General features: G+C 37.8%; 5 protein-coding genes, 1 long non-coding RNA gene and 1 pseudogene across 7 annotated transcripts in view; 1 reads left to right on the forward strand and 6 right to left on the reverse strand.

Annotated features, from left to right (window-relative positions):
• Positions 1-3,784: 3,784 nt before the first annotated feature.
• LOC104418589 (phosphoglycerate mutase-like protein 4) lies at positions 3,785-8,235 on the reverse strand. The gene is made up of 7 exons (XM_010029967.3): positions 8,047-8,235; positions 7,815-7,935; positions 6,516-6,566; positions 6,306-6,416; positions 5,556-5,687; positions 4,990-5,065; positions 3,785-4,176 (listed from the first exon to the last, which is right to left on the reverse strand). Exons 1-7 carry the CDS (start codon positions 8,091-8,093, stop codon positions 3,983-3,985), a joined length of 732 nt encoding a protein of 243 aa, XP_010028269.1. The 5' UTR covers positions 8,094-8,235; the 3' UTR covers positions 3,785-3,982.
• Positions 8,236-21,455: 13,220 nt separating this feature from the next.
• On the forward strand, positions 21,456-24,095 carry LOC104425461. Its single transcript, XR_005546368.1, has 3 exons — positions 21,456-22,050; positions 22,136-22,274; positions 23,601-24,095. It is a non-coding gene; the product is annotated as an uncharacterized LOC104425461 (long non-coding RNA).
• A 5,793-nt stretch (positions 24,096-29,888) lies between these two features.
• Positions 29,889-35,068, reverse strand: LOC104418591 (phosphoglycerate mutase-like protein 4). 2 transcript variants are annotated; one of them, XM_010029969.3, is made up of 7 exons: positions 34,577-35,065; positions 32,469-32,589; positions 31,810-31,860; positions 31,615-31,725; positions 31,219-31,350; positions 30,732-30,807; positions 29,889-30,282 (listed from the first exon to the last, which is right to left on the reverse strand). In XM_010029969.3, the coding sequence occupies exons 1-7, from the start codon at positions 34,594-34,596 to the stop codon at positions 30,062-30,064; spliced, it is 732 nt and encodes a 243-aa protein (XP_010028271.2). In that variant the 5' UTR covers positions 34,597-35,065; the 3' UTR covers positions 29,889-30,061. The 2 variants fall into 2 exon arrangements, with proteins under 2 accessions (XP_010028271.2, XP_039158197.1); XM_039302263.1 differs by lacking the exon at positions 31,810-31,860 and having other exon boundaries at positions 34,577-35,068.
• Positions 35,069-36,889: 1,821 nt separating this feature from the next.
• Positions 36,890-39,982, reverse strand: LOC104420446 (annotated as a pseudogene).
• A 1,559-nt stretch (positions 39,983-41,541) lies between these two features.
• Positions 41,542-45,319, reverse strand: LOC104418596 (phosphoglycerate mutase-like protein 4). The gene is made up of 7 exons (XM_010029975.2): positions 44,961-45,319; positions 44,554-44,674; positions 43,879-43,929; positions 43,685-43,795; positions 43,289-43,420; positions 42,369-42,444; positions 41,542-41,924 (listed from the first exon to the last, which is right to left on the reverse strand). The coding sequence occupies exons 1-7, from the start codon at positions 45,011-45,013 to the stop codon at positions 41,704-41,706; spliced, it is 765 nt and encodes a 254-aa protein (XP_010028277.2). The 5' UTR covers positions 45,014-45,319; the 3' UTR covers positions 41,542-41,703.
• Positions 45,320-53,748: 8,429 nt separating this feature from the next.
• LOC104418595 (phosphoglycerate mutase-like protein 4) lies at positions 53,749-57,055 on the reverse strand. Its single transcript, XM_039301509.1, has 7 exons — positions 56,902-57,055; positions 56,380-56,500; positions 55,663-55,713; positions 55,469-55,579; positions 55,074-55,205; positions 54,587-54,662; positions 53,749-54,146 (listed from the first exon to the last, which is right to left on the reverse strand). The coding sequence occupies exons 1-7, from the start codon at positions 56,919-56,921 to the stop codon at positions 53,926-53,928; spliced, it is 732 nt and encodes a 243-aa protein (XP_039157443.1). The 5' UTR covers positions 56,922-57,055; the 3' UTR covers positions 53,749-53,925.
• Positions 57,056-60,068: 3,013 nt separating this feature from the next.
• The window catches only part of LOC104418594 (phosphoglycerate mutase-like protein 4), a 14,898-nt gene continuing 3,437 nt past the window's right edge, over positions 60,069-71,529 (reverse strand). Inside the window, exons 3-7 of the mRNA XM_010029972.3 lie at positions 62,005-62,055; positions 61,812-61,922; positions 61,333-61,464; positions 60,855-60,930; positions 60,069-60,403 (exon numbers count right to left, since the gene is read on the reverse strand). Coding sequence (XP_010028274.3) covers positions 60,183-60,403; positions 60,855-60,930; positions 61,333-61,464; positions 61,812-61,922; positions 62,005-62,055 — 591 coding nt within the window. The 3' untranslated portion in view covers positions 60,069-60,182. The remainder of the gene's footprint in view (positions 60,404-60,854; positions 60,931-61,332; positions 61,465-61,811; positions 61,923-62,004; positions 62,056-71,529) is intronic.

Raw genomic sequence — 71,529 nt, forward strand, 5'->3', positions numbered from 1 at the left:
CTCGTGATCAAGTACCCCTAAACCCGACATTTTCTCATTTTTCTCTCCTTGTAATGATGAGGATCCGAGGGCGGCGAGATCGGGTCGCGACAGGTATGATATGTCCTAGAGTTTTGGCTGGATGAGTAGGATCTAGTAGGGATGACTTACGTGTCATGCCTCATATCCATCTTTAGTGAGTTTTGGTGTCATCAGTGTCCTTGTAATCCCATGTCCCCATGATATGAGACAATCTATCCACCAAAAATTTCCTTCCACTTTCATCCCATTGGAAAATTGTAAAAAAATTCATAAACCTATTGTAGTTAGGCCAGTTTAATCATAAATTTTATATATATATATATATATATATATATATATATATATATATTGCCAATTGAATTATAAACATTTTGCATTTATATCGATTCAATCTATTTCGTCAATTATGATTAGAAATTGCTGACATGGACACCGAACACCCTATGTCGGCCGATAGTTATGTGGATAATTTCCAATAATATTTTAACAAATTTTCGCATTTTTATTTAATTTTTTCGTTTATTTTGTCTTTTATTTTCCTTCTTTTCTTTTGTTTTTCCTCACCATGCCCAGAAAGAGTCGTTAGAGCTTATCAACCACTGGGTGAGGCCTCTTGCTTGGTTTCAAGGCACGACGGGTTTGCTGGAAGGTTCGGCGATGCTAGACTTGTTGGAATCTGCAAAAATCGAGGACTCGACTGAGCTTAGTCTTTCATACGTATGGAGAACGGTGTGAATGCCACTGATATAGCCGAGTGAACCGAAAGCACTGAACATCCACACATAAGGATACAACAAAGAAGCCGTCCAAGGGACATCTAAATCAAGCATACATCATCTCCAAGGTTTTGTTGATTTTGAGGAGGAGGAAGAAGAAGAGGGTGAAAAGGAACGGGAAGAAGAAAGTAATGCTAAAGAGTCTAAAGAGAAGATGGATGAGGATGAAGACTCAAAAGGAGATGCTAGAGTGAACCAACAACTGGAAGACACTAAGGAAATTAGGGACATTGATGCCCTTGAAGTTGAGGAGACTAAACCAGAAAAGCGATCTCGTGTTGGAAAGGAGAAGGTGCAAGAAGAAGTTTCATCTCAACCTGAAGGCACCAAAACAGGGAAAGAACATAAGAAAACTCCATTAGTTGCACCTACTGCTAGTGATGGTATCAGTAGATCTCCTGCAGATGCTGAAGATGTATTCACAAGTCATTTCCCTGAAGTTCCAACAGAAGGTGTTGAAGAGGAAACTCCAAGTCCGGGGAAGCAACAAACTGCACACATTCAGGTTGACATTCCTTCACTTCTGGATGCTCCACAGATTCATTTTGCTGAAGCTAGTGCCCAAACTAAACCAGATGCAAACTATTCACGAATAGTAGAACTCCTCCTGGAGATAAAGGTACAGCAATATGCAATGGAGTTTCAGATTCAGAAGTTGCATGCTACTTTAAGATCTACCTCATAATTCCTTATGGGCAAGGTACAGTCTCTTGACACTCAAGTTCAAATGTTGAATCAACAGGCTTCGCAGACTATAGCCAAAGTGGAGACTGTCTATCATGAGTGCATGCATAAGTTTGAGGAGACCATACAGTCTTTGGAGGATTTCCAACTTGTTTATGTTCCAAAATAGCCATGATCATCTTCTCAATCATTCTTTTTATAGTTAATTGACTTTATCTTTTTTCTGATGATAAAAGAGGGGAGAGAGGGCAGATTTAAAGTTCTTTTTATACTTAATTAACTCCCGTTAGCGTAGAAAGCTGTCAGCGTGGGAGAGTGGACGTAAGTTTGATTAAAGCCGAACCACTATAAATCTTGTGTTCAATTTTCTCTTCCATTAACTCCTTTAATCTATTTGTTGTTATACTTTTCTGAGTTTCGCTATTTTTTAAAACATCTTATTTGAGTATGAATCTATATTAAAAGTTTGGTGTCTGACAAACTTAGTTTGAAGAAAAATATTTTTACTGCATCTTTAGATCAATCTGTTTTTATATCTATTCACCCCTTCTAAGTGTTAATACTAGCTCTTTTAGGTTGAACTTCGAAATGGACCATCTTGGGCACAGTAGAATTTCCGTGTGCAGCTGTAGCATATAACTCTTTCCCTTTCGACGAATTGAGGGCACCAAAAAGGAAAAAGATAATACGCAGCACTCCAGTCCTGTCCATGAACTCGGAATTGAAAGGAAAAAGGTGATTATGAAGATTGACTCTGTCTTCGATTAGTACTTGAATAATTTTCTCAATGTTCCACTCTGTTTGTGCGCAGTGCATAACAACGATCTTAGCACTGCTACGCTAACGGGAGTTAATTGACTGTGCTCGGCCGATTTGACTATGTGCATTGCATCTTCCATTGCTGTTGAACTTCATATTGGGTAGAGAGAGAGAAAAAAAATTCTTGATAGGAAGGTTTCTCTTTGGACTTCTTTTCTGGGGTTAGTGCAAGTTCAACAATGTGGAGGAGAAGTTAAAGAACAAAGCCGCCTGGGCTTGATCATTACACGCCGGTCTTCGTCTCGGTCTTCCCAGAGTAAACGCTAAGATACGATGAATTGATATTTCATAGAAAAGTTCATAAATGACCAATGATGATTGAGAAGGGCTAAGGAAGAATGATGGAGAAGTAGAAAGGACCAAAGAAGAAAGAAGGAGAAAGGACATGACGTGCTGACCATGTGATTTTTCTATTCAATCATCACTTACTTAGCAATCCACATCGAAATAAGTAAAGTAATATGGGGTTAGAGGTGATGGAAGAGCCACATGGAACCCCAATTCGAAAAAAGTTAAAGAGCATTTTCTCATACCTAATGAATGAGTCATGTCTTGTAATAACATGAAAATTGCTTCAATAATTGCTATTACGGATCTAAGCAAGTCTTTAAATGACTACATCCGGATCCTTGTTCGAATCTCAAAATCACTTGGATGTAAAACAACAATAGTGTATTGCTGGGTATGGGGCAAGAAAAAACATATTGTACCGATCGGGGCACAAGGAAACAAGATGTGTAGGCATTGATACAAAATAAGGAATGCATCCATTAAACCTACCATCCCAATATATCAAAAAGGTAGGCTATGGAGGCTCTTGATGTGTGAGTCATATCCTATGGTAACATAAGAATTGCTTCAATAACTGTTATCTAAGATCAAAATTACAACTGGCTCTACTCTTACTAGGACATTTCGAGTGATGTATTGAATAAAAATTTTCCAAATTAATTACTTGATTCATTTAATTAATATCATGACAGATCTCCTGAATTTACCTAGATGTTGCCGATCTATTTTCATAGAATTGAATCAATTTGCATCGATACTAAAAGAGTTCCATTCACAAGACAAAGAATTGGGAGAAACCAAACTAATAAGAAACGAAGTGGATACCCTAGAAAGAGTACTATCTTGAATATGTTTGAAGTGTGGTTTTCATAAATGTCATGACGCGGGTGAGGATCTTCTTTTCACCATGAGGATCATGTACTCCTTTGAACTTTGCTTTTATTATTGTGCTCTTAGGTGGTCGACCAATGGGGGTTCGAGCGGTAATTTTCAGCCGAAGCACTTACTGTGTGTCAAGTGATGTTGGTCTTGTTCATTAAAAAAGCCAGTGCCTGCTTAGAGAGAACGTTTCTGAGTAGAAACACAATCAATGGCAAAGGTGGACATTGAAAATTACTGAAGATACTTATAGGATATAATATAGATATCATCACTGAAATTGTATTGTACATAAGGTTTGGTGTCATATCATATAAGAATATGGAAAATTTTATTGCTCGAGTAACTGGACATGCTTGACTCTGTCAATTGTCAAGCATTGTCTAATGAGTGGGTCTCTCGCATACATTGGCTAAGTGACGACATGACTCTTCAACGGGATCGAAATGGATACAGAACTAGTGTCAAGTAAAATACCCAATTTGCCTCTCACCATATATCTCAAAATGCTACTAGAAGCTCTCTTCTGTTTGGTTGAGATGGCTATGATCACCCCAGGACTTTATGACCCAGTCGTCCTTGCTAAACAAGTGCAAAATGCTGATCGAACCATTTTGCACCTTCGGTGAAAGACCTTCATTCGGGCGAGCCTGCCGGTAGATACACCTGTGCACGGTTCCATGAGTGACGACCACTACTCGCTCCCCTGCATGGTGAAGGGTACATTCATTTCCGATTGCCGATGTTTCCAAGCTAATTAAGACTCTTTCTAGGAATAAATGTCAAGGGATTAGAATGAAGTGTCTGTCGATAGTCCCTTGTCTAGTCTACAAATTTTAAAACCATTGAAGCAACAATTTTTGCTCCAAGCCATCCAAGATTCTCTCTCTCTCTCTCTCTCTCTCTCTCTCTCTCTCTCACGCATGCGTGCATGCATCCGGGTATAACCTTGAAAGTTGCATGTACACGCACATTCATATTATATCGAGTAACTATAGACGGACATTAACATAGGCATCTTCCGATAGACGCGCAGATATTTACCCTTTGTGTGCTTAAATTTGGTGGCTTTGTGTGTAGTTTTGGCAAATAAGCAAGGTAGACACATTGATCTTATGCATCCATGACTTCACAAAATATTGTCAGGCCATAGCCTGTAGGGACTCCTACAGAGAGCTGTCATTTGCGTAAAATCTATGGGACTCCTACTACTATTTCAAAAATTTTAAGTTGTTTGATTGATGCGTGGTGTAACGGATAAATAGTCTAACAATTAGTAAAGCTACCGCAAGTCTATCCTAGATAAAACATTAGTCTTTATAAAGTTTGTGCAAAGTCGTTTATGTCGTGGAATTCTGTTGTTAAATTTCAATTGCGCGTAAGCTCAAAATAGTTTGTGAATGAGTTTTGTGGTCTTCCACTCTACAAAGATACCAGCTCTAACCTTATTGTGCAAAGCGAAATTTGGGAATGGCTAGACATGGATTAATGGCAATATTTCATGATAATGCTGGTTTACCTTTGTGCTTTAAGCCAATGTTTTGCAAGCAACTAGTGCATCGCCGGTAAACCTGATCCTTACTTTCACCACCGTCCTGCGTATAAAACCAATCAATGCGAAGCCCTGATCAAACAATTCTCCTTTGAAGAACCAAGTTGAAGTCCACGTTCTCCAAGAATCTAACATCCTTTTCTAACACACGAATATGTTCTTTACAAATGGGGGAAACATGTGAGTTTTTTTTACTTAACGAGCTCAATAGGGAGCGACTAAAATTCTCACGCATTTTGACCGGCATAGTGAAAGGAACAAAAACGGATGAAACCCTAGCTACCATTTTCTGAACCGGATGAAAGTCACAAATTGATACTAAAATGTTATCCTTGCGTGTCACTTGCAAAGAATATCTAGTCACCGAAAAATAACCAGTTCAACTCGCTTCTGCACTAGCGAGACAGCATATTCTGGAACTTCTTGAACTTGTAAAAGACTCACATGGGAAGTTAGTTACGTATTAAAGTTTAGGGAGGCCTAAATAAGAATCGATGAGCAATTAGCCGTTTGATTTTTGGTGGAGCTCATACCGGGATTTCTTGATCCCACCTTCTGAACCGGTAGGCCTCATAACTCTGGGGATAAAGGCTAGCCGCCTCTTTTTCACTAAGGCCTTGAAGCTTTCCTGGATTTTGTTCCCGTAGATCTGGATCTTTGATAACCTGATTCAAGAAAAGATTCAGTAAATTTTGTACAGGTGTTCAGCCACTTCTATCATTTCCAAGGATTAAACGGCAGCTCTTTCCAAAGCATTCTAAAGCGTATGACTTTATTAAGTAGCGTGTATTCCTAGGATTTGGAGTAGTCAATTCTCTCTCGATGATTTCGATGATGACAAAACTGCATGCTTAATTGCTCACATGTTTATTTGAGTGAATGCGAGGAAATATAGGTATGCCTTAAGTGCTCCAGGTGCAGGTTATGGAACCGTAAGATATTTACAGCACAACACCGAAGGATACGGACACTAGACACAGTTATTCACTCGTTATGGAAAGCCTGGCTGTACGAATTCATTGGAAAGAAGACTTTGCACTAGGAAAGGTTTTAAACAAGAGTCCACAGTTTCATCCAGCTCAAATGAAGAAAGAATATTTCTTATCAAGAGAACGACAAATTGATCGTAACAAGTAAGGAAAGATTTTTGAAGCTGCATAAATTGTGACTCGGTATGGTTTTATGAGTTGAAATTGTTGAATAGCATTCATGGATATCTGTCTATGCAATGGGTAACTGTCATCCAACATAATGCTAGATGATGATATGGTGATAGTTCATACCTCCCTCACACCACAAGTGGCTGCAATCACTTCTGCTGTCTCCATAGCTCGTTTTAGATCAGACGAGTAAATAGCAGAGATTTCACGTTCTTTGGATAATCTATCAGCTACCTTTTTGGATTCAAGATAGAAATATAGTAAGAAGCAAGTGAGACCTATTAGATCATTCCAACTCGAGAGGGATAGAGAGCATGAGAAAAGTCCACTTACCTCGCTTGTTTGCTGCCTTCCAACTTCATTTAATTTCACATCCGAATGACCCTGGCTCAAAAGGGAAATGATTAAGTACTCTTGTTGTATGTTAGCCTACTCCAAATGAGCCATTAGATCATGTGAATTTTTATATCATGTGAGACCTTAGTGATCTAACGGCTCATGTGGACGGGGTAATTAAGCCAAGTAAGTCGAGAATACTCAATAGAAGCTTGTTAAAAGAGAGCCTAATTGCTTGGATCAAGGTCCATGGATTAAGTACAATTTTGGTTGTTAAATCTTGTGGACTCATGTGTAACCCATAAGATCAAGGGTTGTGATTATCTCCACTAGTAAGTATTGAGTCCAAACAAGTAATTGCTGCGCTCAATGTAATCATAGTTGTACCATACCTTGGTCAGCAAAAGGTGGGCATAAACAAGTTCAAATCCCAACAAGGCAAGGTAGGAGATAAAGCGGGCTCAAATTTAAACTCTCAAAGTGAGTTAAATATGATATCAAACTGAAATAATAATCCAATGGACTCCTAGGATTAGTCAACACCCAAATTGTTCTAATAGGTTGAACTTATAGATGGGCCATCTTGGACATCGGAGAATTCGGTGTGTATCCATAGCATGACCGGGCTGGCCCAAAGGAATAGCATGTGAGCCTCCTCCTAGGCCCACATACTTATTAGACTGCATTTTTTTTTCTTTTTTCCCGTTATACAAATTAGGGTCTGTTTGGCAACTTACCAAACAGTGAAAATTTCTGTTCTATTGTTTCGAGGAAAAAATAATCTATTTCTTTTTTTTTTTACTTCTTGATTCTACTCCAAGTTTATTCTTGGGAACAAATTTGTTCCCGGGAACAAAAAATTTACCAAACGAATTTCTGTTGCAAATTTACTCCCGTGAATAAAAGAACAGAAATTTTCACGATACTTCGGTGAGGTTGCCGGCTCTTGTCTAACTAGTTGCCGATCATCCCAAGGTCGGCGACCGGCAACCTTGAAGAAGAAGAAGAAGAGAAAGAAAGGAAAAAGAAAAGAAGGAAAAAAAAAGGAAAAATGTAATAAAATTATTTAAGAATTAAAAGAAAATGATTTAGATGAGAAATTTTGAGAACGATACCGTAATTATATTTCAAGAATAAAATTTTTAGAAAGTTACCAAACAGCTTAAATTGCTTAAAAATTATTTTCGGAATAAAATAAAAAAGGAACCATGTCTAATAAAAATTGTTCCTGCAAAAAGAATGATTACCAAACACGCTCTCAAAGGATTGAATACTGAGGCTGTCAATGATCCTTACCTGAATTCTATAATCAACGTTCCAGTTTGTTTGTCCATGACGTACGAGGACGATCTCAGCATGGTCTACACTAGGGTGAACTAATTGAGCATCTTTATCATCATTCAATTCAACAGCATCTCTAACAAAATCGCAATTTCAAATATGAGAGTATCATCATTCAATTCAACAGCAGCCCTAGTAAAATTGCACAGAGAGAGAGAGAGAGAGAGAGAGAGAGAGAGAGGAGTACCTAGACCCTAGCTCGACCGATTTCGCTATGCGTGCTGCGTCCTCCATTGCTTTTGAACTTCAGATTCGAGAGAGAAAAAGAACGAACTTGTTTACGGGAAGGTTTCTAATTGGACTTCGTTTCGGGTGTTGGTGCAGGTTAAATAGAGTGTAGGTGAAGTCGAAGAATAATGACGTTCGGGCTTCTGTTTCGAAGGCGTTATTCTTCCTCTTGGTCTTCCCAGACTTCCCAGTGTAGACGGCAAATACGTTTCCGAGAAGTTGCAGAACAAAGCGGGGTAGTTTTCGTACAAAAGTCATAAAATGACCAATAATGGAGACAGCACAAGCCCGTCCTTAGCATGATGTTAAAAGGCTACGTTTATTGAAGTCAATCCCAAACGTAAAATGGGGTAATGATAAATCGCCGGGGGTTAAATGGTTAAACCAAATAATCCCCTGGGCCTGATTCCCGCGATAAGGCCACTGGGTGAAACAACCTAGACGCCTTACAGGAAAATGAAGGCAGCTGGTTTAACCATTTAACCAAATGATTCTGGTAAAACATTTCGGATTATTATTATGTTAAAGTAAAAGGACTTTGAACTTTTTTTAATCGTTCGATACGTTGTTGTTTTTGGTTTTTTAATTGTTCCATATGGTGTTCGTCTTCCCCCGTCACTATCCATGGCCCGTCTTTTTCTTGTGGCTGAAGGCCACAACCACCACTAGACTAGACCAGACCCGGGAATTTCTGAGTTGGTAACGACTTCTCGCCCTCCCTCGGATTGAATGTTGAGACAGTCAAGATATCTTAGAGATTGTGATGGCCTGAAATTTGGGATCACGTTACAAGAGAGAGAGAAAGAAAGTGCTACCCGTGGAAGGGGGTTCATTGCGAGGCTTGCATACGCTGCAATGGTTGTGTATCCTGTCAATTATCTCGGTAATGCACGACAACGAAGTCAATGAAGCCTCTCTTCCTCTTTCGTTCTGTCCGCCGTTTATCTTTCCCAACAAATCCTCTAATTTCATCCCAATTCTCTCTTTCCACGGTTCATGGATAACCCGCATGGTCACCGGAGGGCTTCAGCCCCAGAAAGGGTCCTAGGTGACCCGCCGTCGGCAATGGCGGCCCCCCTTTTCTGGTCATATGGTGACTTACGTCATCGCTGTCGACTTCTCGCTAAATGTTAAAATTTACATATATCTGTATCTATGTATTAAGTACATATTCTCCTCCAATCCCAAACAAAAGAAATAGAAATAATAATAAGGAAAGAAGAAGACGAAGAAAGCTGAGGCTGAGAAATGTAAAAGATCAGTTGAAATGCATCTACTGCGATTTTGTTTTCCTCATAGTCTTCATCATCATCATCTTGATCGACGCCTTTCTAGAAATTTATCACAAATAGCTTAGAACTGAAAGTGCCATGCTATTAAGGTCACCTTTGTTGAACACCACTTGCTGCTATGACGAGGCTTGAGCTTGCTTATAGCCAGTTGTCAGTCTCTGCCATGGCTAACTAGCCGAGGAAGAAGCCAATATATAAATTTAAAATAATTATAAACTAGATTTTTTTAAATAAAAAGAAAAGTAAAAGTAAAAGTGTTTGGTAAAAGAAAATACTTGGTCGAGAGGTGAAAGAAAGAGGATGATAAATATTTTATGCTTTTTGGCAAGTAGATAACATTTTTGAAATTTTTGAAATTTTTTTATTGGCAGAAAATATTTTCTTTAACTAGTTTTTGTTAATCAAACGCCAAAAAATCCAAAAAATTTGTTTTCTATGATACGAATAGAGCCTTAGATAGTAAGGTTGTTTTTCAACCTCCACATTGAAAATAACTACATGATATGAAGTTACAATTGAGGAAAGGCATGTGGAATCCATGTAAAAGAGTTCAAAGACTAAACATAAAAACAAAATTAAAGAATGATGTCGACCAATAAAAACCAGCTCCGAGGACCTCATAAAAATCATTACTCCTAGTGTAAAATGCACAATTCCTTGCACCTAATGGTGTCATATCCCCCAGTAATATGAAATTGAGAAAATAACAGGAAGTGGAAAGCACATCAATATTTGCTCTCTATCAATGTTGTCCTGAAAATATCTAATAATGATTTTCCAATGTAGTTAAAAAGAACGCCATTTTATAAAATCGAAACGACAGTGAGTGGTTGGCTCGGACGATTTGACTATGTGCATAACGTCCTCCATTGCCGTTAAACTTCAATTTGGGAGAGAGAAAAAGAAATTTCCAGGAAGGTTTCTAAGTTGACCTCTTTTCCGTGGTCGCTGAGAGTTAAATAGAGCTTAGAAGAAGTTGAAGAATAGCATGGTGTGGGCCTGTTTCGGAGGCGTTGGTCTTCGTCCCGGTCTTCCTAGAGGAAACGATAAAAACAATGTCCGACCGATCTTTCATAGGAAAGTCTATAAACGACCAATAATGGAGAAAGCACAAGTCATCTTTTTCTTCATGATCTGTAGGTCTTCGTCTTCCCCTGTCACTATCCATGGCCCCTCTAACCACCACTAAACTAGACCCCATAATTTCTGACTTGGCAACGACTCCTCTCCATTTCTTGGTCAGATTTGAGGCTGTGGCAATCTTGGATTGAATGTTGAGGCAGTCGAGATGTCTTAGACGTTGTGATGGCCTCAAATTTGAGGTCAAGAGGGAAAGTGCAACCTGGGGAGGGGGATGTATTAGCAGGCTTGCACATGCTGCGATGGTCGTGAATTCTGTGTCGGCGAAATAATCTCGGTAATGCACGACAATGAGGTCATGGATAGCGATGACGGGATGAGGAAAAATGAAGGAGAAGAAGAAAGGGCTAAAAAAGTCAAACAAAAGAGGGGTTAATACCCTAAAAAACCTCAAATTAGTATACTTGTGACAAACTTATCCCAAACTATTTTTTGATGATCAGAAATCTCAAACTGGTATACCTTTAACAAATCTACACCAAATTGGTATACTTGTGACCAATTTACCCTCTGTTAGTTTTCGTTAAATTTTATTGTCAAATTATTAAGTTAAATGACACGTGACAATTGATTAGTATACCAATTTGGGATTTTGCGCTTCGTTTGTCACAATTGTCGGTCGCTGCCATGACTAACTACCCAAGGAAGAAGGCCAATATATATATATATATATATATATATATATATAATTTAAAATAATTATAAATTAGGTTTTTTTGAAATAAAAAATAAAAATAAAAATAAAAGTGTTTGGTGAAAGAAAATACTTGGTCAAGAGGTGAAAGAAAGAGGATGGTAAATATTTTATGCTTTTTGGAAAGTGGATAACATTTTTCCCATTTTTGAATTTTTTTTTTCTATTGGCAGAAAATATTTTCTTTAACTAGTTTTTGTAAATTAAACGCCGGAAAATCCAAAAAAATTGTTTTCAGAGCCTTAGGTAGTAAGGTTGTTTTTCAACCTCCACATTGAAAATAACTACGTGATGTGAAGTTACAATTGATGGAAAGGGCATATGGAACCCATTTAAAAAGTTCAAAGACTAAACTTAAAAACAAAATTAAAGAATGATGTTGACCAATAAAACCAGCTCCGAGGACCTCATAAAAATCATTACTCCTAGTGTAAAATGCACAATTCCTTGCACCTAATGGTGTCATATCCCCCAGGAAAGCGCATCAATATTTTCCAATTTAGTTCAAAAGAACCCCGTATTATAAAATCGAAATGACAGTGAGTGGTTGGGTCGGACGCATTTGACTATGTGCATAACGTCCTCCATTGCCGTTGAACTTCAATTTGGGAGAGAGAAAAAGAAATTTCCAGGAAGGTTTCTAAGTTGACCTCTTTTCTGTGGTCGGTGAGATTTAAATAGAGCTTAGAAGAAGTTGAAGAATAGCACGGTGTGGGCCAGTTTCGGAGGCGTTGGTCTTCGTCCCGGTCTTCCTAGAGTAAACAATAAAAAAAATGTCCGATCGATCTTTCATAGGAAAGTCTATGAACGACCAATAATGGAGAAATCACAAGTCGTCTTTTTCTTCATGATCTGTAGGTCTTCGTCTTCCCCGGTGCCAAGCCAATCACTCGAAACAATTCTAGCAAAACATTTTGGATTATTGTTGATGGTTTTATTAAAGTGATGGGCCTAAGTTGGCCCGTCCGTCCATATTGGGCCTAAAAGCCCGGCCCAGAATATTAGGGCCCATGGATGGAGGGATATGATGAAGGGACACGTTTCCTTTTGGAGGGACCGTATTTAAGGGAGAAGAGAGAGGGAGGAACGCACCTTTTGGCATATAACGTACGTTTCCTCCTCCCTCTCTCCCTTGAAACAACTCCAAAAGAAAAACAGTAAGTAAAATGCGACGCTCTTTTTCCTTCAAGGCAAATTCGCGTCATCGGATCGAACGAGACCAGTTTCTTTTCCTCATATCGGCGTCGGTGTTTAATCTATGGCTAACAAGGTACGTTCGATTATGTGATGTGTTTTAGGATCGGTGATGCATGTGTTTTTCCTGAGCTCGTCTTCCGCACAAGTTTAGGGGTTCGATTTAGTGTCGAGTTCGGTTTTAGGGAATCCGACAATCCCAACATTGGTATCAGAGCCGTAGTTCTTGTTTCCCGATCATTTTCTATGTTTTTTTCCCGACCCCTTTCATGTTTATGGATGTTTTTTATTTATTATTTTTCTTGAAATTAATCGGCCGATACCGATTGGGGCAAAAAACCCTTATACCCGAGCACTGTTCATCCATTTTTTTTTCGAGTTTCTATAACTCAAAATCGATTTTTGATGGCGTTGGGTGGAAGGTCTCGTCGAGACGATTGCGATGAGTGGTGGAACGCCGCCAAAGGCCACCGGACGCGCCCCCACGCGCAGCCAGAACGAACCGGTGTCTTCGGCACGTCCGTGACCGACGATGCACGTGCGCGTGCGCGGTCACTGGCGCGTGCCGCACGTGCCGGGTTGGTCCATCCAACCCGGCTGACCGTTGATTGTTGACGACCGTTGACCATTGACTGTTGACAACCGTTGACCATTGACTGTTGACGACCGTTGACCATTAAAAAAAGAAAAAGAAAAGAATGTGTTTCTTTTTTTCCAAATTAAGTCTATGAGGATTATATGTAATCCCTTATTTGTTCTGCATTTGTTGCAGGAACAATGCCTCCCCTTAGGTTGCACACACCTGTTCGCGCAATTACCGATGAACAAAAGGAAAGGTTTTCTAAGTTGATAGCTGAGCTGACTGATCATCGATGGGAGAGTGGTGACTTAATTGATCACGTTCTTGAAGTTAACGGGAAAATTCAAAAGGTCATATGGAATGGTCGTCCTATGCCACAGTTTGAGTTTTGTGCGATTTTTCATGAACACCATTCCACTAGAATGGCAAGGAATGTTGAATCACATATGGGATGTCAACAAAGCTGCTTCATATAGGAAAATTGTGATGGATTTTATAGATGATTATTACTGGATTGTTTTAAGGGAAAAGATCAAGAAATTGAACAAAAGAGGATATTTCACAGTTCGTGTATTGACTTGGTGTTAGATGTATTGGCTGGTCTTTGTTTAATGTGCTTTGTGGATATCTCATGTAATGCTTTTCTACTTAGTTACTGTTGGTGTGACAACTGATATGTTAGTTGTATTGTGTGAAAGCATTATTATTCTATTGGATGTCAAATATTATTTGTTTTCTGTTAGTGTTGAATGCTGTGGGTAGTTCATCGAAGTTTTCGTAACTTCATAGAATTTATTTTACATAAGACAATTATATTAGTGATAATTTTAAGTTAGGATTTTTAGAGGATAATTGGAAACATAGTGACCTTTTGATTCTGAAACCTTACTTGAAATTGTTCATTAATATGATGAGTTTGTGCAAAATGGATGCATAAATAATAGGCATTAATAATCCGTGCAAATATGTCTGATATGTTCAGATCAATGGCTTCAGCCACAAAGAGCATAGTTGATGAGCTGAACAAAGGTGAAAAGCTCACTGGCGATAACAATGAAATATTGAATATGAAAATTCAATGTGTGCTTGAAAAGCAAGAAGCACTAGAAGCTCTTGACCATGTTATGGAAGAAATTGAGAATGTTGTGCGCCACCTTGAGCTAGCAGAGGACTACCTCAAGGCATTTGAGAAGGAAACACATATTTGCTATATTGCTTCCAGCTCAGAAGGAGCTTCGAGTTCTAAGCGCAAGCGCATTGATTCGTTCAATATGTGGGACTGCAAATGATCAAGTCGTTCTTGCAAGAAACCAAGAGCTGACCAACATAAAAGAGGAAAACGTCATCAAGTGAAGAAAATGTCAAGGGTGAGGTGTTACAATTGTGACAAGAAATGTCACTATGCTCGCAACTGTTGTGAGCCGAAAAAAGTAAACACTTCTTGTACATTTGAGAACTTTGCTTATGTGTCAAGTTCTGTAATATTGGCTGAATCCAATCATTTGTGGACTATAGATTCAGGAGCGACGGACCATATAGTGAAGGATAGAGAATCCTTCGTGTAATTCCGACGAGTACCAATTGGAACTAAATGGATCTATGTGGGAAATAACTCCAAAGCTGAAGTTAAAGGGATTGGCACTTGTCAATTGAACATGCGTGGTGGACGCACCTTGTTCCTACATGATGTTTTATATGCTCCAAGGACTCGTCAAAATTTAGTGTCTGTTTTGGTGTTGGTCAAGCTTGGTTTTAATATGAACTTCCATAATAGAGGTGTGGATTTGTTTTTGGATACAAATTACTATGGTTGTGGTTATTTTCTGGATGGTTTCATTGTATTAGATATTGACTATGTTAATGCAAATGTTTATTATTCCCTTCTCACGTCTCCTAATTCATATGATAATTATGTGAATATGTGGCATGCTAGACTTGGTCATATTGGCCAACAACATATGAATAGACTAGCAAAAGAGGGCTTGTTGGGCAACATTGAAAAAGTCGATTTGCCCATATGTGAGCATTGCCTAGTAGGGAAAACGACAAGAAAACCATTTGGAAAAGGTAAAAAAGCTGAATTTCCTCTGCATTTAATCTATTCTGACGTCTGTGGTCCAATGAATATGAGAGGAAGGCATGGGGCTGTTTATTTCATCTTTTTTTATAGATGATTATACTCGATTCAGATATGTCTATTTGATTTCTCATAAATTTGAAGCATTAAATTATTTCAAAAGGTTTATGAACTTGATAGAAAATCAATTAGACAAGAAAATAAAAGTATTAAGATCCGATTGAGGTCGATAATATTTATCTGATGAATTCAGAAAATTATGTGATGAAAAAGGAATAGAAAAACAGTTGTCTATTCCATATACTCCTCAACAAAATGGTGTTGCAGAAAGAAGAAACAAAACCCTACTGTAAATAGTTAGGTCCATGATGGCGCATGCTAACTTACCTATCACTTTTTGGAGTGATCCGTTGTTAACTGCTGCTTATATACTTAACCGAGTGCCTTCCAAATCAGTTATTTCCACTCCATATGAGTTATGGACAAGTAGAAAACCAGACTTAAATTTTCTTAAGCCATGGGGTTGTGCTGCCTATACTCATGAGTCCTCTCACAAGTTTGGGAAATTGAGTCCCAGAGAAAAAAAGAGTATTTTCATAAGATACTCCGAACACTCGAAAGGGTATGTGTTCATAGGTGAGCAGAAAAGTGGGAGTATAACTGAATTTGAATCACGAGATGTCACATTCTTAGAGGATGAATTTCCTAAGAAGGGTGAAATAGGTGAAGATTACTCCCTATTTGAAACCTTGAATCAAGATAATGATATTAGTGAAGTTCGTCCAAGTGGGAGTAACATGAAAAGTGATGAATTTAATTCAACTCACTCTCAATTACAACCACATGATGAGATGACATCGTCATTATCTAATCCGAGTGGGAGCATGATGGGGAATGATGTGCAAAGTGTACAATCTCCCATACGACGAACAAGTCGCAAAAGTATTCCCCGTTGATGTTTTGACATTGAAGGGGAAACTTTTAAGGTTGCTCCACAAGATGAGGATGAGCCAAGAAATATTAATGAGGCTCTAAATTGCCCTAGTAAAGGAAAAATGGATTCGTGCAATTGAAGAGGAGATTGAGTCAATGAAGTCAAACCAAGTTTGGGAACTGGTTGATCTTCCAAAAGGACGCAAAGCTATTGGGAACAAGTGGGTTCTCAAAATAAAGCGAAAAGCTGATGGCTCGATAGAAAGGCATAAGGCTCGCCTTGTGGCGAAGGGGTTTAATCAATAGGAATGAATTGATTATGAAGGAACATTTTCTCCTGTAATGAGATTTACCTCGATTCGCATTATTCTGGCGATAGTGGCTAGTATGGATCTTGAGTTATATCAAATGGATCTAAAGACTGCTTTTCTCAATGGAGAATTAGATGAAGAAATATATATGGAACAACCTGCTGGTTTCATAATGAAAGGCCAAGAAGAAAAGGTATGTCGATTTTTGAGGTCGATATATGGCCTTAAGCAGTCGTCAAGACAATAGTATATACGTTTTCATAATGCCATAATGGCATATGATTTTACAATAATAGATGAGGATCATTGTGTATATATCAAAAGATCCAAAGATCAATTTGTGATCATATCATTATATGTTGATGATATACTAATTGCCGGAAGTAGTATGGAGTTTATTAATATTGTCAAGAGTTGGTTGTCTTCCAACTTTGAGATAAAGGATATGGGTGAGGCTATATAAATTCTTGGAGTTAAGATTTCAAGAGATCGTTCAAAGAGATCGTTATCTCTTTCACAAGAAACATATATAAATAAAGTTCTTGAATGATTTTGTATGCAAGATTGTAAACCCATAGACACTCCTATTGCAAAAGGTGAATGATTGAGCCATAGACTGTGTTCAAGGACTCCACAAGAGAATGAACAAATGAAACATGTTCCTTATGCTAGTGCTGTTGGGAGCTTGATGTACGTTATGATGTGTACAAGACCTGACATATGTTTTGCAGTTGGAATGGTGAGTAGTTACCAATCCAATCCAGGTAAAGCACATTGGAAAGCCGTTAAAAGAATACTGAGGTATCTAAATAGAATTGCTGATTATACGCTGAATTATCAAGGAAATGATCTGCGACTCGAAGGCTATTCAAATGTTGATTGGGGAGGAGATTTAAATGAAAGAAAATCTACCTTTGGATTTGTTTTCTTACTAAATAATGGCGTCATATGTTGGAGCAGTAAGAAACAAACGTGTATAGCCTTGTCCACGATGGAACCTAAGTTCATGGCATTATCAGTAGCGATACAAGAAGGAGTTTGGCTTAAGAGATTTTTGGATTATTTAGGTGTTATTGAGAAAGCTGCAAACCCATTATTGGTTAACTGTGATAGCCAAGCAGCTATAGCGTACACCAAAGATCCAAAATATCATGGCAAGACCAATATATAGATACCAAGTATAACTTTGTTAAGGATATGGTTGCACGAAAGGATGTGAACTTATAGTACATATATATGCATAGAATGGTAGCAAATCCTATGACAAAGCCAATACCTAGAGATGTGTTTTGTGGTCATGTAAAATCTCTAGGATTGCGTAGAGTCTGATGTACTAGACTGTAATTTCCCTGAGTTGTTCACATTTATGAACTAGTGTTTTTTTCATTATTAATGCCTATGAATCTTTGTTTGATCTGTATGCATCTTAATGCTCAGTGCATTACTTTAAGTTAAGAAAGTATGTCGGACAGATATAAGATTGGCCCACTCACATGGATAATCGCCTCTATTTACTATGTGATAAATAGAATGAGACGGTTTTTAAGTTTATTATCTAAGTGATAATCGAGAGCTCAAGCTTAAAATATATTTGTCGCCTTAACTAGGTTTTAAGATGATGACACAATATTTACTATGTCCGAAAGTAAAATAACCCATATATTTTACTTTATTTGTCTATGATGCAAGATGTGAGTTTTGATGAATTTTGTGAATTAGTAGATATGTGAACTCAAGTTAGACATTGAGTATGTCTAAACTATCATCTGTACGAAATTAAAGGTGTAGACATACGCTCCATGGGAAATGAGTTGATACCGTAATACGTATTTCATACTACGTATGCATGAGACGGCAAATAAGAGTGGCAAAAATTTGATCTCAACTTTTATGCCGTGTGAGACTCTTGAGGAAAAGAGTTCCTCAATTTTTAGTGCTCTCATGACTTTTACTTATTCTCAAGATTTCTATTTAGTATTTCCTATCTTATGATGTTGCCAATGGTCATGAGTTGATTCGATCTAATTGGACATTTCTAGAAAAGCAAGCTGAACTGAAATTGACAGTTTGAAGAAAAGAGGAAGATCGAATTTGGAGAACCACATTGTAGTTTTGTATTCACTGGTCGACCAATTATGACTGTCTTTGGGATAATCATAATTGTGAATACAATATATATATATCATTGCTTAAAAGAGATCAAGAGAGATATAAATGTGATTGATCGATCTATGGTACTGCATACTAAATCTACTCAGAGTGTGATGCCCATTATGAGTTGCTATATATTCCTAACAGATGTATAGCTACGACCTCTCAAAGTATGCTGGTCGCACGGATTATTCACCGATATGAATGTTGAAGAGAGGTAAAGAGAATCATGTTCGGCCCACCATGTGTGAGTGTGAGATTATGGTTTTATTAAAGTGATGGGCCTACCCATCCACCCATGTTGGGCCTAAAAGCCCGGCCCAGAATATTAGGGCCCATGAATGGAGGGATATGATGAAGGGACATGTTTCCTTTTGGAGGGAACGTATTTAAGGGAGAAGAGAGAGGGAGGAACGCACCTTTTGGCATATAACGTACGTTTCCTCCTCCCTCTCTCCCTTGAAACACCTCCAAAAGAAAAACAGTAAGCAAAAGGTGACGCTCTCTTCCCTTCAAGGAAAATTCGCGTCATCGGATCAAACGGGACCAGTTTCTCTTCCTCATATCGGCGTCGGTGTTTAATCTGTGGCTAACAAGGTACGTTCGATTCTGTGATGTGTCTTAGGATCGGTGATGCATGTGTTTTTCCTGGGTTCGTCTTCCGCACAAGTTTAGGGGTTTAATTTAGTATCGAATTCGGTTTTAGGGAATCCGACAATCCCAACAATTGTAATGTTAAAGTAGAAGGACTTTGAACATATTTTCATCGTTCGATATGTTGTTGATTTTTTTTTTTTAAATCGTTCGATATGGTCTTTGTCTTCCCGTCACTGTCCATGGCCCCTCTTCTTGTTGTGGCTGAACACCACAACCACCACTAAACTAGACCCCACAATTTCTGACTTGGCAACGACTCCTCTCCTTTTCTTGGTCAGATTTGAGGCTATGGCAATCTTGGATTAGGAAGTCGAGATATCTTAGACGTTGTGATGGCCTCAAATTTGAGGTCAAGAGAGAAAGTGCAACCTAGGGAGGGGGATGTATTAGGATGCTTGCACATGCTGCGATGGTCGTGAATTCTGTGTCGGCGAAATAATCTCAGTAATGCATGACAATGAGGTCATGGATAGCGATGATGAAAAATGAAGCAGAGGAAGAAAGGGCTAAAAAAAGTCAAACAAAAGAATGGTTAATATCCTGAAAAACCTCAAACTAATACACATATGATAAATTTATCCCAAACTATTTTTTTGACGACCAAAAACCCCAAACTGGTATACTTTTGACAAATTTACCCCAAATTGGTACACTTGTGACAAATTTATCCTCTGTTAGTTTTTGTTAAATTTTACAGTCAAATTATTAAGTTAAATGACACGTAACAGTTGATTAGTATACCAATTTGGGATTTTGCACTTTGTTTGTCATAATTTACAATTTTTGTGATTTTTTTGTGATATTAATCCAATTTAGCGAAGGTAAACTTATTACAAATTTACCAGTTTAGAGTTTTTTATGGTCGAATAAATTAGTTTTTGGTAAATTTGTCATAAACGTACCAGTTTATGATTTTTTATGGTCAGTCAGGATAAATTTGTCACATATGTACCAGTTTGGGGTTTTTCATGATAAAAAAAAATAGTTTTGGTTAAATTTGTTATAGATGTACCAGTTTGGGATTTTTCATGATATTAACCCAAAAAAGAAAAAAAAAATAACGAGAAAAATTTTACTGACTTGAATAGATGGACATGAGGTGCCAAGCCATGTCATTTTCCTGTCCGGTGATTGCTTAAGCTACAATCCATGTCAAACCACATAATATAGAGTTAATATGAATGGAATGGCTACATTGTACCCATATTAAAAAGTTCAAAGTCTAAATCAAGACAAAAAATGTCATTCTGCCGCCAAGCAAAACTCCGCAAGGAGTTCTAAAAGATCCTTGCAAATGAAGAAATTCTTTGGCTAGTGAATCCAAAACAGCCTGGATCTCTGATGATGAGGGGCGCAACACCTCCTATCATCACACACTGAACTCTGGTTAGGCAGAAAAAGAAACGAACCACTTCTATCTAAGATCAAAATAATGACCATCTCTACTCCCATTAGGGGTCAATTCCATTAAAAAAAAAAACGCAAACTTTAAGTGTTGTCTTAAATCTGGCCTGAATTTTATTTTATCTAAAAAAGAGTACGGACTTTAGGTGTTGTCTCAAATCTGGCCTGAACTTTATTTGAGACAAAATAAAGTAAGCATATTACAAATAAGTTTCACATCTCTATTTAACTACAAGATGCACACGTTTTTAATATCTTGCTTTAAGGCAATATAATCTTCTGCTTCCAACCCAACTTTTGACATTACAAATAGCTTGCCAATTGTTAATTGATCTAATGACCCTAGCTATGTGCCTCGTCCCATGGAACTGAAGCTGCTGAATTATTTTTCCTATGAGAATCATCTGTAAAGTTTACCTCATTGGATGACAGATTTAAATTTAACACTTCCTCCAAAAACTCGAATGCAGCATCATTTTACTGTGTTGGATATTATTGCTGATGTGAAAATGCAACCTTGGATGACTATGGAATGAGGGTTAATAAAGGGCCAGATTTGGAACACAAGTGAAAGTTTGTGCTTTTTTTAGACAAAATAAAGTTCAGGTTAAATTTGGGACAACAACTAAAGTTTATACTTTTGTTTTTAGACAAAATAAAGTCGGACCAGATTTGGGACAACACCTAAAGTTTGTGATTTTTTTTAAAACAAAATAAAGCTCGTGCCAGATTTGGGACAACATTTAGAGGTGAGCACGGTTCCCAGGTAAAACCGGGAACCGAGGAACCGCACCGCAGGGTCCGGTTCGGTTCCCGGTTCTAAGGAAAGAGGTTCCGGTTCTCAGTTCCTTTTTCTTGAGAGCCAGCGGTTCTGGTTCTAGTTCTGGTTCTGGTTCGGGTTCCAACTCCCTCTCTCCAAAACCCTCACCTTTTCTTCAATGTTCATTCTTCATTTTCCCATTTCTTTCCATTTCCTCTTTGCAACACTCCACGTTCCCGACGAAGATCCGACGCTGCTTGCCGCCCTCGATGCCACCATCACGACCCACGATGTCGCCGTCGACGCCATCGCTGCTCCGTTTGACGACGCCGCCGGCTCTCGCCGTTGTGCTTGCCGCCTCCCAACGACAAGCTGTTGCCGGGCCGCCACCCGACGCTGCTGTTGCTCCACCGTCGCTGTTTGGCCATCGACGACGCCACTGCTGTTCAGACTTCAACGACGAGCCGCCGCATCTCGGCTTCCCGATGACGAGTTGCTGCTATTCGCGCCGCAACTAGGACAGAAGCAACTACCGCCTTGACGTAGGACAAAAGCAGCTGCCGCCTCGACGTCCTTGTTGCCGATCCTTGCCGAATCCAGCATTGCCCGCGTCGTGCCCAACGTTGCTCGAGGTCGCCCAACGTTGCTTCAACCCAGAACTAAACCCCAAGCTCACCGAACGTCGGTTCTGTTTGCTGTCACCGACTCACCGCCAGTGGTCGCGACTCAGCTCAACTGCGAGATCTAGTCCATGTAATCGCTAGCCGAATGTGAGTAGATTCCAAATTCCTGCCTTAATGAACATTACTTCTTGTAATTGCTAGTTCTTCGACGACCTTTTTGTTATTTTACTAGGATATGGTGATAGAGTGGTAGGCGAGCCCTGTAATGTTTACCATCGACGACAGACGGAAGCTAAAAGGAAGTATGGCGTGAAGGAGGTGCTTCAGTTGCCGTTGAGTAGCTCTTTAGTTGGAAGGATCGAAAATATTGGGTAGATCCTCTAGCCTAACATTTTTTATGCGTGTGATTTCTGGAATGTTGTTTCCGTTCTCTGAGCATCGATTTGGTAGGTCATATCTTGTTTCTGTGGACTGTCTTGGGTTGCCACTTCAGGATTCCTTGATTTTCTTCATATGTGAGTGTACAAGCTAGCCATTTTTTCATTTACACTTAGCCAAAAGGATTGGCAATCTCTTGATTATAAAACAGGACAATGTCATGTTTAGGATGTTGCGTGAACCCATGAGCTTGGAATTGCTGTGTTTGTTTGTGGGATTAGTTTCGTGTTGTTTGTGCGTGCGCCTGGATGTTGGCATCTGGGTTCCATTTTTTCCTTTCAGTTTGGTCAATTCTTGTTTTGCTGTGTTTAGTTTACTAATTGTGACATGGAAATTCGTTTGTTCATTATTGCTTCTTGCTCGATTAGTCTGGTTGAGTTCCAAAGTTTCTTCTTTGCAGTAAAAGTTAGGCCCAAGAACCGAGCGCGTTCACATAGTAATGAATTCAGTGAGATGGTTAAATTTGGCAAGAATTGTTGTGTCTCTACATTATGTTCTTTTTGTTCTCGAAAGTTCACAGATCAACCGTTTGATGCTGACCACTTGGTTGCTCAAATCAACCCCTTTTTTGTGTTCTGTTTGATTATGTCAGGTTCAGATCTAATGCTGTTGCAGCAGGACTATAAAGCCCTGGTTGTGAATCGTTCTTGTGTTGGCAGTGACCTCTCTGCTATAATGATATGATGTAGAGTTTAGTTATTCTGACCATGTGACTTTGTACTAAATCATAGTTGTCAAATGGAAAAATGAGGGTAATGATATACATACCATATAACATCATATCTGGGTTCAAGTTCAGCAAAGATTTCAAGTGACTAATGCTGGATGTTCGATAGCTTACAATGGTTTCAACATGTGCTTGCTTCCATGATATGCGATAGCATGTCATGCCCCTCCTAAAGTTCCATAGAGTATTTGACATCTTACACATTTCCAATTTTACAAATTAATGGACATTTGATAGTTTGACATCTTTTTGTTTTGACAGTTTGTTGAAACTTGATGCTTCAAGTAGCTTCATGTGACATTCACGAATTCAAATCGTCAAGAGTACTACTTTGCTCTTTTGGTCAATTTTCATGTAGCTTATCTGTTGTCTATTGTAGTCCTCATAAGAACCTTAGCTGTCCTCGTACTCTAAGCTAAAGTTCCCATGTTTAGACCACCCTTGAGCCCCAACTTCTCAGCTTGCTCTATCAAAATTCCATGCATTATGTTGTTTCATAGCTACCGAACTGACATCTTTTTCTTTTTGCCAGATTAGCATAAAGCAATGGAGATATTATGATTTTGGTCAAAAAGTGGTGCCACTGCTTGTTTGTCTTCCTGGCACAGCAGGAATGGTAGATGTCTATTACAAGTAGGTCATGTGTTTGGTGATGAAGGTAGTTACTTCAGTATCATAGAGATTTTTCAGCAGCAGCAATATGAGTAATGATTAGGAATTTCTAGTTATTTGCTATTCAATTATATCATCTTACACTTTGACCACTTACTGGTCACTGCACAACAAACTTCTTTGGTGTTGTTAATGTTGTTCCAAGGATATAGAGCATGAGTTTTCCATAATTGGCCTATTTTAAAAACTTTCAGGGTTATTGGGTGATTTTTGTTGATATTCCACTTGTTTGGAATCATCATGAATGGATTTAGGCATTTGAAAAGTTCTTGAATGCTATCAACATTCATCATGTAAGTACTCCGTTGGAATTGGAATTACTTTATCTATCTGTTTGGCATTTGTTTACATTGTTGGTGACACTCTAGTGTGAAGTAACCATACCCCTTGATTCATTCTGCAATGCTGAATGTGTATCTGAAAGTGTATTTCTTCATCTATTTTGTGTCGGTTATTGACTGACAGCTTTATTATTTAGGATGTTCCGTGAACTGATTTCCTCTATTTTATTTAGTCGAATTCCTTGCCAAGAATTCCTTTCCTTTGTTGATAGTTTTGTTTGTTTTGTATTCTCTTTGATGAAAAATAAGCTGATTTATTATTTATTGCGTTCATTTTCATTTTTTTAAACTAAAAATTAAATAAAAATGAATAAAAGAACCTGTTGGACCCTGGAACCGACCCTGGAACCTGTAACGGGGTAGGTTCCAGGTTCCAGATTCTCACGGGTAGATTCCAAGTTCCAAAAAATGAGGAACCTGTACCCGAGGGTAGGTTCCAGGTTCCAGGCGAAACCTGTAAAAAACCTGGAACCGCTCACCCCTAACAACACTTAAAGTTCGTGCTTTTTTTTTATGGAATTGGCCCCTCGCTAGGACATCGAAACTCACGTAAATTGTCATTTATCTTGCTTATTTTCTGCGAAAACAATCTTTAATGATCTCCTCCCTTTTCCATATACCCAATGGGACAGATTAATCTCTCCCAAATCGGCAGAGCTCCTAGCTTAGTCCATCCTTGATTCTAAAACCAAAAATGTTGTTTGGGGTCTTAAAAGCTTTCAAATCTCGTGGACCAGATGGATTTGAACCCATCTTCCATCATAGTCTCCGTCAGGGAATCTGAAAACTTCTTAACCTAACCAATGTACTAAGATAGGTCACATTCAACATTTTATTTCAAAAGCACCCTTTTTACCACAAACAGCGATGCATAGGCAATCGGAGACTACACAACAAACAGACATGGAACAATTTGGAAAACAATCTCAGAAAGAAACTCCTCAGATATTGAAGACTATTTATTTCTTAAAGGAAATAAAATCAATAAAAGGAAATCTTCATGTGATTTTTCTTTTTTAGTTTGAATAACTACTTGAGCAAAACTCAATTATGTTGCATTGTACCCATGAAATTTTTTTTACTCATTTATAGATGTAATGAAAGTCTGTCACGCCCTAAATCCCGGTGCGTGCTCATCCCTCTCTAGTCGATTATATTTTGCGACTTCTCAGGATGAGTCGTCGACCCTTTTGTTTTTATTGCACATGCAGAAGAAAAATAAATCCCCTGACAGTAATCATCTCGTAATAGAAAAGCATAACAACACATTCACAACCAAACACTTTTATAAACAACGAGTTTTGATACAAAAAGAGTCATGTCAAAAGTCTACAAGAAGGTCAGCTCTTAAAAACAAAGGTATTATCCTATGACATACTAGTCGGACCCAAACGCCAATCCTTCGAACTCCACCTCCATAGATTCCGGGGCTTTGGTCCTCCACGACCATCTTCTAAGGATCTAAAAATGGTTATTCAATAACCAATGAGATAATGTATCGGCAAGTCCATGCTCTAAACTCCGATTAGGAGGATAATACGTCTAAAGGCGCCCTAACCACATAATCACACATTTGGCATAGAGGACTTACCTCACCCCAATTCCACTTTGCAGGTCAGTACAGTTTATATCACAAACAGCCATATAGATATGAGTAACAATTAGGCTCCAACAACTGGAATGCCACACTCAATTCTCAAATCCGGGTTCTGATTATAGGGCCAAATCGTTATGACACATCTCATTTCATGTCACACAATTTTGTCCTATAATCCGGCGCAAATATTTCACTCAACATGCGTTCCAATTAATAATTACGCTCACTTTAGGGTACAACCTACTTGAAGTTCAACGGTCTATTGGCGTAGCCAAGCATCGTCTCACCCCATTGAGCATGATTATGTCACTCAAAGACGACTTTCCCGAAGGAGTATAGGTCCAGCCTTTACTACAACCCAAATCCCAATAAATGGGCATCCCATATAGGGTAACGTCCATCTGACACACTTCGGGGACGGGTTCTCTTAACCAACACATGACCAATCAATCTTGACCTAGGACACCATGCATTGCACTCAAATGCCTCGATTAAAATAGTGATCCTGACATATTTTCTTCGTATTAAAAACACCCAGTGAAAATAGTCGTGTATGGATACACAGTCAGATTGGACCTAGAAAATTCATGACCTTCTTTTTTTAAAATCCCATTGGTTTATATAATATATAAAACCATTTTCGGTATTTAAAATCCGACATTCGGGATTTTCTGAATAAATATCAAAATTTACAATTTTTGGAATAATTGACCCAATTTGCAATTAGCACTTAATTTTCACAATTTAACACTCGATTGCAGAAATTAACCACATCATTGCAATCGGCATAAAATCTGGTCACCGGCTATCCTGGTCTAATTTCCGGAATTTTTTAATAATTAAATAATTTCTAAAATTAATTAAATAAATGCATTAAATACTAAAAATGCTAACTTAGCCTAAATAATTCTAATATAACCACCTATTGAACTAAATAAATCATTCTAAGCATCCTAGCTATATAAAAATACACTAATCTAATTAACTATAAATTTCTAACCACCTAATTACTTAATCTAACTATCCTTATTTAACTAACAAAACTCATAATTAAACTAATTACACTTAAATAAATCTAAACACCCCATTAAATGTCATTAGTCTACTAATAAGAGTTTAGTGCATAAACTTACCAGTTTATTGCGAAAACCGGTTCACCGCGACGATGGCGTGACGGCTGCCAAAATTCGAATTTTTGGCAGCGTCGACGGACACTTGGGCCGGGCCTGGAATTGGCTCAACAAATCTCAGCCCAAATTGAGATTTGTTAATAAGTCAAGCTGGGCCTGCTTCGTGGGTCGATGGGTTGACTTCAAGATTGGGCCTGGGTTTGTTGAAAGATGGGTTGAAATGCTTTGAAGAAGCTGATGGGCTTGAAACTTGGGCTTCAGATCCAACTGAAGGTGGGCTGGCTGCTGTACTGGGCTGCTGGACCCAAAAAAATTCGCTGGGCTTTGGGCTTTGGCTTCAAATTGTTGGGTTGCTGCTGGCTTCTTGGGCTGCGGCAATTTTCGTGGGCTTCAAATGGCCCATTTGCTGGGCCGAGCAAAAAGAAAAGGAGACTGCTGGGCCGAAGACACGGCTGGCTCGTCGTGCGTTGCTGCAAGCCTTCGTTGGAAACGTGGACTGCTGCAGGCGTGTGAGGCGGCGGAGAAGCGGAGGAAGGAGAGAAGACACGAAGACCTAGGCTTGATCGGTGGAGATTTGTGCTCAACAAAGGCTTCGGTGGAGACGTCGCGGAAGAAGACTCGCGGTCAACTGACCGCTGAAGGAGACCGACCAGCTGTCTTCGTGAGTGGAGGGACGACACGCGTTTGAGGAGCTGCAGAGGTGAAAAGCGATGAAGTTGCAGCTTGATTCGGTGGATGAAACATCCGTTAGTGGTGCTGCAGCGTTGACCGAACCGAATGAAGACTTGGGTGTGGCAGCTTCGGAGGTGGGGTGCTGGCACGCGGCAGGGGAAAACGAGCAAAGATGGAGAGATGGGCATTGAGAGAGAGAAATCCAGCGGAGAGAGACAACTGCAGTCGTCAACGCAAACGAAGGAAAAACAAGAATAGACAGGGGCGGTGAAGGAGGGACAGCGACGGGAGGGAAGCAGCTGGCAAGGTGTGCTCGGCAAGCTTGGAAAAATGGGGTCCAAAGTCAGCAATTCTATCCCCTAATTCTTTCCAATAAATCAAGTCACAATTGAGCCAAGTTAAATATCAAAATTGCAGCCCCTTGCCAAAATTCCGAATTTCACTCCGTTAGTTCCAATTTTCTTACTCGATTCCCCAAATCAAGGTCCAATTTCGATGATGAAAAATCCCGAACAATTTTCTACAAGTCTCAACACTCAAAAGTTCTCGGCTTGGAAGTCCAAATTTCATTCAACTTAGCTCATCCAAATTTCCGTTAATTTTCCGCGACGTCCGAATCGATTTTTTGTAAAAATCTTAGAATTTCCGAAAAATTTTTGGAGGATGAGTCAACGTTCCTAAAATAAATCGTGACATGATAGAACTTTCAATTTCTGAAATCGGATTCAAATTCACGGTTAATTTCAATCGACGCGATTTTAGCGTGACATAGTCTACCGGGTAACTTTTAGGAATTTTTGATGCAATTGACCCGTGATTGATTTATCTCAAGTCACATTATACATTTTCAACACATTGACGACTCTCAGTTATCGTGAAAATCTCAAGGTTTCAAATACGGATAGTAGGTATAGAAATAACAGAAAAATCGGTCTAGTGTTGTTTAACAAGAGTTTTGCAATTAGATGCAATCACCCACGCACTAATCACATATCTCCATCGGATCGACCTATCTCCGATCTCTGATCGATTTTTGTTGGTGCTGTATTGACCCTTGCAAATCAACATGGTCAAGCAGTCGATTCTTGATCGAATTTTCAAGTCCATTGCATTGAAATCCCTTATTGATTTCCCCAGATAGTTTAGTTATCTCATGAGTGATCAGTTTAGAGAATAACACTATAGGCGCGTCGATGAAAGGCCAAATTTATTTAATTGAAAACGAAATCTGAAAATTCAGACTGTCACAAAATCAAATTAGCAACTGTACATGTATGCTTACCTAATTTATTGAAATTTCACAAAATTACTCAATAAATGAAAATTTGTTGATTGCAACATCTAATTTGGCATTTGTTAATCAAATCCAGTGTATTTAAATTTTTAAAAACATCATTTCATTTGTGGTGGTCAGAAGATGATCACAAATTTTGATTTATTTGGAATAACTACTTGAGCAAAACTCAATTATTTTGCAGTGTATCCACGAAAAATAATGAAAGTCAAATTAGCAACAGCAAAGGTATGTTTACCTAATTTAATGATATTTCAAAGAATTACTCAACACTACAACATCTAATTTGGCATTTGTTAATCAAATCCAATATGCTTAAATTTTCAAAAACACTATTTCATTTGTGGGTAGTCACAAGTGTTATGATATATGTTAATTTAAATGTGATCCCAATTTTGTATTTTCCAATTTTGTAATTCCAATTTATTGCTCAATTTATTACTCCCGTTTATTACATGATAATTGCGCATTAATATACTACCATAACGGTTTTGATGAAAGACATCAAGAAACGGAATAAAAACGTCAGGTTGTCTAGTTTAAATTCTATCGGTGCAAAAAACACACCATCAAGTTTTAAGAAGTATTGGCTAGTGAAACGGGATATTTAGATAAGATGATTTCACAAATCGATCAATACACGGTTTGCACATCCATTCAAGGTTTTTGGGTGATCCGTATTTGTATATTCTCATCAATGGCTAAAGATATGTCGATCCTTACATTTTTGCAAAGTTGTTATTGATTATGCACCTATTTGTTTGTGAATGATAAATCAGGATCGTTAGGTTTTCTTTAGACTTAGTCTAACTACAAGATGATCACAAATTTTGATTTTCAAGTTAACTTAGACAGCTATAGCTCGAGTTGAACTTAATCTTTCATTTAGCAGAAAATTTTAATGTAATTGATTTTGTCATTTTTAAAGATTTGGACTTCTATTAGTTTTAAATCGGGCAAGACATTACAATTAACAAATTGAGGGGTGAATACAAACACTACTTGATCTTTCTTCTTGAAAAGTTTGGTCATTTTTCTTTTCAATATGGCCTTACATTGAGTTATTAGATTTATACCATATTGAAGTGATTTTTCCCAAAAAAAAAACTGAAGGATTCAATAGCGCAAAATGAGAATTCAAGGACTTAATTGGACAAATTACATAAGGTAAGGACCAAGAATGAAACTATCCTATAAGACATGACAAGTGGGTGAATCATCCCCTCAGCAAGGCCTTATCGTAGCTCATTATAGGTTAGGGCTACTAGAATGGCATAAAGAGTTGATCTAACCAGAAGATCTATCTCCACCAAACCCAGTTCTCAAATAGTCTATTTGGTTGAGATGACTAATATCAACCCCGGATTTAAAGACCCAGTTGTCCCCATCAGATAAGTGGAAAATGTTGACGGAAGTATTCAAGAACTTCACAGGTTGGTTATTTGGGCAAGCCTGCACATGAAGCGTTTGGAGTACTCCACCATGAGTGACTGCTACTACTCGCTGTCCTGCACAGTGAAGAAAATTTTATTTGCAATTTCTATTTCCGGCTTTACTTATATTAAAAATTCTTTAGTAGTGAATGGAAAGAGCAATTAAATCATGGTCGTCATCGTCCTCATCCTCATCTTTCTTCTCCTATCATGAAGCAGGCAAACCCAAGAAAGGGCATTTAAAAGCAAAAAGCATTAGTAAACTCTTAGAAAACACTAAAACAACAATTATAGCTATTCACCAAGTCCTGTTATGCTTAGCTTTCAAGGCTGGAAAAGGTAATCTGGGAAAAACTCCTTTAAAAAGAAGCTATGGAGATTCGAACTGGTGAAATATGAGTATTATTGTGCCCGGTGAACACTATGCAAGGAGTCATTTTCATGGATAAAACTATTAACACTCATTTAGGCTAGTAGAACACTCCACAATTCTGGTGAATAAGTGAAATAAATAATCTCTTTACCTTTGTGCTTCACACTGATGTTTCGTAAACATGTAATGCAGCGCTGGTAAACCTGAGCAATACTTTCACCACCACCCTATATGTAGAAAAACCAAGAAAAATGACTGATTAGACATTCCACTTGTGAAGCAATTTGAACCCTACAGACTACCAAACTCATACTCAATAAATGTTAATCTTGTAATTCTTTGTTTTGTAACACCTAACACATGATATGCAAGCTTTATTATGTTTTACTGATTAAAAATAACATGTAAGATGTGAATCCATTAAACAGTCTGAAATATGGGACTGAAATTTTTATAGTTGTGTATTAAACATATAGAAAAGAACACATCACCTGAACCATTGAACAACTCCAATAGCAAAAACTATGAATTTTGCAGTATTCACATGTGCGTAGGTTCCATATAGAAAGTTAGTGGCAAAATGCAAATTGACAAAAATCAGGTGCATTTTGTCGAGCTCTGTGCAAATAAAAACTCACCGGAAGTTCTTGATCTGTCTTCTGCGATAAAAGGGCTTTATAGGCTTCAGGACAGACACTAGCTGCCGCATGTGGCTGAAGGCCTTGAAGATCCCCGAGATTTCTTTCTCGTAGACCTGGATCCTTAATAACCTGGTTTCTCATTTGTAAAGAACGTGCAAGATTTTTCAGCGGACCCAATCATTAATCGAACCATAAGAATAAAGATGAACTTTTACAAAATTCTGAACTTTCCAACAAATAAAGAAAACATCTAATAGAATTTTTTAGCTCTACATCATTGTCCGAAATTACGTATATGTTGGGTTTGGTAACACCAAATGGGTAATGCCAAATTCATGTGTGATTCTCGAAAAATAGAATGCCAAATCAAGAATGGTCTCACGACATTCATACCTCCAGTCCACCACAAGCAGTTGCAATCAGATTTGCCGTCTCAAAAGCTCGTTTTAATTCAGATGAGTAAATTGCAGAGATTTTGCCTTCTTTGGATAGCCTTTCACCCACCTTTTAGGGAAAATAACAGAAGATGTTAGTAAACTTGTTAGTCAATCCAAATAAAATGAATTGTATATCACTACAAATACTCACAGCAGTTGCTTGCTGCCTCCCATTTTCATTCAATTCAACATCCAGAGTTCCCTTTTCAATGTAATGAAAGTAATTCGAAGGTAAATAGAAAAAGTGGCAAAAACCAATTTTAAACAAAATAGATGAGATGACAGATATCAGTACAATTAGAAATAGATTTGCTTAAACCCACGCATTAATACGGAGAAACAACAAGCTAGCAATGCTTTTTCTCTAATTTGATTAGGCATGTCCTATCATGGAATTAATATTGATCCCTCAATCACAAAAGCTGTAATAGAAGATATGAAACCTTAGCGGTAGAGTGTACATATTCTTTGCTATTACATCTTCTCTCATCTTTTGGGGTCACCCTGAATATTTCCTTTGCCATCACAGGTTCCAATTTTATATAGGAAAAGAGAATTATGAAAATCAAAATAGAATTCTCAAGCAAAGGCTTGTACTGGTGTATTCACTATGCGATTACAGATTTATGTACATAGCTTGACAAGAATTGATGTTATTCACCAAAATGATGCCTCTATTAATTAGACGTTTGGACTGTATTTTATCACACAACGGGGAAATATCTAATAGTGTACTACATGCAATATTCGATATCGTAACGGTAATTAGCAATTTCTACAAAATTAGAAGGCTAGAGAGAAATCCAAAACCTGAAATCTTCCCTCAACATTCCAGTCTGTTTCTCCGTGACGTATGACAATGATTTCAGGATAGTTTACCCCAATTGAAACCGATTGAGCATCACCATTGCAAACCATTTCAGCAGCAACCCTGAAAGATAACCCGTGAAAAGAGGGAACTAGAAAACCTCATGCATATAAAGGCAAAGCTACCACGACAGCAAAAAAGTAAGGGATATATGCATTGTAAGTCATAAAACTTGTCACGAAAGTATAATTGAGTCCTAAAATTTACAAAAAGTATAATCAAGACCTAAAATATCTCAAATTAATACAATCGAGTCTTTCTGTTAACTCCGTTTATTTAAACTAATGGAGAATGCTAACGTGGCTTTAAAAAAAGAAAAAATCACTCCTACATGGCAATGACATAGCCAAAACATAGAACACTGGGCTAAAATGATGTTTTGGATTTAATTCTATTTTTTTAACCATAAGCTTAATTAAATAAAATAAAATAAAATTTAAAAAACACAAAAAAGGGGCAAAGGCAAGGGTGGAGACCCTTGCCAATGCCTACCCCATTGCCGGAAAAGGTTGAGGGGGCTTGGCGAGGGCTGGCGAGGATTGTCAAGGCCGAAGACCTAGGCCGAAGACCCTTGCCCACTAGGTGAGGGTCGCGGCCTTCCACCTAGATTTGGGCTAGGGTTGCTTACCCTTGATGAGGGTTTCCAATCCTTGGTGTGGTTTAGCGACCCTCAACAAGGGCCACCATAGCTAGGAAGAGCCAACGACCCTCTAAGGGCCGATGACCCTAGTCTAGATTTAGGCGGAGGGTCGCGAGCCCTCTCTTGCAGTTGGTGAGGGTAGTTAGCCCTAGTCGAGGCCCCAACAACCCTCGCCAGCCCTTTTCGGTGACGAGGGCGGCGGCAACAAGAACCCTACCACCCTTGCCGCCCTAGCCTTTAGCTTTTTTTTTTTTTTTTTTCCATTTTTGTGTTTTGGGAAATACTTTTTTTATTTAATTTAATTAATATTTTAGTTAAATAAATTAGAATTTAAGCCTCATCGTCGTCATGTTGGGAGAAAAATATTTAAAAAAGTCATGTCAGCATTTTCCTTTACTCTAAATGAATGGAGTTAATGAAAAGACTCAATTGTACCAATTTGATAAATTTTAGAACTTGATTACAATTCTTGTAAATTTTTGGACTTGATTGTTCCATAATAGAAATATATTTGATAGGACTCATAATTTTTTTCTCTTTTCATTTTTTTATACTTTTATTATTTTTTTCTTTTTTTTTTTTTTTTCTTTTTCCTTCTCTCCTTCTTCCTCCTTCTTTGTGGCCGATCGTGGGCGACGGTGGTCATCGGCAATTGGCCGAGCAAGGTTTGGTGAGCTCCACTCGCCTAATCACTGCAAGCCTTGGCCTCGCCAAATCTAGGAGAGACCAAATTCCCCTGGTGCAAGGTTGGCCTTGCCTTGGATTCGCGAGGCTCAACCTCCTGGTGAGGCCCAACCTCATGCCGACTAGGCCTTGCCAGGTCAAGACGAGGCCAACCTCAGGCCGTTTGGGTGTGAGGTTAAGGCTCGTGGTGGACTGGCGAGGCTCTAGTGAGCTCGTCGAACCTCGCCCAATTGGTCCCCGGCCAATGTTGCCAACGGCGATGGTGGCGGTGCCCAGCAATGGCCAGCAACCAGTTGGGGGGAAGAAGAATGGAGAAGAAGAGAGAAGGAGAGATAGAAAAGAAAAATAGGTTTGCGTTTTGATTCTAAAATTGTTCATCAAAAGAAAGAAGCAGCTTTTTTTTACTTCTTAATTTTGTTCAAAATCTACTCCCAAAAAAAAAAGAGTTTTTGTTTTCAAAAATAAAAAAGTTTATCAAACGGATCTCTATTTCAAATTGATTATCAGGCACAAAAGAATAAAATCAGTTACTATTGGACAAGTCATCTCTATCAGCAGCAAGCTCTTATCATCACCGAAATGACAAAAAACAGAACGCACCCACAAAACTAGATTGAGCTCACCCATTCCGGAGTTTTTCATTATCTTCCACATTTTGCGGAACTTCTGGAGAAAAAAAAAAAGAGAGGAAAAAGAAGTCGACGAAAATGGAGGACAACGTCAAACCTCGAGCTTGAAGCCGACATGGCGAACTCGCGATTTGGCTCTGGACCGTGCGTCCCTGATAGCAGTTGACAGATGAATGGAGTTGCGAGTCCCAAACTTCGAGTTCAAGGAGCTACAACGCGCGGAGTGCTTCGGCCGATAAGCAAACGTGGACCATTAATCTTGATGGAGTCGCTGAAGATTTTATAGCAAAATGCATTTGATTCGGAGCCGTTGGTCTTCGCTTCGGTCGTCCTGGTGTGAACGATAAATATTAAGTATGTGCACGAAAGTCGCAAACAATTCCGTGCGGCCTGCAGAACAATTCCGTGTGGCCTCCGTCTTCATGATCTTTCGTAGGAAAGTTTATGAAGGACCTGACAGATTACGGGAGAAAACAAAAGGCGTGTTTTTTTCATTATGATCTGAATGTCTTCGTCTTCCCCGGTTCACCTGACAAAACACGAGGTCTCAAGTTTCGTATCGTCGTCGTTCTCCTCTTTTTCCTCAACCTAAGCTGTTCAACACTTCAACTTATTTCTCTCTCTCTCTCTCTCTCTCTCTACTGTCAATATCCGCGGCAGCCTTAGTTGAATCCACCTGCCGCCGTGGCCCGCCCTTATCGCTGCTGCAATTGAATACCGCAACCACCTAAAACGAGGCCCAACAAGTGGGGGACATGTGATTCGACCAAATAGCTTGGTCCAATCTTTGGATTCGAAATTTACTTCGTTTCTTGACTACTAAGCAAATAATGCATCCTATTTGATATTGATTCCATATTTGGGTTTGCTTGTTTCTTCCTGCACGTTCGATTTAGATTTTTCTATTATTTTTCCAGCGGATTTTGCCCTTAAAACAATTACTAAATAAACTTAAAGTGCTTTTATCTAACAAACCCAATGGCGCTTTCAATAAAACTTTATTATATGCATAGCACTTATTTGATCTTATTAAAATACATATATGATCTATTAGCATCCTGTTTTATTTGCATATTTTCACCGTGCAGGGACAAAATGTGTCACGCAAAATTGTCAGTTTTATGTAAAATAAGCATATCATTGTATTATTTTCCAAACTTACTAACAAGTATGTTTACTTAGGATTTGTTGTGAGTTTGCTTCACTAAACATTGCTTTTTGCAAAAATAATATAAAAATAGTGGCAGAATCCTGGGTTATTCTAGTTGGTATGATATGTCCTTGAGTTTTGCCTTGATGAGCACGATCTGTTAGGGATGACTTACGTGTCATGCCTCATATCTATCTTTAGTGAGTTTTGGTGTCATTGTCCTCGTAATCCCATGTCCCCATGATATGAGACAATCCTTCCACCCGAATTTCAACGTGTTTCATCCCATCCATCAGGGGAAAATTATAAAAAAAAAATTCATAAACCTATTACAGTTATACTAATTTAGTCATAAACTATTTTTTTTGTTAATTAAATTCTAAATTTTTATATTTGTAACAATTTAATTTATTCGGCCAATTATGATTATAAATTGCTGACATGGATACCGAGCATCCTACGTCGCATGGCGGACAGTTACTGGGATAATTTTTAATAATATTTTAACAACTTTTTGAAATTTTTATCTAATTTTTTCGTTTATTTTCTCTTTTCTTTTCCTTTCCTTCTTTTCTTTTGTTTTTCCTCACCGTGCCCACCAAGAGTCGGTAGAGCTTACCAACCACTGGGCGAGGCCTCTTGCCCGGGTGAAAGGCACGACAGGTTTGCTGGAAGGTGCGGCAATGCTAGACATGCTGGAATCTGCAAAAAATCGAGGACTCGACTGAGCTTAGTTTTTCATACGTATGGAGAATGGTGTGAATGCCACCGATATAAGCCGAGTGAACCGAAAGCACCGAACATCCACGCATAAGGATGCAACAGAAAAGCCGTCTAAGGGAGATCTAAATCAAGCAGACATCATCAATTGCATTCATGCCTGCCAAGCGCACAAAGCTCAAGAACAAACCCATAAAGAAAATGGCGAATATAGAACCTATAAAGACATGATCAGATATAATTACCATTACCTAAACGTACTAATCAATGTACGAAATTTTATTGCTAATAACAAGAAACGATCCCGTGGCTTTGACACAATTTACAATGTTAAGCAATTCATCTTTATCTGGGTACTTGTAACAATTGTGGCACCCGAAACACTTTGGTTGAGTGACCAGAGGATAGAATTCTTCTAGGCCATTAAGAAAAATTGTTCGAACAATCAATGTATGCCTTCTCTCAGTTCTTCCCACTGATTTTGGTCTTATCATACCTCATTACTAGTAGGCTTCTGGAACAGCATCCAGCCCGAGCGATCTAACTAGGAGTTTCATCCCCATCAAACCTTGAGCTCGGATATTTCATTTGGTTGAGATGACTAACATCACCTCAGGATTTCAAGACCCAGTTGTCCCCATCAAACAAATGGAAAATGTTGACAGAAGTATTTAGTACCTTTTTGCTAGATCGTTTATTTTGGCAGGCCCGCCTATGAAGGGATTGGATTACACCACCATGAGTGACCAGTACTATTCGTTCTCCTGCTTAGTGAAGGAAAATTTTATTTGCAATTTCCCTTTGCCAACTTAAATTGTATCAATATTCTTTAGTATTGAACGTGAAGTGCATTTAATCATGGTTATCTCGTCTTCGTCTTTCTTCTGCTATAACAAAGAAAGCAAATCGAAGAAAGATCCTTTAAAAGCAAAGAGCACCAGCAAAGCTTTAGAGAGCATTAAAACAACAACTAAAGCCGTTCACCAATTCTTGCGATGCTTAGTTTTTGACATTGGAAAAGGTAATCCTAGAAAAACTCCTTTAAAGCAGCTATAGATCGAACAAGTAAGATGTAACTTATAGTGCCTTGTCAACTCTATGCAAGGAGTCATATTCATATAAAAAAACTATTACCATCGCATTTAGCTTATTAGAACACTCACACAATACTAGCGATTAAGCAACATAAAAATATCTCTTTACCTTTGTGCTTCATACTAATGTTTCGCAAACACATAGTGAAGTGCTGCTACGTCTGATTAATACTTTCACCACCACCCTATGTCCAGAGGAAACAAGAGAAACACCGATCAAACATTCCACCTATGAATCAATTTGCTCCTAGTAGACTGCCAAACTCTTTCTTGATAAATGTTTATCAAGTAAATAATTTTTTTGTAATGCCTAATATATGAGATGAGAACTTTACTATATTTTAAGGACTGAAAGGACATATAAAATGTGAATCCATAAAAAAGCCAAAAGAATGGGACTAAAATTCTTCTAGCTGTATATATAACATCAGGTGAACCATTTAAACAACTCCGATGACGAAAACCATGTAATTTGCAATATCCACACACATTACGCACGGTTTCCAAATTGAAAGTTGGTCGCAAAATGAAAATTGACCAAAGTCAGGTGCTTATTGTCGAGCTCAGGGAAAATCAAAACCCACTGGAATTTCTCGATCCGTCTTCTGCGATCGAAGGATTTTGAAGGCTTCGGGACAGACCCTGGCTGCAGCAGGTGGCCGAAGGCCCTGAAGCTCGCCTAGATTTCTTTCCCGTAAACCTGGATCCTTGATAACCTAGATTCTCATTTGAAAACAACATGCAAGATATTTCAGAGGACACAATCATTAACTAAACTGTAAGAATGAACATGAACTTTTAGAACATTCAGAACTTTCCAACAAATAATGATAACATCTGATGGAATCTTTTAGCTCTACATCATGCTTGAAATTTTCGTATATGCTAGGTTCCGTACTTCCAAATTGATAATACAAAAATTTATGAGTAATTCTCATTAAAAGAAAGCCAGATCAAAAATGGTCTCATTATATTCATACCTCCAGTCCATCACAAGCAGTTGATATCTGATTTGCCGTCTCCAAAGCTCGTTTTTGGTCAGATGAGTAAATTGTAGAGATTTTACTTTCTCTGGACAACCTTTCACCAACCTTTCAGGGAAAACAATAGAAGAAGGAAATAAACAGGTTGGTCGGTCCAAAGAAAGGGATAACATATCACAAAAAAGTACTCACTGCAGTTGCTTGCCGCCTCCCAATTTCATTTAAATCAATATCCAGATGTCCCTGTTCCACATAATGAAATAAGTAATGAAGGTAAATACAAAAGGTGGTAGAAACAAGTGCTCAAACAAAATGCATGAGATAGCTGATATGAGCACGATTGGAGATATACTTGCTCGAACTCCTTTCTGTAATTCTATTAGGCTTGTCCTATAATGTTATGAATATTGATCGCTTAGTCACAGTTACTGTAATACATGTTCTTAGCCATTACGTCCTCTCTGTCATCTTTTTGGCTCACCTTGAGGTGTTACCTTGCCATCACAGGTACCATATTTACATAGGAAAAGAGCACTATGGAAATCAACATATATTCTCAAGTGAAGGCTAATAATGGTGGATTCACTATGCAATTACAGATATATGTAGCCCAATGCAGCCACATAGCTTAACAATAACTGATATCGTTCACCAAAATGACGCCTCTATTAACTTAGCATCTGCATTGTATCCTGTTCGTTTGTCATACGATGGGCAACAATCAAACACTGTTCTCCATGCGCCTTTTATATCATAATAGGTGATGAGCAAGTTCTACAAAATTAAAAGGCTAAAGAGAAATCCAGAGGCAAAGAAAACCTGAATTCTTCCATCAGCATTCCACTCAGTTTCGCCATGACGCACGACAACAATTTCAGCATAGGCTACGCCATTTGGAACTGGTTGAGCATTGCCGTTGCAGCCCAAGTCAGCAGCAACCCTAATGGATAAGCAGGAAAACAGAGTACTGGTTAACCTCCCGCACATGAAGACAGCAGCCAACTATAATCACTAAAGAGTAAAAGATTAAAACAAAAACGAACATTAAATGCAGCCTAAGACACTCACACAGTGACATTGGTCTGGAAAATGGTCCAAAAGAATCCGCAAACAAGCAAACAAGTGAAGCGAGAGAAACAACATCGAAACTCCACTGAATCAATTGGAACAGTCGATAGACTCGTTTGGTTTATCAGCTGCGAACAAGTTCTCATCATCACCAACATGCCAAAAAAAACAGAGTGCCGGCAAAAAAATATATTGAGCTCAGTCATTCCAGAGGGTTTCACCGTCCTCCAAATTTCACGGAACATCACGACGCACAAAGCAAAAAGTCGACCGCAACAGGGTCAGTCAGACCTCGAGTTCGAACCCAAAATGGCAGGCTTGCAATTTGGCTCTGGACCTTGCGTCCTCGATTGCCGTTGAGCGATGAACCGAACCTCACTCCCAATCTTCGAGTACAGGAGCGACAATGTGCGATACGACGCGAGAATGACAAGGAAGAAGAAGAAAACCGTTGGATTTGGAATGTGCGGGGCGGGCAGTGCGCTCATGCTCTGCGCGAAGCGTCAGACTCGACCTCTCCCGGCTTGCTTTCTACGCACCGCGAAGCGGATGGGCCTGGTAAAGTGGGCCCACCTAGAGAAACAACCAGCCCAAGCCCATTATGGTACTGGACTTTGAAAATCTCTGTGTCCAGAATTTTTTTTTGGGGGGCGAGGGCGAGTATAAAATAGAGAAAACGAAACAAATAATCTTTGAAATTTGTTTAAATATATAATATGGTATCTGAACTTTGGTTTAATATGTAATGTGATCTACAAAATTTTAATTTGTTCAATGTGATCCCTCAATTTTAATACTTATTCATTTTTATTTCTAGACTATATAAAAATACTCAATACTGTCATTCTATTAATTCAAAGTTCAAAGATAATATTGATCATTTTGATAAAGTCAAGAGATTAAATTGAACATGTGCAAAAAGTTTATGGATCATATTTAATGTTCATGGATTGTATTAAATAAATTAAAAATTTAAAAACGACATTACATATTAAGCCACCATTTAAGACACCGTACATATTAGCGTTAATATAGCCAAAAACCCTAAATCGAAACACCGTGATCACATTTACCTCAAAATAATTATTATGTGACAAAAATTCGCAAACTGGTATAAACATACCACATTTACCTTTTGTGTCATGAAAAATTCCTAAATTGATATACCCATTTCATATTTATCCCAAATTGATATACTCGTTACATTTTATCCCAAATTGTGGTAAATTTGAAATTTTTGGGGTGAATGTCACATGAGTGCACTAGTTTGGCATAAAATGCGACATTGTACCAATTTAGGATTTTTTAAGACATCATTTTTTTTTTATTTTTTTGTGGTAAATGGGGATTAAGTGCACCAATTTGGAGTAAAGGCAACATGGGTGCACTAGTTTTTGGAGTTTTTGTAACATAAAAATTTGTTTGGGTAAATATGGCACAAGTGTTCTTATTTGGGGGAGGGGGGTTGTAGTATTTACCTAACACGTTATCTTATTAAAATATCGTGAATATTTCTTTAGCATACTTTAACTATGTATTGTGTCAGGGATAAAAGATAGGATCATAATGTACGACTTTAAATTATGTCTCGAATGATACTGAGTACGAATGTCAATAGGAATCTGTTCACATTACGAGATGCATGTGCATCATAAGAACAAACATTTGCAATCCGTGCCATCTCCAAGGGAAATGCACAGGATACCCCAAATTTTCCTTCATAGCGAAATTTAAAACATTAAGAAGAGCTACTGAGAATAGTAGGATTTTCGATAATAGCTAATTTGAAACATTAAAGCCTATTTCTTTACAAAAAAAAAACATTAAAGCCTATTAAAACTTTTTTTTTTCAAACAAAACTTTTCTTCGTCTTTCTGCTTTTCTGTTTCGCTCTTCTTTTTTCTTTATTTAAGCATTTTTTTCCAGACATATGCTCTGTTGTTTTTCTCTTTTCAAAATATTTAAAATTGCCCTACCAGCAGCCATGTTAGAATAGTTAAGTTAATTAAGGACAGAATGACTCGACAAAAAAACTAAAGGATCCAAATATTGCAAATTGAGGATTCAAGGACTTCAATTGGACGAATCGCATAATGTACAAACCAAGAATGAAATTATGCTTTCAAGACAATAAGGACTAAATCATGCTTCTCAGTAGGTCCCGCCACAACTAATTATTGGTACAGGAAAAGCACCCTAGAGATTTGATCTAACTAGAAGTTCTATCCCCACCAAACCCTGTTCTCAGATATCCTATTTGGTTGAGATGACTAACATCACCCCCAGATTCGAAGACCCAGTTGTGCCCATCAGACAAGTGGAAAATGTTGACGGAAGTATTCAGGAACTTCACAGATTGTTTATTTGGGCAAGCTCGCTCGTGAAGCCTTCGGAGTACACTGCCATGGGTGACTGCTACTATTCGCTCTCCTGCACAGTGAAGAAAAGTTTCATTTGCATTTTATGTTTCCAGCTTAAATTGTATTAGAAATTCTTTGGTGGTGAAGGAAAACGCATTTAAATAATGGTACCCATCGTCCTTGTATTTCTTCTACCATAACAAAGGAAGCAAACTAAAGAAAAGGCATTTAAAAGCAAAGAGTATCATCAAAGTCTCAAGAAGCATTAAAACATCAACTAAAGCTGTTCACCAAGTCCTGTGATGCCTAGTTTTCAAGACTGAAAAAGGTAATCCGTGAAAAAATCCTTTAAAAATAAGCTATAGAGATTCAAACCGGTGACATATGAGTATTACAGTGCCTTGTCAACACTATGCGAGGAGTTACTTTCATGAATAAAACTATTAACATCACATATAAATTAGTAGAACACTCCACAATTTTGGCGAATGAGCAACATAAATCATCTCTTTACCTTTGTGCTTCACACTGATGTTTCGCAAACACATATTGCAGCGCTGATAAACTTGATCGATACTTTCACCACCACCCTGTATGCAGAAGATACAAGAGAAATGACGAATAAGACATTCCACTAGTGAAGCAATTTGAACCCTAGAGACTACCAAACTCTTTCTCAATAAATATTTATCTTGTAATCCTTTGTTTTGTAACGCCTAACATATGATGTGTGAGCTTTACTATGTTTTACAGATTAGAAAGAACATGTAAGATGTGAATCCATTACACTATCAAAAGGAGGAAAAATAACACAAATAGTCCTTAAACTTTAGCCTATTGTGCAGTTGGTCATTGAAATTTTAATTTGTTCAATGTAATCCTTAGACTTTGCCCAATGTGCAATATGGTTCTTAAACTTTTAATCTATTCAATATAGCTTCTCAACTTTTTGTACATGTTTAGTACAATCCTTGAACCATAAAAAATGTTTAATGTAGTCCTTCTATTGATTTAAGATCGGGGACTACATTCAATGTTTTCTTACCATTCAAGGACTGTATTGAATATGTAACAAAAGTTCACAGACTACACTGAACAATTTAAAAGTTAAGAGACGACATTGTACATTAAGTTAAAGTTTAAAGATCACATTAAATAAATTAAAAGTTTAGGAACCAAATTGAACATTAAGTCAAAGTTTAAGGACTGTATATGTCATAATCCACCAAAAGAATGGGACTGAAATTGTTATAGACGTGTATGCACAATATAGAAAAAAACACATCACCTGAACCATTGAACAACTCCAATAACAAAAATTATGAATTTTGCAATATCCACTTATGCATAGTTTCCATATAGAAAGTTAGTGACAAAATGAAATTTGACAAAGTCAAGTGCATTTTGTCAAGCTTCATGCAAATCAAAACCCACTGGAATTTCTTGATCCGTCTTCTGCGATTGAAGGGCTTTATAGGCTTCAGGACAGACACTAGCTGCAGCATGTGGCTGAAGGCCTTGAAGATCCCCAAGATTTCTTTCTCGTAGACCTGGATCCTTTATAACCTAGTTTCTCATTTGAAAACAACATATAACATTTTTCAGAGGACCTAATCATTAATCGAACTGTAAAAATAGACACGAACTTTTACAGCGTTCTGAACTATCCAACGAATAAAGATAACAGCTAATGGAATTTTTTAGCTCTACATCACTGTCTGAAATTAGGTACATGTTGGCTTTCGTACCACCAAGAAGATAATGCCAAAATTCATGTGTAATTCTCATAGGTATAATGACTGATCAAGAACGGTGTCGCTATATTCATACCTCCAGTCCACCACAAGCAGTTGCAATCAGATTTGCCGTCTCAAAAGCTCGTTTTAGGTCAGATGAGTAAATTGCAGAGATTTTACCTTCTCTGGATAGCCTTTCACCCACCTTTCAGGGAAAATAATGGAAGATGCTAATAAACTGGTTGGTCAATCCAAAGAAAGGGATTATATATCACTGAAAATACTCACGGCAGTTGCTTGCTGCCTCCCAATTTCATTCAATTCAACATCCAGAGTTCCCTGTTTAGTGTAATTTGAAGGTAAATAGAAAAAAAAGGAAGAACCCAGTTCTTAAACGAAATGCAATGAGATGGCAGATATCGGCACAATTAGAGATATATTTGCTCAACCCTTTCATAAACACAGAGAAATTACAAGTTAGTAATGCTTTTTCTCTAATTCGATTAGGCATCTCCTATCGTGGAATGAATATTGATCCCACAATCACGAAAGCAGTAGTAGAAGATATGAAACCTTAGCGGTAGAGTGTACATATACTTTGCCATTACATCTTCTCTATCATCTTTTGGGCTCATCCTGAATGTTTTCTTGCCATCACAGGTTCCAATTTTATATAGGAAAAGAAAAGTATGAAAATTAAAATAGGATTCTCAAGCAAAGGCTTGTACTGGTTGATTCACAATGCAATCATAGATTTATGTGGTCCAACGCAGCTACATAGCTTGACAAGAAGTGATGTCCTTCACCAAAATGATGCCGCTATTAACTAAACATTTACACTTTATTTTGTCACGCAATGGGCAAATATCAAAGTTTACTACATGCAGCCTTCGATATTGTAATGTTAATCAACAATTTCTACAAAATTAGAAGGCTAGAGAGAAATCCAGAAGCATAGAAAACCTGATATCTTCCATCAGCATTCCAGTCCGTTTCTCCGTGACGTATGACAATGATTTCAGCATAGTCTACCCCAGTTAGAACCGATTTAGCATCACCATTGCAAACCATATCAGCAGCAACCCTGAAAGATAACCCGTGAAAAGAGGGTACTGGTAAATCTCACGCATATTAAAGCAGAAGCCACCACTAAAGCAAACAAGTGAAACGAAAGAAACAGCATGGAAAGTCAAAAATGTCATTTGCTTCATCAGCGGCAAGTTCTCATCATCACCAACATGACGAAAAACAGAACGCACCCACAAAACTAGAATTGAGCTCGCCCATTCCAGAGTTTTTCATTATCCTCCAAATTTTGCGGAACTTCTAGACAAAGGAAAAATTCGGAGAAAAAGTGGACAAGGTCAAACCTCGAGTTCGAATCCGACATGGCAGGCTCGCGATTTGGCTCTGGACTGTGCATCCTTGATCACCGTGGAGCGAAGAACGGAATTGCGAGTCCCAACCTTCGATTTCAGGAGCGACAACGTGCGCAAGTGTTTCGGCCAATAAGCAAACGTAGACCCATTAATCTTGATGGAGTCCCTGAATATTTGATTCGGAGCCGTCGATGTTCGCCTCGGTCGTCCCGGTTTGAACGATAAATACGTACACGAAAGTCGCAGAACAACGCGGTGAGGTTTTCGTCTTCATGATCTTTTGTGGAAAAGTTTATAAATGATGAATAGCGTAGATAACAGAAGGCGTCTTTTTTTTTCTTTGTGATCTCAATGTCTTCGTCTTCCCCGGTTCACCTAACCAAAAACGAGGTCTTCGAATTTTTTCACATCGTTCCATATCGTCGTTGACTTTTCACTTTTCTTTTTCCTCAACCTAATGTTCAACAACCCTGCTACGACCCACGTGAAGTCCACGTCACACTCCCCTCCCTCCCTCCCTCTCCTCCCGCCCTGGCCCGCGGTTATCACTGTTTTAGTTAAACACCGCATCCACCATTAAACTCGGCCCCGCAGTTGGTGGAGATTCGATTCCACCAAATTGTCTCGTTTGAATTTACCATTTTCTAAACTACGTAACTACTTGTGTCCTCTTGAAACCCTTTTATTTATTTTACATGTCGTAATTTGCTTGCGAATCAATAAAAATAAAAGACACCCATGAGAAAGGAAAGCGAGTTTTATCAAGATACTTTAGAGGAATATTATTGGCCCTCTTGCGGCCAGATTACTTTTAGTCATGCGAGACAAGCTTTGTTAAAATGAGATAGTTTCATTACAACAACACAAATTTTATAGATAGGGAGCTAAGTCATGCTTTATGATATGTATATATGTTGCCCTTTTGTTGTTCCCACTATAATTATCCCTCTTGATCCTAAGCAAGACTTTAAAAGGTTTTAACATCCTGAAATCAGACAGGATAGAAAGAGGGGTTCCCTCTCGATAAAAATGGAACCCCCACGGGGGCCCAGTCACAAGGGAAACCTTCCTGCCTGGATCCCCGCAACGCCTTCCCTCTTGAAACACAGGGGCATGGTACAAGGAAATGAAGGGTCTTCTCCTAAGCGGGAGGAGGTGGCTCTTAATATAAACCTATTTATTTTTTGATCGTATCTAAGAGCTTGGTCCAATCTTTCGATTCAAAATTTACTTCCTTTTTTATTAATTACTACTAGGCAAATTATGCATCCTATTTGATTTTGATTCAATATTTTAGTTTGCTTGTTGTCTTCTTGCAAATTCGATTTAGATTTTTCTGTTTTTTTGCACCAACAGATTTTGTCCTTAAAACATTTATTAAATAAAACTAAAGTACTTTTCTTCTTGCATTTTGTTTTGTTTGCATATATTCACTTTTTATTATTATTATTATTATTATTATTATTATTATTATTATTATTTATGTCTTATAGGTTCTCGTGCAGGGACAGAGTGTGATGCGTAAATTGGTCAGTTTTTTTTTTTTTTTTTTTTTTGGCACTGAAATAAGCATATCATTGTGCCATCTTCCAAACTAACTAGTATCTTTACATAGGGATTTATTGCAAGTTTGCTTCATAAAACATTGCTTTCTGCAAAAATAACATAAAATTAGTGGCAGTATCCTAGATTATTCTGGTTGGACTATGATATATTGAGTTTTGGCTCGATAAGTAGGATTTGTTTGGGATGACTTACGAGTCCTGCCACATAACCATCTTTACTGGGTTTTGGTGTCACGGGTGTTCTTGTAACACGTGGTAAGCTGTTATTAGGCTATGTCTTCATGGTATGAGACAATCTATCCATCGTCAATTTCTTCACACCCGAATTTCAATATGTTTCATACCATCTATTAATCAACATATCCCTCTCGGTTCTCGCTATAAGTAACCCATTAAGTTTGGAGCACTTATGAACTCGACACTTCTTAGACTTCTGGATTATGGCACCTCTATTGGACACCAAAAAAAAAAAAAAAAAACTTTGTCACCTATGGACTTTTGCAATTTTGGAGCATCCACCGTCTGATGTCCCTCCATAAATTATTACCTTCATTTGCTTCTCTAAACTTCCAGCAACTCCCAATTTCTGAAGTGACAATCATTTAGGCTTCAATTTTTATTTTTATTTTTTGAAAAATGAATGATTTTGAAAATATTTTCTTGAAAATGATCACTTTATATCGCTTATAAAATTGAAGGAATGGAAAGTTTTTTCATTGTTCACAAAAATACTTAGACATAAATAATTGTTGACAATAAAAATATTTTTCGTTGACTAATTATTTCAAGCGATATAAGCGATTATTTTTAGATCCTCATATTCTAATCAACTACGATCACTTGCTCCTTTTATGCCCTCTCTACCGCAGCTTATTTCTGGTGTTCTTAAGGCAGGGGGACCATGGCAACAGACCTCATGAACCCTAATTGGACAAATCTTATAAATTAAAAGACTTAGAACGAAGATAATCTTTGAGACAATAACAATTTCGTAAATCAAATTTCTTAGCAGGTTTTGACATCCAGTTTCTCTAAAGCAAGTAATATTGTAATAAAAAAAAAGATATTGACACGATTGGTTCTTAGACTTTTTGCTCAATTGATTCTTTAACTATGTTTTTGTTCGATTTGGTCTCTTAACTCTTTTACCTTGTTCAATGTAAGATACGCACATGACATTTACAACCCACGCATGCAAGGTGATATCACCACATGCATGTTATATATATACATATAGTAGAAATATTTTTCATTCAACTTGATTTTACTCAATCAGAATTTGTCGAACGATAAAATAAAATAATATTTTTTTGATCTTGGCTGAGGAATACCTCATTATGAAGGATAGGAAGGGAGAAACAAGATAATCTAATACTTGCTCAGTAGAATCAGCACATTGGGAAGCCAGGATGCTATCCCTCACTAACTCTAGGAATCCAACAAATGGAAACAGAGAAATAAGAGAGAGACGACAAGAAACTTTACGTAATAGCTGAACGATCTTTCCCAATAACAATCCTCAAGGCTCTTAACACGAGAGAGAGAGAGAGAGAGAGAGAGAGTCAGTCCAACGTTGCTTGATTTGTTGAGAGTAGTAGGAGCGAGAGAGTCCAATGTCGCCTGACTTCGACAGTGTCATCGGTGTCGCGAGAGGCAACTGGTTTGAGGGTCAGTGGTGGAGATGGGTGTTGGTAGGCGGGAGATTTGAGAGAAGGAATTTTTGGGGCTTTGTCTTTATAGGAAGAAGCAAAACTGTGTTTTAGAAAATAGAAGATGCAATGTAACGAGACTGATGAAAACTTATGTATGTTTTTGTGGTATTTATCCTATGATCGAGGATTGGCAAACGATCCAACAGGTTTAGATCTCAAACAGAATCCAAGCATATCAATCTAGGACTCGACTGACCTTAGCTTTTCATATGCATGGAGAATGGTGTGAATGCCACCGATATAGCTGAGTGAACCGAAAGTACCGAACATCCATGCATAAGGATAAAACCGAAAAGCCACCCAAGGAGATCTAAATCAAACAGACCTCAACAACTGCATTCATGCTCGCCAAGCGCACAGCGCTCAGGAACAAACCCATAAAGAAAACTGTGAATGTAGAACCAACAAAGACATAATCAGATATTATTACCATTACCTGAACGTACTAATCAATATACGAAATTTTATTGCTAATAGCAAGAAACGATCAAGTGGCTTGACACAATTTACAATGTCAAGCATTTCATCTTTGTCTGGGTACTTCTAGCAACTGGGGCACCCGAAACTCTTTGATTGAGTGATCAGAGGATAGGACTCTTCTAGGCCATTAAGAAAAATAATAGATGTTGTTCGAACAATCAATGTATGCCTTCTCTTAGTTCTTCCCACTGATTTTGGTCTTAGCATACCTCATTACTATTAGGCTCCTCTAATAGCACCCAGCCCGGTCGATATAACTTGTAGCTCCATCCCCACCGAACCTTATGCTCGGATATTTCTTTTGGCTTAGATGACTAACATCATCCTAAGATTTTAAGACCCAGTTGTCCCCATCAAACAAATGGAAAATGTTGACAGAAGTATTCAGTACCTTTTTGCCAGACGGTTTATTTGGGCAGGCCTGCTTATGAAGCGATTGGATTACACAATCATGAATGACTACTATTAGTCGTTCTCTCGCTTAGTGAAGAAAATTTTTATTTGCAGTTTCCCTTTACCAGCTTAAATTGTATCGGCATTCTTTAGTAGTGAACAGGAAATCGAAGAAAGAGTACTTAAAAACAAAGAGTACCAGCAAAGCTTTAGAGAGCATTAAAACAACAATTAAAGCTATTCACCAAGTTCTGCGATGCTTAGTTTTCGAGACTGGAAAAGGTAATCCTGGAAAAACTCCTTTAAAAGCAGCTATAGATCGAACCGACAAAATGTAACTTATGCTAACCTGTCAACATTATGTGAGGAGATACTTTCATGTGTAAAACTATTGATGTCGCATTTAACTTAGTAGAACACTCACGCAACATTGCTATAAGCAACATAAAAGATCTCTTTACCTTTGTGCTTCATACTGATGTTTCGCAAACACAGGATCAATACTTTCACCACCACCCTGTGTCCAGAAGAAACAAGAGAAACACCGATTAGACATTCCACCTGTGAACCAATTTGCACCTTGTAGACTGCCAAACTCTTTCTCAATAAATGTTTATCTAGTAAATATTTCTTTTTGTAATGCCTAATATATGAGATGAGAATTTTACTATCTTTTACGGATTACAAGAATAAATAAGACGTGAATCCATCAAAAAAGCCAAAAGAATGGGACTGAAATTCTTCTAGCCGTGTATACAACATCACGGGAACCATTTAAATAACTCCAATGACGAAAACCGTGTATTTTGCAATAGCCACACACATTCCGCATAGTTTCCGTACTGAAAGTTAGTCGCAAAATGAAACTTGACCAGTGTCGAACTTAGTGCAAATCGAAATCCACCGGAATTTCTCGATCCATCTTCCGCGATCGAAGGACTTTAAAGGCTTCGGGACAGATCCTAGCTGCAGCAGGTGGCCCAAGGCCTTGAGCTCCCCTAGATTTCTTTCCGGTAGACCTGGATCCTTGATAACGTAGATTCTCATTTGAAAACAACATGTAAGATATTTCAGAGGACCCAAATCATTAACTGAACTGAAGAATGAACACGAACTTTTACAACATTCAGAACTTTCCAACAAATAATGATAACATCTAATGGATTCTTTTAGCTCTACATCTTTGTTTGAAATTTACGCATATGTTGGGTTTCGTACCACCAAATGGATAATGCCAAAATTTATGTGTAATTCTCGTAAAAAGGAAGCCAGATCAAGAATGGTCTTATTATATTCATGCCTCCAGTCCACCACAAGCAATTGCAATCAGATTTGGCGTCTCCAAAGCTCGTTTTAGGCCAGATGAGTAAATTGTAGAAATTTTACCTTCTCTGGACAGACTTTCACCCACCTTTCAGGGAAAACATTAGAAGAAGGAAATTAACCTATTGGTCGGTCCAAAGAAAGGAATACCGTATCACAGAAAATACTTACTGCAGTTGCCTGCCGCCTCCCAATTTCGTTTAATTTAATATCCAAATATCCCTACTCCATATAATGAAATAAGAAAATGTATGTGAATACAAAAAGAGGCAGGAATGAGTTCCCAAACAAAAATCGTGAGATGGCTGATATCAGAAAAATTGGAGATATACTTGCTTGAACTCATAAATAAATGAGGAGAAACCACTCCCTAGTCATGCTTTTTCTCTAATTCTATTAGGCATGTCCTATAAGGTTATGAATACTGATCACTAAATCACAAAAACTCTAATACATATTCTGCCATTACGTCCTCCCTGTCATCTTTTTGGCTCATTTTGAGGTGTTACCTTGCCATCACAGGTTCCTTTTTTCACATAGGAAAAGAGCAATATGGAAACCAACATGTATTTTTCAAGCACAAGCAAATAATGGTGGATTCATTATGCAATTACAGATATATGTAGCCCAATGCAGCTGCACAGCTTGACATAGTGTTCACCAAAATGATGCCTCTATTAACTTAGCATTTGCATTGTATCCTGTTCGTTTGTCATACATACGCCAGGTGATGAGCAGGTTCTATAAAATTAGAAGGCTAAAGACAAATCCAAAAGCAAAGGAAACCTGAATTCCAACATCAGCATTCCACTCTGTTTCTCCGTGATACACGACAAAGATTTCACCATAGGCTACGCCAATTGGAACCGATTGAGCATTGCCGTTGCTGCCCATTGCCGTTGCAGCCCAAGTCAGCAGCAACGCTGACAGAAAAGCAGGAAAACAGAGTAATGGTTAACCTCCCGCACATGAAGAGAGGAGCTAACAATAATCACAAAAGTGTAAAAGATTTTTTTTGAAAAAAACGAACATTAAACGCAAACTATGACGCTCACAGAGTGACATCGGTCTGGAAAATTGTCCAAAAGAATCTGCGAACAAGTGAAGCGAGAAAAAAACATCGAAACTCCACTGATACGATTGGAACAGTCAATAGATCATTTGGTTTATCAGGAGCAAGTTCTCATCATCATCAACATGCCAAAAAACAGAGCGCATGCACAAAAATATATTGCGATCAGCGATTCCAGTTTTTCCACTGTCCAAATTTCGTGGAACATCACGACAAACAAAGCAAAAGCCGACAACAACAGGGTCAGACTTAGAGTTCGACCCCGACATGGCAGGCTCGCAATATGGCTCTGGACCTCGCGTCGTCGGTTGGCGTCGAGCAATGAACGGAGTCTCAGTCCCAATCTTTAAGAGCAGGAGCGACAATGTGTGAAACGACGATAATGACGAAGAAGAAGAAAACTGTTGGAATTGGAATGTGCGGGGCGTGCAGTGCGCTCATGCTTTGCGTAACGTATGAGATTCGACCTCTCCCGGCTTGCTTTCTACGCGCCACGAAGCGGGCTCCCATCAATATATAATATTATACGTATCTTAACTGCTATTAATTTCAAATTAATCTGAGAACGACATTTGGGTTTTAATTCTTCCTTAAGCTGAGCTCTTCTCGGTCATGTTCACGGCAAGAAGTGATCTCCAAGCGCAAATATATTGACGGTCCTAAGCATTGATGGTGGTGGCATGAGAGGGATCATTCCCGGCACGATCCTTGCCTTTCTCGAATCCAAGATTCAAGTAGTAGCATCTACTTATTTTATTTGTCAATGTTTTCTTTGTGGAGGATGTCGGATGACGGATGACAATCGGCTAGTATACTATCAAGTGTGGCAATGTCCCATCTTAATCACATGATCAATATGGGAAGGTGAGTGAGGAAACTTGTCCTAAAAGTCCTAAACTTATTGTATGACAATCAATTCAATCCCAAACATTTTGACAATTTGTTAATTAAATCCTAAACCTTTTAATTATTTTGCAATTTAATCTAAACCTTTTAACAATTGGCCAAACTAGTCCTAAACATTTTAATGGATTATCAATTTAATTATTTTGGCTAACTTTGGTTGGACATCACTGACATGGTGGTTAATAAATCACAGCCGTCCTTTTTAGCATGATCGGTGCTAGCGTGGATAAAATTTAAATTTTTATATAAATTTGAGAATTTTTAATTGGTTTTTTATATTTTATATTTTCTTTTCTTTTCATTTTCTTTCCCTCTTTTACAAAGAGCCAATAGGGCCGCCAACCAATGGTCAAGAGACGGTAACCTCCGCTAGCCACTAGGCAAGGGCTAGCAATCCTCGTCAGCCACGGGCAAGTGTCATGGCCCTTATTCCTCACGGGCCACCACGAGGGTGTCGTGACCCTCACTTGCCCTCATTGTGGTGGCTATAGCTTGGGCGAGGGCTTGCAACATCGTCGTTGGCCACAGTGAGGGCTCACTAGATCTAGAGAGGGCTGTGACCCTCACTCGCAGTCGGTGAGGGCTTCACAACCCCGACGGCAGAGGTTGCCAACTCTCGGCCAATAGCAATTGGCCTCATTAAGAGGAAAAAGAAAAGAAAAGTAAAATAAATCAATAAAAAACTTTGAAATTTTTAAAAATTTAAAAAATTATTCACATTAGTGCTGGCCGTGCCATATAAGATGGGTAGTGTTGATTGGGCTGCCAGTAGACCCGTTAAATGGGTGGATCGAGTCGGGTTTGGGTTAGGTCATAAATAGTCCGACCCAAATCAACTCATTTAACCACTTTATGACTCATTTATTGTAATGTAAAATTTTTTACCCATACCCAACCCGTACTTAACCCATTTAACTAAACTTAAGAAAACTTATTTTTATGATTTTTTTTAAAGAATTGTATTGCTAAAATACTTTATGCAACATAAATTTAATGGACAATTTTTATAATTTTTTTAAATTTTATTTTAAAAAATCAAATTTTGATTATTTATTAGTTTTTATAAAAAATTGAATTTTCAATTATTTTTATTTGTCAATAATATAATTTTTAATTTTAATTTTCTTTTTTCTGTTTTTTTTTTCTTCTTCTTCTTCGTCCAAGCGCCGGCCATGACAATGATTGGCGACCGGCCACGATGACGGTCGGCAATTGGCCATAGGTGAGCCTCGAGCTTGTTGGTGTCTGACAAGGCTTAAGCCCCACTGATCTGGCGAGCCTCGAGCTCATTAAGGAAAAAATGACTCGATTACATAAATCACAAAAACTAAAGGATCCAATAATGCAAATTGAGGATTCGAGGACTTCAATTGTACAAATCACATAACGTAAGGACCAATAATGAAATTATCCTTAAGACAATAATGAGTAAATCATCCTTCTCAGTAAGTCTCACAACTTATTACTGGTAGGGCTACTGGGACAGCATTTCTAGGATACTTGATCTAACCAGAAGTTTTATCCCCACCAAACCCTGTTCTTGGATATTCTATTTGGCTGAGATGACTAACATCACCCCAGGACTTTGCGACCCAATTGTCCCCATTAAACAAGTGGAAAATGTGGACAGAAGTATTCAGGAAAATCACAGACTGTTTATTTGGACAAGCCCGCTCATGAAGCATCCGGATTACACCACCATGAGTGACCACTACTACTCGCTCTCCTGCACAGTGAAGAAAAATTTCATTTGCAATTTCTATATCCAGCTTAAATTGTATCATAAATTCTTTAGCAGCCAAGGAAACACATTTAAATGATGGTCCCCGTCGTCCTTGTCTTTCTTCTACTATGACAAAGGAATCAAACCGAAGAAAGGGCATTTAAAAGCAAAAAGCATCGGCAAAGTCTCAGAAAGCATAAAAACAACTAAAGCAGTTCATCAAGTGTTGTGATTCTTAGCTACCAAGACCGAAAAAGGTAATCCGGTAAAAACACCTTTAAAAATAAGCTATGGAGATTCAAACTGGTGAAATATGAGTATTATAGTGCCCCAACAATACTATGCAAGGGGTCACTTTCATGTATAAAACTATTAATATCGCATTTAGGTTAGTAGAACACTCCGCAATTCTGGTGAATAAGCAACATAAATAATCTCTTCACCTTTGTGCTTCATACTGATGCTTCGCAAACACATAGTGCAACGCTGATAAACCTGATCAATACTTTCACCACCACCCTGTGTGCAGAAGAAACATGATGACTAATTAGGCATTCCAATTGTGAAGCAATTTGAACTCTGCAGACTACCAAACTCTTTCTCAACAAATGTTAATCTTGTAATCCTTTATTTTGTAACGTCTAACATATGACGTGCAAGCTTTACTATGTTTTACAGATTAAAAAAAAAAAAAAACATGTAAGATGTGAATCCATTAAACAGCCAAAGGAATGGGACTAAAATTTTTATAGCTGTGTATACAACTTATAGAAAAGAACACATCACCTGACCCATTGAACAACTTCAATAATAAAAACTATGAATTTTGCAATATCTAAATATGCATAGTTTCCGTATAGAAAGTTAGTGGCAAAATGAAAATTGACAAAGAGGTGCATTTGGTCGATCTTTGTGCAGATCAAAACCCACCGGAATTTCTTGATCCGTTTTTGGTGATTGAAAGGCTTTATAGGCTTCAGGATAGACGCTAGCTGCAGCATGGGGCTGTAGGCCTTGAAGCACCCCCAGATTTCTTTCCCGTAGACTTGGATCCTTAATAACCTTGATTCTCATATGAAAACAACATGCAAGATACTTCAGAGGAGCCAATCTATAATCGAACTGTAAGAATGAACACGAACTTTTACAACGTTCTGAACTTTCTAGCAAATAAAGATAACATCTAATGGATTTTTAGCTCTAGATCACTGTCTAAAATTTACTTATATGTTGGGTTTTGTACCACCAAATGGATAATACCAAAATGCAAGCCTAATTCTTATAAATAGAATGCTAGATCAAGAAGGGTTTCGCTACATTCATACCTCCAGTCCACCACAAAAAGTTGCAATCAGATTAGCCGTCTCAAATGCTCGTTTTAGGTCAGATGAGTAAATTGTAGAAATTTTCCCTTCTTTGGACAGTCTGTCACCCACCTTTCAAGGAGAATGATCAAAGATTTTAATAAACCTATTGTTCAGTCCAAAGAAAGAGATAACATATCATAGAAAATACTCACTGCAATTGCTTGCCGCCTCCCAATTTCGCTCAATTCGACATCCAAAGTGCCCTGTGAAATGTAATTAAATAAATTTATCTGAAGGTAAATAGAAAAAGAGGCCAAAACTATTTCTTAAACAAAATGTATAAGATTCTGATGAAAAAAAAAAGATTTATGGTAGCTATCAGCACAATTAGAGATATATTCACTTAAACTCAACTGCGGAGAAATCACGACCTAGTAACGCTTTTTCTCTAATTCTATTAGGCATGTCCTATCATGTAAGGAATATTTGATCGCTTACTCACAAAAGCTGTAATCGAAGATATGACACTTAGCAGCAGAGTGTACATATTCTATGCCATTTCATCTTCTTTATCATCTTTTGGGCTCACCCTGAATGTTGCCTTGCCATTGCGGGTTCCAATTTGATATAGGAAAAGAGAAGTAGGAAAATCAGCATAGTATTCTCAAGCAAAGGCTTGCACTGGTGGATTCACAATGCAATTACAAATATATGTAGCCCAATGCAGCTACATAGCTTGACAAGTACTGATATCATTCACCAATATGATGCCTCTATCAACTAAACATTTTCATTGTATCCTCCTGTTCGTTTGCCACACAACGGACAAAAATCAACTAGTGCACTACGTGTGTCTTTTATATCGCAGTAGGAAATGAGCAATTTCTACAAAATTAGAAGGCTGAGGAGAAACCCAGAAGAATAGAAACGTGAAATCTTCCATCAGCATTCCAGTCCGTTTCCCCGTGACGCACGACAACAATTTCAGCGTAGTCTACCCCAATTGGAACCGATTGAGCATCGCCATTGCAAACCATATCAGCAGCAACTCTGACAAATAACCCGTGAAAGGAGGGTACTGGTTAACCTCACGCATATTAAGACAGAAGCTACCACAAAAGGAAAAAAGGTAAAAGATAAAAAGACGAACAGTAAACGTAAATTAAGACGCTCCCACAGTGAATTGGTCTGGAAAAATGGTCAGAAAAGTACCGCAAGCAAATGGAACGAAAGAAAGAACATGCAAAGTCCACTTAATTGGTTGGAACAGTCAATAGATAATTTGCTTTATCGGCAGCAAGTTCTCATCATCGTCAACATGACAAAAAGCTGAACGCACCCACAAAACTAAACTGAACTCGCCCATTCCAGAGTTTTTCATTATCCTCCAAATTTTGCGGAACTTCAGGACAAACAGAGAAAAGTCGATGAAACAGAGGACGAGGTCAAACCCCGAGATCGAATCCGACATGGCAGGCTCGCGATTTGGCTCTGGACCGTCCGTCCTTGATCGCCGTTGACCAATGAATGGAGTTGCGAGTCCCAACCTTCTAGTTCAAGGAGCTCCAACGTGCTAAGTGTTTTGGCCAATAAGCAAACGTAGGCCCATTAAATCTTGGAGTCGCTGGACATTTTATAGCAAAATACATTGATTCGGAGCCGTCGGTCTTCGTCTCGGTCTTCTCGGTAGACGATAAATATGTACACGAAAGTTGCGATACAACACGGTCTTCGTCGTCGTGAAATATTTAAATATTAAATTTTTTTGTTGCAGTTGGACGCCCCAACCACTCCACTATGGCCTGCCGTTAGTTGCAGTCGCACACCACAACCACCGTTGAATTAGGCCCCGCGATTGCACCTGCGCGGAGATTTGATTCCCTCCAAATTGACTCGTATGGATTTTTCTTTTCTAAAAGTTACTTGTGTTCTCTAGAAACCCTTTCATTCGTTTAAAAGGGATGGTGATTTTTTCATTTGAAAAATACTTTTACATGTTGTATAAACCACTAAGTAATACATATCTTCTAAACAGATTGAGCATCCACCATGTACAATTAAGAAAAAAAAATATAACTCATTTATACCAAATCCATAATATAACAAACATTTTAGATAAAAATGAGTTATATATTACTTCAACATGACTATAATTATAGCAAAAATACCTATTTCATCACTAATATCAAAACAAATAGTCATTGGTCTAGTCCACTTATTAATCTCATCAAATTACACTTCAATGGTTTATTCCATTAAGCAATCTCATGCTCGAGTATCAAACCATGATCCAGCATAACACTAAATGATAAAAGCAACCAAGAGTCCCCCTTGCTAGCTCTCCACCTATATAACCGGTGGTTGGCCCACAATAATATCCTAAAACTTATATACATACCAACAAAACCTTTACTAAATTCACAAATACACTGAGCATCTACCGATCTCAATCTCCAATAACCCACAAACAACACCATAAGCCATTTCAAACTCAAGTTAAATAACCAAACAATATCACTTTTGATGATTAAATATATATCTACGTATTGTTCATCATTTACATGCAATCAGCTCAAATAATAATCAACAGATACATTTTTGTTTCAAATAGACAAAATGGTTGTAAATGCTTGATCCAAACTTTATGCAATAAAATTGTCATTTCATAACTTATAGTATATAATTCATATTGCGTTCGGAATATGATTTTTCAAATTCAAAGAATAGATAATACCATTCACTTAGAAAAGTTGAAAACCAACCTACAATTGTCACTTAAGCTAATGTACTCATATTCCTACCAATTATTCAAAAAATGATATTAAAAAATCGAGTAATACACTAGTCTAACAAATGACTCAACTAATTATGCTTATTCGTTAATAAAACAAAATATACATGCTAACTAAGAAACTTATGTATAGGAAATGTTCATAATTATCCGTTATGTGTATTGTCTAATAAGCGTAACACGAACACGAAACTTTAGAAATGCACTCTGATCAAATTGTACTTCCAAATCAATTTTTGTCAAACCCCACAATTCCACGACACCCTTATTTAAAATTTCCATATAAATCTAAAGCTCAAGAGCTCTTTAGTAGAACCTCGTAGTTCAACTTTCACATAACTCTAAATTTAAAACCAAACTTTGAAAATTATTTTGATTAAATGAATAATATGCTTGAATACTTACCAAACATTGCAAATCGCAGTTGATTTGGCTTGTCAGGAAGTTCAGATTGTGAACGCGTGAAAATTCACGTGTCACTTCTTTCTTCATTTAATCCGTGGCTTCACTGCTTGGTTATGCCCCAATCTGTTGAAGGAAGAAAGAATATGGGCCGGATTCTGGGTCTATTTAATGGATTCTTATATTACAATCTACCCTCTTTACATAAATTTCATTTTCGAAATTTAAACATACCTCAATCATTAAACAGGTGAGGGTATTTGCATCTTGCCTCCTCTCATTGTGCTTTTGCTATTCAATTTTGAAATAAAGGATGGTACGCATCGCAACACCTGATCCTTCCTATCGACGATGTAATTAAGCTGCTCCTCATAATTTAAGTTCTCTCTTAACTCAAAAGGTGTAAAATCCAATACGTGTTTAGGATTTGGCATATATCTTCATAATAAGGACACGTGGAACAAATTATGTACCTGAGATAACGTTAGTGGCAAATCAAGATTTTAAGCAATTTTTTTAATCTTTTCTAATATCAATAATAGTTTCACGTATTTTGGACTCAACATTTTATGCGTGCCAAATCTCATAATGCCTTTTGTAGGAGAAACTTTGGGAATAGATTATCTTCCATACTGACTCTACCTTGTGCCTTTTGAGGTTTGCCAAGCCAATTTAAGTTATGTTAACCCCCCCCCCACTTTTTTTTTTTTTTTTGTTTTTTTATACAATTCTTTGAGTCACTTGAACGTTCAAGCAACATGCTAAAGGGAAAATACGATGAAGGAGATGCCTCAAATGTCTGTAATATAAAAAAAGAAAAAGAAAAATTAGTAGTATGCATGTGCATTGCGCGAGACTTAGTTTTTTTATATGAGTAAAGCCGGATATATGCTTTGTGTAAGTCATTCGTTATGGTGTATATTATTTTATATGAAATTTCCTCTTTTAAATAAAATAAAGATGAAGTTTCTTTATAATATAAATATCGGGGCTTTGATCATAACTAGGTCATTTCTAATTTTTGCTTCTTTTTTTTATGGCATATGGAAATTTAAAACAGTAGGGGTCTTCCAATGACACACTTGTTAGGAAGACTTAAAAAAAAATGGTAAAATTCTCGATAATTGCTAATTTGAAACATTAAAGCTCATTAAAACTACTTTTTTTAAACAAGACTTTTCTTCAGACTTTTTGCTTCTTCTTTTTTCTCTCTTTGTTAAGCATATTTTCCAAGCATATGCTTCTTCTTTTTTCTTTTTCTCTTTTTCAAATATTTAATGTTGCCCTATTAGCAGCTATCTTAGAATGGTTAAGTTAATTAATGACAAAATGACTCGATTACAGAAATCACTGAAACTAAAGGATCCAATAATGCAAATTGAGAATTCAAGGATCTAATTGGACAGATACATAACGTAAGGACCAAGTATGAAATTGTACTTCAAGCCAATAACAAGTGCGTGAATCATGCTTCTCAGCTGGCCTCTTCGTAGCTCGTTGTAGGTTAGGGCTACTAGAACAACATCGTGAAGAGTTCATCTAACCAAAAGTTCTATCCCCACCAAACCCTGTTCTCAGATATTCTATATGGCTAAGATGACTAACATCACCCCCGGATTTGAAGACCCAGTTGTCTCCATCAGACAAGTGGAAAATGTTGACGGAAGTATTCAAAAACTTCAGAGACTGTTTATTTGGGCAAGCCTGGGCATGAAGCGTTCGGAGTACCCCACCATGAGTGACCGCCACTACTCGTTCTCCTGCACAGTGAAGAAAAGTCTTATTTGCATTTTTGTTTCGAGCTTAAATTGTATGAGAAATTCTTTACTAGTGAACAGAAAGCCCAATTTAATTATGGTCTTCCTCGTCCTAGTCCTCGTCCTTCTTCTGCTATCCCAAAGCAAACAAACCCAACAAGGGGCATTTAAAAAGCAAAGAGCATTAGTGAAGTCTTAGAAAGCATTAAAACAACAATTATTGCTGTTCACCAAGTCTTGTAATGTTTAGTTTTCAAGAATGAAAAAGGTAATCTAGGAAAAAATACTTTAAAAAGAAACTATGGAGATTCGAACTGGCGAAATATGAGTATTATAGTGCCCGGTCAACACTATGCAAGGGATCACTTTCATGTATAAAACCACTAACATGGCATTTAGGCTAGTAGAACACTCCACAATTCTGGTAAATAAGTCACGTAAATAATCTCTTTACCTTTGTGCTTCATACCGATGTTTCGCAAAGACATAGTGCAGCGCTGATAAAGCTGATCAATACTTTCACCACCACCCTGCATTCAGAAGAACAAGATAAATGATTGATCAAACATTCCACTGATGAACCAATTTGACCCTACAGCCTGCCAAAATCTTACTTAACAAATGCTTTATCTTGCAATCCTTGATTTTGTAATGGTTAACATAAGGCATACGACCTGTACTATGTTTTACAAATTAAAAAGAACATGTAAGATGTGAATCCATTAAACAGCCAAATGAAAGGACTGAAATTGTTACAACTATCTATACAGCTTATAGAAAGAACACGTCACCTAAACCATTGAACCACACCAATAATAAAAACTATGAATTTGACAATACCAACATTATGCATAACTCCAAGGTTAGTGGCAAAATGGAAATTGAACAGAGTCAGGTGCATTTTATAGAGCTCACTACAAATCAAAGCCCACCGGAATTTGTTGATCTGTCTTCTGCGATTGAAGGGCTTTATAGGCTTCAGGACAGACACTGGCTGCAACGTGTGGCTGAAGGCCTTGAAGCTCCCCAAAATTTCTTTCCCGTAGACCTAGATCTTTGATAACCTAGATTCTCATTTGAAAACAGCATGCAAGATACTTTAGAGGACCCAGTCATTAATCGAATTGTAAGAATGAACATGAACTTCTACAGCATTCTAAACTTTCCAACAAATAAAGAAAACATCTAATGGAATCTCATAGTTCTGCATCACTGTCTGACTAGATAATGCCAAAATTCATGTGCAATTCTCATAAATAGCAATGCCAGATCAAGAATAATCTCACTACATCACTGTCTAAAATTTACATATATGTTGGGTTTTGTACCCCCAAATGGATAATGCCAAAATTCATGCATAATTTTCATACATGGAAATGCCAGATCAAGAACAGTCTCACTATATTCATACCTCCAGTCCACCACAAGCAGTTGCAATCAAATTTGCTGTCTCAAAAGCTCGCTTTAGGTCAGATGAGTAAATTGCAGAGATTTTACCTTCTCTGGACAACCTTTCACCCACCTTTCAGGGAAAATGACAGAAGACGTTAATAAACCTGTAGGTCAAGCCATAGAAAGGGATGAATATCACAGAAAATACTCACCGCAATTGCTTGCCGCCTCCCAATGTCATTCAATTCGACATCCAGAATTCCCTATCAAATGCAATGACATGACTATGAAGGTAAATAGAAAAAGAGGCAGAAACCAGTTTTTAAACAAAATGCATGAGACGGCAGATATCAGCACAATTCGAGATATATTTGCTTAAACCCATGCATAAATATGGAGAAACCTCAAGTTAGTAATGTTTTTTCCCTAATTCTATTAGGCATATCCTATCTGGGAATGAATATCAATCACTTAATCACAAAAGCTGATATAGAAGATGTTAAACTAATGTCTCGAGTTTGAATTCAGATAACGATTTGTTAAACCGAATTTTGTTGAGAAAGATTTTCCAAGCGGATTACAAATCGGATGAAGAAATCTTTCTTCTTATTGGACTTTCTTTCAGACGTGGAAAATAAGCAACGAACCAAGGATGATATGTTTTGTCACTAGAAGACAAAAGAAAAGGGGCACACTATTTTATTATCTATTTATTTTAAGGGAGATAGAAGAAAAATGAAGAAAAATGAAGGTTTTCTTCCCTTATCTGCGGAAGGAGCGAATCCTTGTTGAAGAAAGAACTCATGGTGGGGCTCAAAATCAAAGTTTTGACTTAGTAGAACCAAAAGTAGGTGGGCCCAGGTCAAATTGTTGACCTTTGGACACACACATATAAAAGACATGCAGCCCAACGAGAGAAAAAAGTGACGTGAAGCCTACGAAGAAGAAGGTGTAGCACGTCCACGCCGCTTGAGAAGAGCTGCAAGTTTTTTGAAGCCACGCGAAGCCTTGAACAAGAACACGAAGCTGTACGTACGTGGACCAAAGACGAACACTAGAGTTATTGATTTTGGCGTACATAGAGCGTTTTACTTTGAGCTTGAACACGTAGTAACTTTGTGCAATGAGTCTATGTCCAAATGAGTTATTTATTTATACACTTTGGGTTTGAGGTTAAATTTAGGTGTGGGAAACACTCGAGCGTGTGAGCGACTGTAAACTTTGATTCTCCGATTATAGTGTATTATTTGCTGTTGGCTCTCTCTATAGATTTAGGTATCGATATTCGAACCGAACCACATAAATTTATGATGTCATTATTATTATTTCTCGTTTATTTCTCTAGAGTTTGCGTGTTAGCATAAATTGTAAGATCCTATCGTTTCCGCATATTATTATTTCAACAATTGGTATTAGAGCTTGGGATTGGATTTCTAGATTGTGATTTGGAGCTTTTACTTGTCTGATTATTATTTGGAAATTCTATTATTACAATTATGTCTAAGAGGAAATCTAAAATTGAGAAGTTTAACGGGAGGAATAACTTCGGGTTATGGAGTATCAATATGCGGACGTTATTGACAACCCAAGGTTTGGCTAAGGCACTGGATGGTGAAGATGAGTTTTCCATTATAATGAAAGACTCTGACAGGGTAGAGTTTATGGAAAAAGCAAAGAGCACAATCCTATTGAATTTGTCGGATGAAGTTTTAATAGAGATTGCTGAGGAGAAGGATACCGCAGCATTATGGGCAAAACTTCAAGCATTCTATGTGAAGAAAGGTTTGAACAATTGCCTATACATGTTGAAGAGGATATTTTAATTTAGATATACTAAAGATATGTCTATCAAAACTCACCTAGATGAATTTAATAAACTCGTTATGGATTTGAAAAACGTCGGTAAGATACTTGATGATGAAGAACATGGCATAATGTTGTTAGCCTCTTTACTAGAGTCATGAGAGCATTTTACTGATTCACTGTTGTAAGGGCGTACTACAATTACCTCAAAATAGGTAAAATCCATCTTATTCTCTAAGGAGTGGTAGAGAAAGTTGCGAGATGACGGTTTGTCGCAAGGAGTAGCGCAAGTTCTAACAATTTGGGATAGAGAACAACATCGACGGCCTAGTAACAGCAGAGGTAAAAGCAAATCAAAATCATGTCATAGAAAGTCCAAGGGATGCATGAAGTGCTTTGAGTGTCACGAGGAGGGGCACATCAGAAGAGATTGTCCAAAGCAAAGTAATAAAACTGATAGGCAAAATGCCACAAGCAGTGTGGCAATTTCCAAGGGGAGCATTAGTGATGCAGAAGTTATTTTATATGTGACTATTACTTCGTCAAGAGACGAATAGGTGTTAGATTCGAGGTGTTCTAATCATATGACGCCTCATAAGAACTGGTTTACTACTTACTAGACTACAGATGGTGGTAGGGTTCTTTTAGATAATAACGCAGTCTGCAAGGCTGTAGGGATATGGACAATTCGGATTCGGATGCATGATCGGGTGGTGCGCACATTGACAGATGTGAGGTATATACTAGAGCTTAAAAAGAACCTTATTTCTTTGGGGACACTCGATGACATTGGGTGTAGGTACACTATTGAAGGTAGAGTAGTGAAGATCTCTCGAGATGCCATGAAAGTGATGAAGGAGGAGAAAGTGAATATTCTCTATCATCTACCGAGAGAGACCGTGACCAGAATTGTTCAAACTCTAACTTGAGTCAATTATGGCATATGCGTTTCGGGCACATGAGTGAGGCAAGTATGACAATGCTGAGTGAAAGGAGGTTGTTGAAGGGTCAAAAGACAGGAAAGCTGGACTGATGTAAGCACTGCATCTTTGGGAAGCGGCATCGAGTTAAGTTTACTACAGTTGTTCATTTGACCAAGTGACTAGTTGAATATATTCATTTAGACATTTAGGCCCCGTCTTTGGTTTCTTCAGAAGGAAGTGCTCGATATATGCTAACATTTATTGACGATTATTCGAGGAAAGTATGAAAATACTTTTTGAAGCACAAATATGATGTGTTCGATTTGTTCAAGAAATTTAAAGCATTGATTGAGAAGCAGTTAGATAAACAAATCAAATGCCTGAGAACCAATAATGGCATGGAGTTTTGTGGTAAAGATTTTACCGAGTTCTGTGAGAGAGAATGTATTGTGAGACATCGCACAGTACTTGGGACACCACAGCAAATTGGCGTGGCAGAATGGAAAAACAAAACTTTGCTTGAGCAAGCTCGATGTATGCTTTTCACATGCAGGATTTGGTAAGGAATTTTGGGCCGAAGCGGTAAATATGGCATGTTACCTGGTTAATCGATCTTCATCATCTGCTATTGAGTGGAAGACTCCTGAGGAAGTATGGTCAGGGAAACCTATTGATTGCTTCGGATTATGTATATTCGGATGTCCTGCGTATGCTCATGTGAGTGATGATAAGCTTGAGCCAAGGGCAAAGAAGTGTATATTTTTGGGTTATGCACATGGGGTGATGAAAGGCTACCGGCTGTGGTGCACTGATCCTAGATCACCTGGTTTTCTAATTAGCAAAGATGTGATCTTCGACGAGATTGCAATACTTCAACAGAGGAATTCTGAGACACAACCAGCAAAGAAGACATATCATGGTGTCATTAGTGAGGTGGAGCTTCAGGTGAAGACTCTAGAGACCGCGAAGGTAACATAAGTTAAGACTGCAGATGAGGCCGCAGTTCTTGAAGTTGGTCATAGTGAACAACCAGCAAAACTGCAACACACTATAGCCGCTAATAGATAGAGAAGGCAAATTAAATCACTAGTACGTTATGGTTATACATATATTGCTTATGCATTGACTGTAGGTGATGAAATGGAGACAAATGAGCATTCGTCTTACTCTAAGGCGATGGCTAGTTCTGAGTTGTCGCAGTGGCTAGGGGCTATGAGTGAAGAAATGCAATCATTCCATCAAAATCAGACATGGGAGCTGATTAAAGTACCAAAGAGTCAAAAGATTGTTGGAAGTAAATGGGTCTTTAAACGAAAAGAGGGCATTCCTGTGTTAAGGCAGTGAGATATAAGGCGAGACTTAGGGCGAAGGGATATAGACAGTGTGAGGGCATTGACTATAATGAGGTGCTCTTTCCTGTGGTAAGACATACTTCTATTCGTGTTTTATTTGCCTTAGTTGCTTCGCAGAATCTCAAGTTAGAGCAGCTAGATGTAAAAACTGTGTTTCTTCACAGTGAGTTGGAGGAGTAGATTTACATGAGGCTGCCAAAGGGATTTGCTCTTCCAGGTAAGGAAGATTATCTTTACTTGTTGAAGAAGTCTTTGTATGGGCTAAAACAGTCTCCTAGGTAGTGGTATAAACGTTTGATGCTTTCATGGCTAGTCAAGACTACTTGAAAACTCAGATGAATAGCTGAGTTTACTTTTAGGAGATTGGAGAATGGTTCTTTGATTTATCTACTTTTATATGTTGATGATATGCTAATAGAAGCTAAAAATATGTCTAATATTGATGTGCTGAAGAGAATGTTAAATGCTGAATTTGAGATGAAAAATTTAGGTGCCGCAAAGAAAATATTGGGTATGGAGATTTTGCATGACAGGGCTGTAGGAGTTTTATATCTATCTCAGAAGAAATATATAGAAAAGATTGTGGCACGTTTTAATATGCAGTCAGCAAAATCTGTAAGTACACCTTTAGCGAAGCACTTTAAACTTTCAGATAAATTATCACCACAAACTAAGGAAGAGAATAAGCATATGTCCCGTATTCCTTATTCTAGTGCCGTATGTAGTATTATGTATGATATGGTGTGCACTAGGTATGATATTTCATAAGCTATAAGCGTGGTTAATCGCTATATAAAGCGTCATGGTAAAGCTCATTGGGAAGCTATGAAGTGGATCATCAGATATTTAAAAGGGACAATAAACATGGGTATAGTATACCGAAGGGATAGCAATGGTAGTGAGATCATTGGTTTTGTGGATTCAGATCATGCTGTTGACTTAGATGATCGCAAGTTTTTAGCAGGGTATATGTTTATGCTAGCAGGTGATGCAGTTAGTTGGAAAGCGTCCTTACAAGATCACATTGCCTTGTCTTCAATGAGGCAGAGCACATGGCACTAACTTTTGTAGCGAATGAGACAATATAATTACAAAGTTTGCTTTCGCATTTTGGGTTAGAACAAAAAAGTATGGATATACACTATGTAATCAAGGTGTAATATATTTGGCATATAATACAATTTATTACGAGCGAACAAAGCATATCAACTTTAGGTACCACTTCATCCGAGATGTCTTAGCTAAGGGTAATGTTATTATTAAAAAGATTACTACATCTGATAATCCGGCAGACATGATGACTAAGCCTGTTCATTTGGCGAAGCTCAAGCTTTGCTTGAGCTCTGTTGGTGTTTGTGGAGAGTAAGCCCGTTGGGGCGTTAGGAGAGCAGCATGGATGATGGGCACTATAACTTGGCTTCAAACATTGAGCCAAAGTGGAGAATTGTTAAATTAATATCTCGAGTTTGAATTCAATTAATGATTTGTTAAACTGAATTTTGTTGAGGAAGATTTTCTAAGCGGATTACAAATCGGATGAAGAAATATTTCTTCTTATTGGACTTTCTTTCGGACGTGCAAAAATAAGCAACGAAACAAGAAGGATATGTTTTGTCACTAGAAGACAAAAAAAAGGGGGGCACACTATTTTATTATCTATTTATCTTTAAGGGAGATAAAAGAAAAAAGAAGAAAAAGTAAGGTTTTCTTCCCTTATCTACAGAAGGAGTGAATCCTTGTTGAAGAAAAGAACCCATGCTGGGGCCCAAAGTCAAAGTTTTCACTTTGGGCACACAATATTCCACAACTAGGGTTATTTTTTTAGCAGATGAAGAAAAAAAAGAGCCTCTGCAGGTAGAGCCAAAAGAAGGTGGGCTGAGGTCAAATTGTTGACCTTTGGACACACACATATAAAAGACGTCCAGCCCTACGAGAGAAAAAAGTGATGTGAAGCCTTTGAAGAAGAAGGTGCAGCGTGTCCACGCTACTTGAGAAGAGCTGCAAGTTTTTTGAAGCCACGTGAAGCCTTGAACAAGAACGCGAAGCAATACATACGCAGACCAAAGATGAATGCTGGAATTCTTGATTTTGGCATACGTAGAGTGTTTTACTTTGAGCTTGAATGTGTGGTAATTTTGTATAGTGAGTTTATGTCCAAGTGAGTTGTTTATTTATACACTTTGGGTTTGGGTTAAATCTAGGTGTGAGAAACACTTGAGCGTGTAAGCGATTGTAAACTTTGATTCTCCGATTATAATTGATTATTTGCTGCTGGCTCTCCCTGTGGATGTAGATACCGATATTTGGACTGAACCACATAAATTTCTAGAGTCATTATTATTATTTCTCGTTTATTCTCTGGAGTTTACATGTTGACGAAAATTGCAAGATCCTGTCGTTTCTGCATATTATTTTTTCAACAGAAGATATGAAACCTTAGCAATAGAGTGTACATATTCTATGCCATTACATCTTCTCTATCATCTATTGGGCTCAACCTGAATGTTTCCTTGCCATCACAGGTTTCGATTCCATATAGAAAGAGAGAAGTATGAAAATCAACATAGTCTTCTCAAGTAAAGGCTTGTACCGGTGGATTCATAATGCAATTATATATTTATGTAGCCTAGTGCAGGTATATAGCTTGACAAGAACTAATGTCATTCACCAAAATGATGCCTCTATCAACTCAACACTCGCACTGTATTTTGTCACACAATTTGCAAATATCAAATAGTATACTGCATGCAACCTTTTATATTGTTAAATTTGACTTTCAAATTAGTGATAAGAATATTTTGGACTATGCACATTTGTTTTAGGGTTTTTTGAAGGGAGACTATAAAAGGGATGTGTTAAACAACAAATCTTTGACCCTCGCCTCCACATTATATCCCCTTCTTTATTTTTCCTATCTTTTTATTAGATCTTTAGATTTTGTGACTCAACTGGTTTTTGAACTATTGGATTGTGTGCATTGTTAAAAATAGTGAAACCCCTCTCTCCCCGTGGTTTTTCCCATTTTGGGTTTCCACATTTATCTTGTGTCTCATGAAGTTTCAATTTTGCTTTCATCTTTTGCTATTTATGCTTCGATCAGTGTATCTTTTGTCGTTGTTTCACAACAAATTGATATCAAGGCAAAAGAATTTCAGTCTTTTAGTTTGAGATGGCATCTATCAAGTTCGAAGTGCCATCTTCAATGGCCACAATAATTTCGGGCTATAGAGGATCGAGATAAAGGCATTGTTGCATTGGGAATGTTAGGTTAGAGCCTTGGATAGGAATTATCCTAACAACATGACTGTGGCTAAAATCGAGGAGATGGAAGAGAGGGCGCATAGTACCATCCAATTGTTGTTGCTTGACAAGGTGCTTTGTAGGGTCATTGATGAAAAAACGGCTTTAGGATTGTGAAATAAGCTTAAGAGCCTCCACATGAAGAAATCTGTTATGATAAGATTATTTTTGAAATAGCGTCTTCATAGGCTAAAAATGCAAGAAAGTACTCCTATCTACGAACATCTAGATGAATTTAATAAGATTGTAAGGGATATGAAAATTTTAGATTTGAAGTTAGATAATGAAGACCAATACCTAGTTGTCTTATGCTCACTACCAAGCTCCTATGAGACTTATATGAATTCTATGATGCATGGAATGGAATCCATAACTCTTGAGGATGTGAAGGGCTCGTTGAATTCCACAAAGATGCGTACAGAGTTGAATACAAGTAGTAATGGTGATAAAGCTAATGGCTTAGTTGTCAAGGGAAAGTCAAATCATTGTGATAGGTGCAGTAATGTTGCAGTCTAGGTCAGGCCGGGACAAGAGTAAGGCGGAGTGTTAATATTGCTTCAAATTTGGACAATACAAAAATGAGTGTCCTTTGCTCAAGGCTAAGGTGAAGAAGTCGATGAAGAGTTCTGATTCGACTAGTCTAGTGAGGAATAACGAGTCAGCTAATGCAGACAATGTTCTTACTATTCTGTGTTTGGATTATCATGTTGATAACGGATACATTTGGATTTGGCATGTTCATATCACATGTGTCCAAATATAGATTGGTTCCACACATAAGAAAGCCAGTGGTGGTTCAATTTTGATGGGAAATAATGTAGTCTGCAAGATTATGGGTATTGGTATAGTGCGGATCAAATGTCATGACAAAGTAATAAAAACTTTAACAAACATTCAGCACATCCCAAATTTGAAGAAGAACATTATTTGTTGAGCAGTTTAATTCCATTGAATGCATTTACATAGGTGGAGGTGAAGTTTTGAAAATTTCAAAAGGCTCATTATTTGTAATGAGAGATAATTAGAAAAACAAAGTTTATATTCCGTAGGAAAGTACCATTGTGAGTTTTTTTTAAATATATCATCCTCTTTAGATGATAAAAAATCAAGGTCATGAAATATGTGATTGGACCACATGACCAAAAGAGGAATGACTATCTTGAATTTACGTGATTTACTTTGTGGGGATTATATAGTCTCACTTGACTTTTGCGAATATTGTGTTTTTGAAAGCAATGTAGAGTTTGTTTTAGTATTGAGATGTACTCGACAAAAGATAAGGTAAACTATAGTCACTCCAATTTGTTGGGACTAGCATAGGTTACACAGGTTACATCTAAAGGTAGTGCAATTTCTCTTCTAACATTTATTGATGATTTTTTTAGGAAAGTCTATATTTATTTCTTAAAGCACAAGAGTGACGTTTTTTTTATACATTTAAGAAGTGGAAGATGTTGATAGAAAATCAAACTGGGAAGAAGACAATTCGCCTTAGAATAGACAATAGTCTTGACTTTTACGAAGATGATTTCAGCAAGTACCATGAAGATTCGAGATTTGTTTGATATCAAACAATTAGGTACACATATCAATAGAATGGGGTGGCAAAGCACTTTTAGAGAGAGCAAGGTGTATACTTTCTAATTTTGGACTTGGAAAAGAAATCTAGGCTGAAGCCATGAACACGACATATTATATGGTAAATCATTCTCCTTCAATCACAATAAAATTTAAGACTCCAAATGAGATATGCTCAGATAAACATTATGATTATTCCGATTTGAAAGCATTTGGATGTTCTACTTGTCATCGTGTAAAAGAGGGTAAACTTGAACCTATGGCCATTTTCGTTGGTTTTGCAAATGAGGTTAAGGGATATAAGTTGTGGTGTTCTAACCCTCAGTCATCAAAGTCTAAAATTAGTAAGGATGTTACTTTTGATGAAAATTTCATGCTTAGATAGAGAAAGGCTGTTACTAAGTTTGCAGGTATTCAAGAGGAGAATGTTAGGAAAGAGGTGGAGCTTCATGTGGAGCATCCACAAAGAATATTTGAAGATGTTCCTATTCAGCAAAAAGTGACGATGAGCATTAAGACTCAGATTCAATCAAAGCTAATGTAGAAGTTTAGCTGCAAGGAGAGCTAAATAACAAATTAAGCCTCCCTAAAGGTATAGTTTCACTAATTTGGTAGTATATGCTCTTATAGTTGCTGAAGAGCTTGGTATTGAAGATCTTTCTATGTATCATAAAGCTATTATTTGTTATAAATTTGAGAAGTAGCTTGTCGCGATTAATGAGAGATGGAGTCTCATAATAAGAACCAAACTTAGGATCTTGTGAAATTGTCTAAGGGTAAA

This window comes from Eucalyptus grandis, chromosome 9 (genome assembly GCF_016545825.1).
Source record: "Eucalyptus grandis isolate ANBG69807.140 chromosome 9, ASM1654582v1, whole genome shotgun sequence".
NCBI classification, from domain to species: domain Eukaryota; kingdom Viridiplantae; phylum Streptophyta; class Magnoliopsida; order Myrtales; family Myrtaceae; genus Eucalyptus; species Eucalyptus grandis.

Bases quoted from the DNA above. Each gene is read 5' to 3' on its own strand.
- LOC104418591 (XM_010029969.3), bottom strand. From the start codon at position 34,596: ATGTCGGCTTCAAGCTCGAG. The intron at 32,590-34,576 runs GTTTGACGTTGT...GTTATCTTTCAG, and splicing joins ATGTCGGCTTCAAGCTCGAG to GGTTGCTGCTGAAATGGTTT. The intron at 31,351-31,614 runs GTATGAATGTCG...ATGAGAAACCAG, and splicing joins CTGCTTGTGGTGGACTGGAG to GTTATTAAGGATCCAGGTCT.
- LOC104418596 (XM_010029975.2), bottom strand. From the start codon at position 45,013: ATGCACAGTCCAGAGCCAAATCGCGAGCCTGCCATGTCGGATTCGAAC. The intron at 43,421-43,684 runs GTATGAATATAG...ATGAGAAACTAG, and splicing joins CTGCTTGTGGTGGACTGGAG to GTTATAAAGGATCCAGGTCT. The intron at 41,925-42,368 runs GTAAAGAGATGA...TTCACTGTGCAG, and splicing joins CATCAGTGTGAAGCACAAAG to GAGAGCGAATAGTAGCAGTC.
- LOC104418595 (XM_039301509.1), bottom strand. From the start codon at position 56,921: ATGTCGGATTCGATCTCGGG. The intron at 55,714-56,379 runs GTTTCTATTCTT...TACATTTCACAG, and splicing joins ATGCTGATGGAAGATTTCAC to GGCACTTTGGATGTCGAATT. The intron at 54,147-54,586 runs GTGAAGAGATTA...TTCACTGTGCAG, and splicing joins CATCAGTATGAAGCACAAAG to GAGAGCGAGTAGTAGTGGTC.
- LOC104418589 (XM_010029967.3), bottom strand. From the start codon at position 8,093: ATGGAGGACGCAGCACGCATAGCGAAATCGGTCGAGCTAGGGTCTAG. The intron at 6,567-7,814 runs GTAAGGATCATT...CTTTTGAGCCAG, and splicing joins ACGTTGATTATAGAATTCAG to GGTCATTCGGATGTGAAATT. The intron at 5,688-6,305 runs GTATGAACTATC...TTCTTGAATCAG, and splicing joins CCACTTGTGGTGTGAGGGAG to GTTATCAAAGATCCAGATCT.